Source organism: Malus domestica, chromosome 17, assembly GCF_042453785.1.
Source record: "Malus domestica chromosome 17, GDT2T_hap1".
Lineage (NCBI taxonomy): Eukaryota > Viridiplantae > Streptophyta > Magnoliopsida > Rosales > Rosaceae > Malus > Malus domestica.
Window position 1 is genome coordinate 3,572,675 of NC_091677.1, and position 68,904 is coordinate 3,641,578.

Sequence of the window (68,904 nt, forward strand, 5' to 3'; positions counted from 1 at the left end):
AAGCCCGTCAGGTTAGCTTAGGCGCTCAGTCGATGAGGAAGGGCGGGAAGGGCGGGTCGCTTGGTCGGGATTAGGGGCTCTAAGCCCCGGGAATCGATTCTCCCCAATGTAACGAAAAAACCCAAGATCTTTTAAGCTTTAAAACCTCATTGGCTATAAGATTGAATTGTATAGGCACGCCTACAACAACCATATCCCCGTTAAGCAGGGTGGGCTGTATGAACCATAAAACGACTTTGTGCACCAAAACAAAACCCAAAAGGCCTAAACCATAAAACTGAGACTAATTTATATGCGACAAGTCTGCTGTGGGGGATTAATAAGCTACAAGTCCTCTTCTCTTCCCATGTATCCTACTACAATGGTACATATCGCTGATCGACCAAGACATAATCCATGAAAGAGAAGTCGGCCCGAGAAGAATCTAGCTATCTTCCTCGTCATCGTCGTCTTCATCATCTTCTTCGTCACCATTCTCCTGCACATATGCATTCCGAAGTTGTCAGTCATCAATTCAACACTAATATCCACGGTGATCAACTCTGACTAGAACGAATATATTCTCATAAGACTCGAGGGGATGGGATCCTGTTTTGTGGGGCATGAGTGGGCTGATCAACCAGCCTGTCATAACCCGCCCATGAATATGAAAAGTAAAACCATGCTCCGAAAGCAGAACTGAATTTGCTGTTATGGTTTTGTAACATGTTGGCGTGCCACTGCGTTATGCAAGACCAATAACTCTATTCGGTACAGACAACATGTAGTCACTCAGATTATTTCACAATGCAACCATTTGCCACAGTAAAAGGAGGCAAAACAAAGAAACACAGAGAACCTATCGAATCGTCAACTAACTATGGATATATCACTCGCATGACATGCCTATACAGACTACAGAAGATGTAATTCATGTAAGCATCACATTTTTTCAACATCGGGTCTAACCACAACCCGCATTAGTAAAAAACAATTTTTTTCTGTATGAGTTAGAAAAGAAGAATAATGATGCACACAATATATAGGCAATGAAATTTCATCTTTGTTACCATTTCATCATCTTCAGAATCCTCTTCATCGACCTCCTCCTCATCAGCCTCCTGAAACAACAAATATAAAAAGTTACCCTGCCTGCTAGGGTTAGTCTTGGTAGATAGACTAGCACTCCCAACAAGTCTTGGAGATAGACTAGCACTCCCAACAAGTCTTGGAGATAGACTAGCACTCCCAACAAGTCTAGGAGATGATAATCCATCCCGTTTGTTCCAAAAGCCTTAAAAAAAGGGATCTATACATGTTACCCAACTACTTTTAAATAAATAAAACCGAAGTGATCGGTTGATGTATTAAAAATAACAAATATACACTCATGAAGAGAGAATATTACATTATTAAAATACTTTAGAGGATTGGGCCATAAGTCGTTCTTAATTATCTCTACCACCTGCAATGTCACAGTAAATGAAAGATCAGTAAAGATTAAAAGGAAAATAAAAACAGATTTTTTTTAACTTCAATTTATACCGTGCAGCAATTGGCTACAGTTAAACCTTAAAAGGAGGAAACTATAACTAAAAACTACACATTGGCAAACAAATACCATTAATTTTGATGGTTATGAGTGATAACCATTCAGGTGATTTTCCTTTTAAAAGAAGCATTTTACATATGAAAAATTAGCATGCACAGATACATACAAGCGTTACTCAGTGAAAATAGATAAACAAAAACAGACGTTACCTCATCATGAATTGCATCTATATCTTTATGTTCAGTTTCGTTAAACAAACTGAAGAAGCTGCAATAATTAAAATGCCAATAGGTGAGTCAAAGAGCAAGAATTACAAAATATATATGGTCGTCGTATCCAGTGCACAAGGCTCCCGCTTTACGCAGGGTCTGGGAGAGGTGAATGTCGGCTAGCCTTACCCCCATTTATGGAGAGGCTGCTCCCAAGTCTCGAACCCGAGACCTACCGCTCATGGGAACAAAAATATATATGGGAACAAAAATAAGAAATAAGATCCTCAATGTAATAAATTCCTATGTTAAAAAAATTTGAAGCATTTAATTCTTATTAAAGTAGTATTCAATTGTACCTTTATAAGGGCATACAACATGGAATACATAGCAGTACAAAAGATGTTTTGCTTCTTGGTTCAGATGTACAAAAAACAGGGGTCTCACACTTTATGCCAAGCAAAAAAAGAGGTCCTAATAGCTTATGAACCCTTGAACCCCAGCCTAATAGAACAGATTAGCCATAAACGAACACATAGAACCAAAAGAACATAACCTCTCATCAACATGTGGTCGTTTCTTTCCATTTTTCACGTCAGTAACTCCATTTGCAAGACCCTACACAATTTACAACTCCAGTAAATTCTATGAAGGGAGAAAAGAAGAGAGGGAAAAGAAGACAAGGGCCAAAGTGGCAAATGCGGTGAATACCATGCCCTCCTTCCATTTGACGGGAGTACCAGTAATTTTTGTTGTCTGACCATCAATATATGTAAAAGTTTTTGTCAGCTTTGTATCTTCAAAATAAGGGTTGTCATTAAAGTTCTGAAACAGAGGCATTAGAAAGAAGCATTAGTAAAGAGTAATTCAAACACTATCAGAGAAAAATGGGCATTATATAATTGGAGCAAAATCCAAAATGAACAAAGAAAATCAGCATGCAAAAAGAACAGACAATAGAATGTGCGTGTCCCCAAGGTAAAGTCAACACGAAAACAGGGAGCTTACGAATGTGACGGAGTATCCTAACGTCTTATCATCTTTGAAGTCCACCACATCAATAGACTTTAAATACTTGAAAATCTATGTGAAGAAGAAAAGAAGAGAATTAGTAAACACACGGACTTGATCAATTCCAGTCAGCTGAAAGAATTAAGACGGTAGGAGGAAACACAAAAATTTACTCAAAGTAAAAATCTTTAACAAACTATTTGTCTGACCTTCTGGTCTTCTGCACTCAAAATATCACAAAGTACAGGATGGCTCATGAACTGCGTCCAACAATAATGCACAAGTTATATACATGCCCAAATTATGTATCAACCATTAAACGTTCTAAAATAAGATGAATATGAAATATATCGGATCACTAACAGAAGTTAGCCAAAAGTCAGGAATGGTTTTTATTATCTCATTCCGCTTCACATAGACGGGCCTGCGTATCTCGTTATACTTTTGCTCAATGTCCAAAACCTTGTCATTCTCTTCGTCATCAACCTGTGGGGTGCCAATGCAATTTCAAGCTTCATCAGCATTATATACCAAAATGAAATCTTAAGCTTATCCAATGAACCAAACCATTCTGATATAAACATTGATAGGTGCTCAAGGCATAAAGATAACATATACAGGCAACCAAACGACACAAATAAATGAAAGATGTAATTAAAAATATGTAAAGCTCTACACGGTGATTGAAATCCAATACAAATAACAAAAATTAAAATAAAATTGAAATTGAGAGCTACACTTATGAGCTGTGATATGCAGACGCTTTATACATACAAATTGCCAATACATATATTTATACACATATATACGCAGCATAGAGAGAGAGAGAGAGAGAGAGCAGAGAGAACAGAGAGGTTGCAGAACCTTGTCGAGTTCGTCTTGAACCTCCTGCAACTTCTCGACGGAGAGCACGAGCTCCTTGTCAAGGTGATCGGCGTCGTCCTCCGGGGCTCGCTCGGTGAGCTTGGGCTGCTTCGCCGCGTCCGCCACCATCGTGAGAAAGCAGAACCCTAGCTCTGGAGGCAAAGCAAAACCCTAATTTACTCTGGAAAGCGAGGGAAAATCAGCGAGAGGGTTTTGTAATGATTCTTGTGCGTGTGTGTATACGGGAGAGAGGTCTCGAGGGCCTTACAGTCTTTTCACATCCTCACTGTAGTGTTGTGTGACGTGTCACTTCATAAACAACTCCTTTGATGTCCAATCTGTTATTGTCACAAGTTGGAGCATTGTGGCACGAACATCGATATTGATCACGACATAACAATCGTCGTTGATGTCCAATCTGTTATTCTTTTTATAAACCCTAACGCTCCGTTTGGTTTCTCAAAAAATTTAGGAAATTGAAACTAAGAATTTGAAGAGGAGAGAGAGGCTTACGTACGTGATCAAAGTGTGACAGAGCCGGTTTATCTGAGAGAATTCGGAGGAGAATTTCGAAAGCCAATGATGTCATTAAGGTAAAGCTGAGGAAGGTGATCTGTCGTGCAATTTTTTTTCCTTTCTATGTAATGCCTACCTTGGGAGCAGCCTCTCTATAAATGGGGGTAAGGCTAGCCGACATTCACCTCTCCCAGACCCTGCGTAAAGCGGGAGTCTTGTGCACTGGGTACGACCTTTTTTTTTTATGTAATGCCTACCAACAGCAATGGTTTGGCATGCCACGATGCGAGGGTTAGCGTGTCAAAGTGTTAGAAAATTATATGTCATGGCTTGTCTTGACATGGTAACTCTCGCATCGTGGCACGCCAGAACATCGATGTTGACCATGACATGACAAGTGTTGTGAATTGTCGGCAAAATGCATGTTATGACACACCATGCATTTTGTCGACAATTCGCAAGGCTTGTTATGACGTGCCACGATGCAAGAGTTAACGTGTCAAGATGAGTCATTATCCGTCATGCATTTTTCTAACACTTTGCCTACTATTTCGGAATAATTTTATAAAAAAAAATATAGGAAATATATGACACGTTCTTACCGGTAATAACCTTTGTAAATATTCAACTCAGATAATGCACATGTTCTTACCGTTAAGAAGATGCATAAATATTCAGGTCAAATATTGAACGTGTTCTTATCGGTAAGAACAAGTGTAAATATTCCGCTCATATATTGTATCCACAACAGATAGAGTCTCTCTCTCTCTCTCTCTCTCTCTCTCTCTCTCAATCACACACAAATGCATAGAGTTAATTGCCTATATAAATTCTGATTGATTTCTTGTTTCAGAATTGTATGGCTTCTCATTAAGCATGGTGCACGAGTGAGCCAGAGGAACAAATAGTGAAATTCCCAATCTGGTTGGGTCCAGTTCAATGTTGTTAGTATTTATTCTCTATTTGCCTCTTGGAAGCTGGCTCTCAGAATTCAAACTTCGACTGCTAACGTTTATCTCCGTGTCTGCAAAACTGTTAACATTACCAGTAGACAAAGACCTATCAACCTGACAAACTCGCAAGATTAGCGTTTCATATTGCCGAACCCAACCAGTACTGTTAGCCTCAATAAGTTGATTTTCGAAACGTGTACCAACTGTACGTTTGATTTCACATTTCTAACTATCGGTTTTCAATTTTGCAGGTACCAATCAACATGAATGCCATGTTCAAGAGGCGACGAGGCTTTCTCAAGCACCTGCGAAGCACTTCTAACCATGCAAGATGAAGACACCGCTACTGAAAGTGCTTGTGCATGTGTATGTCCTTAATCTATTAGTACGTTCTCAAGTTTCCATACTGTATGTGTGCGCTAGAACTATTCACTCCAGCAACAAGGCAGAGATTTGTAAATACTTCGATTCTCCTCGTGGATGTGTTAGAGGATCCAAGTGCTTTAAGTTGTATGGATTACGAATACTCAGGCATTCTTCATTGATTTGTATAACAGATGTATCAACTCTATTTCTCTTGATAACGTAATGTTCATATGTTACTTTGTGAAGCCGATTCGTTGGGTAAGTTTTTTGAAAAAGAATTTGGGCCGGTGGAAGATGCCAATCATTTTAGCTCAAATGGAAAACAAGATGCAATCTCGAGGCTCTGGATTTGTCAGATTTAAAGAGGAGAAGTCTGTTTCTGCAGCTGTTCAAGCACAATATGTCACCATGGCAGGCACGCCGGTCGAAATTAAAAGTCTAATACCAAAAATGGCAGCTGAGTCGGAGAAAATGTCACTTCGACAACAAGAACAAGAGAAGAATTGCAATTGCCAATCTCCACCGCTTCCAGTTGCAGCAAAGGTGTCGTCCAGCGAGATGGTTATGGAAGCAAATAAACCCGAACAAGTTCTTGGCTTGATAAGGTAGTCCAAGGCCAACCGAACACATCAACTCAAGCACATAATATCAGCAGCCCCAAGGACAGTAAAAGCATGCCTGTATGGCTTAAAGGCTTGCAAGAAGTGGTTTCCTCGATCGCTTCTTACAACGTCTTCCAAAGCATCCGAGTGGAGAATACGCTCTCTCCTCTCTGAAAAGTGACTTAGAATTGGATCATTTGCGCGTTGGCTTCTCTAAGCTCAGTGACTTCATCAAATCTTTCTCCAACTTATGTGCCAAATCCCAGGCTTCACCACAACCTTTGTCATACACTCAAAGCGCCTTGCAGTTCCCCTTTTATTTGCACATGTTCTTACTGGTAAGAACACATTCAATATCTGAGCTACATATCTACACAACTTCTTACCGACTAGAAAAGGGGCAACAACTCTCGAGTGAAAAGCAGTATCGAAGTATCGAAGTAGCCCTTAAGAACACGTGCGTTATCTGAGCTCAATATTTACGAAGGTTATTATTGGTAAGAATGATTCGTATATTTCCTAGATTTTTTTTTATTTATTTATTTATTGAAGATGATAGCTTGGAGGATGAGGCCTTGGAGCAATCCACAATGGCATTTGGTTTTAGAGGCCCTTGCAAGAAAATGGAACAAATCATCGGGATTCTTCCTTGGTGAATTCGATTTCTACAAGGTGAGATCAGCAGCCGGTGAACTAAAAATTACGATTTTATATTGTTAGAGATTTGATATATATTGTTCATATTGGACGCAGGACTACAAGGAAAGCACCTTGGAGGGAAAGTGTTTTGCGTGCAACCAGAACCAGATTTTATGGGCCAACTTCCCCCGCCAAAACTTGCTCTGGTGCAGCGCCTGCAAAGTGCAGGCCATACCGGCTGCCGGTGATTTCGTTCACAACTGCGTGGTGTGTGATGCGCAAGTACACAAACTCATTTAACTTCCGTGGAATGATGAATTCCGGCGTATATCACCTGGTCCTTTCCGAACGAAAGATCAAAAGACGATTCTACACATTTGCTTGTTTTTATCTTCTTTTCCTACTGTAGTCCATTCGCGCAGAAGACATCTCCATTAACCGGTAACAGATGAAATCGTTTGCAGTCGAGGTCCCTGTGCAGAGAGGGGGAAAATGCTGCCAATGGAGGATAGATGACAGCTATAGACACATAGTAAGAGGGTGCAGGTAAACTGAAGATATGCCCGGAAAAAGTTAAAAGGAAAGGCGGGTTGGGCGTGGCGTCTCCTTCCCGTCACAATAGAAAATACTTTTGGACTCCGATCAAAACTGTAGAGTTTGCACTCGAGCAGTAGCCATATATCACCAATGAGGAAAGAAAATGATAGCAGAAGCGTTCTACTGATATAACTTGTTTTGTTGATATACACAAAAGTAATTACCTTGATCCCATTTGTTTTATGGTTCAATTTCGCTCGATGTTTACTTTTCGGACATGTCAAATACAGTAAAACAAAATGACTCACACAGACATAGTTACTTCCCTGGATTGTTTGGTCAACCAACCGGAAATAGGGCTTCTGGTTAATCCAAATCACCGTCGGTGATCTTATAATGCAAAGAATTTACACAATCAGTTAGCCATTATAAGTTATCCCGAAAATGATTAAACAACTCTTTCTTGTCCTTTAATCCTTTAATTTTGAACAATATAGTTGCATCTTACTCGTACTCAGTTGAGATATTTAAACATGTTTCCTATTCTAAAAGCAAACCGCCACCATACTCGAAAATAGGGTGAGCTCATGAGAGTAGCAAACCTGCTGTGTCTTCGTAACACTGTAACTGTTGCAAACTCAGTCCACATGAGCTCCCAGACGACGGTAAAGTACACAGTTGTAGTCTAACATATCTCACATCTGCCCTCGTGGTTGTCTATCTCTGACTACTGGTTTGCACACACCGAGTGCCTGCAGAATATCTTTCTGTTGTCAACTCAAACATATTTGGAAGAATACAGAAAGGTTTATGTCAACATATGATATAAGAACCAACACATCTGTACGTGTGACAAGAAGTTAAGTTCAATTATTTAAAAAAAAAGACACAAGGAACTCGGCCAATGAACGTAGTACTTAGTTACGGAACAACTCTACTTCTACTCAGTAATTCGGGAATAGAAATTTCCCTTGCATACAATTGCAGCAGCTATTGAATGTGGTTAGTAGAAAAAATTTACCTGCAAGAACGCTAAGCAGTTACTTTCTCTACGAGCTCATGTTGTACAGACCGGTCATGCTTTTTCCTACAAATCAGAAGAAATTGTTAGCAATGTGAAACGGTAAGGCAAACAATTAAGAAAACATATCAAAAGATCCCAATGTATACATTTAACAGATGCCTCTGAAATCGATAATATTTGGGAAACATATAAAAAAATAATCAAAACATATCCAAACTTACTTGTCATACAGCTTGATGAGTGACCTTGGCCTCTCATAACTATTTTGCTTCTGTTCAAGAAACTTTTGGTTCTCTGCCTGCCTTGACTCTGGTTTCCAATTAGCATTGGCTAGAGACTTGCCCAACAACTCAGCAATATCCGAGGCCATTGCCTCAGCCTTCTTCCAGTATGGAAACGTTTCCTTCTTGAAGTGGTGTGACAACCACATATACATAGAACAAACTTGGTGCTTGGTCTCCAGATCCAAGAGCTCCTTATTGTTACGGGCAGATCCCGTTGGTACGCCCATAGCAATGTTGACAGGGAGTTTCTGACCATATGATGAAGCAAACCTTAGAAGATGATACATAGCTCTTGGGTCTTTGATATTAACTGGGGCAAAACAGAAGTTAAAACGATCCTCCAGAGATAGTTCCGGAACCTTCTGTAACATATTTGCAACCTTCTTTATATGATCATGTCGACACAGGAAGTATGAACCATCCAGACGACAATTTTCACTAAAATTTTCAAGTAGCTGGCAGAACGTAACATCAGGAATTTTCCCTGCGAATAGCTCAACCTGCTCAAAGAAAGGGAAAAGGCCCACTTTCTTAACTTCGTCAAAAGGTTGCTTTAGACTTTCAATTAAGTAATCCAGATCATCTAAATTCAATGTGGTTGTGAGTCCGTCTGGATAGATGCTTCCTCTCCGACCAGCTCTTCCAGCAATCTGCTTCACCTGAGACGCTGGAACCGCGACAGTTTTGTCACCATTGTACTTTGCAAGCGTAAAGAACACAACCCTCCTGATATTGAGATTTAGACCCATTCCCACTGCATCAGTAGCAACAAGCACATCGTATTCATTATTTTGATCATTAAACAAATTCGCTTGCTGTCGACGAGTCTCTGGTGGCAAGGCACCATAAATAACACAACAACGATGATTAGTGTGTTTTTCAATTGCAATTTTAACCTCAAATACCTCTCTCCTAGAAAAAGCAACCACACAGTCTCCAGACCGAACATTTTTAAGATCTCCCAAGAGCGTTTTGGCTTCAACCACCAATGGCTTGAACCTCTCATAATGCTGCTCGTGCAACTCATCACCAGTTTCTGAACAGATTTGTCGAACAATGTTCAGAACACTTGGATCTCCACACAAATGTATCTCGTCAGCCTTCAGCCCAAGCAATGCTCTTGTCCATGCAAAACCTCTGTATGGATCTGCCATCATCTGAATTTCATCAATCACGGCAACATCATACATTTCATCAGTTGACACCATTTCGACTGTGCAAGCAACATGGTTTGAGAATGGGACAAATTTCTTTTCTTGTCCTGTGTGAAGACTACAATAAACTCCATGCCCGTTGACTTTATCAAAGACTTCCATAGCCAATAATCTCAGAGGACTGCAGTAAATACCCTTCTTTGCTTCCATAAACCGTTGCAAAGCATTGTATGTTTTACCACTATTGGTTGGACCACAGTGATAAATTATCTTACGCTTCATAGCCCGTGCAAATGGAAACCATGTATGAGGCTTAGTGAGATCTGCTGATTCAATCATACTACGAAAACGCTTGATCTCATCTGGAAATTCTTCTAAACAATATTCAACAAATATAGGAAACAAAAACTTCACAGCATCATTAGATGGACCAAGGGATACCACATATTTGGCAACATCAGCCGAACACTTCTTGAAGAAAAAACTCCGAAACTTGTGCACGGCAGTAGGGAAAAATGAACGTCCAATGTATATTGCAAGAGCCTGATCGCATGCCCAACCCGAATTGCCAAAATTCCGGAATATCTCTTGAAGAGTCTCCCAATCAGCCCGTCTCTGCTTTGCACCCTTTTCAGCATTGCGAAGCTCATGATACAATTCAACAGGCTCACGTGACGCAACCTGCTGAAAGTTCATAGGTTTCGCTGAACTCACATTCTCATCACCATTTTCCGACTCAACAACCATCGAATCACAAACCAGACTGACATTACCCTCATCTCCATCTCCACAATTTGACAAATTGCGAGCACTGCCCTCATTTACAAAGTCCAAAATTTTCCCAGCATCTGCATCAAAATCACATTCAGAATCCACCATTCTACTACTACAAACCCCATTATCCTCCTCATCCTCCACAGTAGTCGAAAATGGTTTCGCATCAAAGGTACTGCAGCCTGTGAAATTCGGGCCTTTGGGGGGCAATCTAACCCGAATTAGGTCCCTGAATCCCGTCGAAAACGAACGGTGATTCGGAACATCGAAAGCGGGACAAAATTGGAAATTTGAGGATAGAGAGCGGTCATATAATGCAGAAGAACTAACATGTTGATTCCATATCAAAACCCTAAACCTAGATATGTTCTTCTTGGAAGCATAAATTCGAAACAGAGAACTTGAAGGGCCTCTAGCCATTGTTAAACACTCGCATAAAATTAAAAAAGCTCAAAGAAATGATAAACAAATTTAAAAAAAGCTCAGAAATTTGGGAAAAATTCAAAGAAATAACAAGTGAGTTTGAAATGATTGGATTATATCGAGCAAACCTGAGAGAATTGAGCCAGAGAAAATTGCGAGGAAGTGGATGGTGAGGGTTTTCCCCAGCAAAACCCTAAAACCCAGAAGTTGCTTTTGGGTTTTGACTTTTTGAGGCTGATTTTTCACTCCTTCTTTTACTTGGGTCGGTTTAAGATTATGGGCTTGGGTTTCATCTGGGCCTCCGCATCATCTTTTTATTACGGGCTTTCTCTCAACTTCTAAAATTTTACAAACGTGCAGATTACAGGAAGAAAAATTCGACTTGAACTCACTGCTCTAACTAACTTGGTTAAGTTCAGGTCTATCTAAAATTATATCATTTGAGTTGTCCTCTTTTTAAAAAGACAATATTGTACTTTAGTCTAATATGAATTGTAGGGAAGAGAATTCAGACTCGAGTGCATAAAAAAACATACATGTTCTAGCCAATCTAACTATGCCCACGTCTGCTATTCGAGTCATATTCTTGTAAATTCATCTCAAATCACTTTGTAAGGCACAATAAATAGTTATCGGTAATTGGAGGCAGGCATTTGGGAGTATCTAAGGGCTAGTTGGAAAATGCTTTTAAAATGCCCAAGTGCTACATAAATTAAACATGTTGCCTAAACTTGTATGATTGGAATGTAGGAAACTGTACAACGACACTACAAGGACTAGGAGTATGATTTGGATACTAGCTACATGATTACAAGGGGTCAACCACCGGAGGATAAAATTTCGGGTAGGATGTCTGACCACATCATCTGTAAACGCCCCTCGTAGAAGTATGAGATATCTTGATATTTTGGTCTCACCCAATGTAAGAATTGCCCTAATCAGGCAGTCCCACCAAATATGTTCTCTTCCGCAAAATGATTTGAATCAAGTGTAGCATTTGTTAGTAGAATAGCTACTAGGACAAGGTGGTGAATAAGAAGGCAGAGTTGGCTTCCAAGCCTCATCATCTGAAGCCAAACTGAAGGGAAAACCAATTGTTCTGATGCTGCTGCTTCCCCACTGGCTTGTACTATTACTACTACTACTACGACTCATGTTCTTCCTGAATCCCCCTTCGTTTTCTGATGACCCTGTGTTTCCTTGCATCTGATTCTGTTGCTCCAAACTGATCAAAAAGCTGGTGAACTGCTGCTGTGAACCATCGAAATCTATGCTCCCCGCGGTGTTGCTTAAATCACCGATTAATGCAGGGTTCATAGTTCCTGACAGTTCAGCCGGCGAGAACATGAGGCTGTTGGGAAACTCTCCATCAAACATGGAGGGTTTCAACACGGTCGGGTTGATTGGTTTGTAAGGAAGAGTGTCAAAGGAAGAGTAGTTTGTGTTAGATGCTTGTTGCAAGTCGTTGTTATTCCAAAACTGCATGGTTGATCCCATGTCGGTTGTGCAAGACATGTTCTCTGAGCTGAACTGTTGAGTGAATAAACCAGCTGCTCTAGGCTCTGGAAACTGAGAGTCCCAAGAGTGAGAAAGTGCTCTCTGTGCCATGGAGTTTGTTTTCTTGAAAATCCTGCAAATTGCCCATGAATCCTGCACACCATGAAGTATTTTAATCAGCAGAGCGATAACATGTTGGCATGAAAGATACAACCATTAATAATGACATGTCGACAGTCAGTTCTTTAATAAAAAGTGAACAATAGTTTCATAGCCCGATTATTTTATTTCGGTGTCCAAAATTTTAACTAGTACTTACATTTGCAGGGAGGCTTTTATCTAAGAGCTTTTTTGGTGGAACTGAATTTGAGAGAGAAGGCAACCGAAACTCGTGCATCATCCAGTCAGTTTTGATCCCTTTTGCAGCTCTGCCTCTGTAGAACACAAGGGACTTCTTTAAACCTATGCACTTGGAGCCTTCCGAAGAATAGATAGGCCGGTCTGTTCCGGTTGCTTTCCAAAACCCGGCTCCTGTGACGCGATTAGGCCTGGTGCTGTTCTTGTATTTTCGGTCCCTCGGGCAGTAGAAGTACCACTCTTTCTCCCCAGTACTTGCCAGCTCTGCTTGCACAGATGAAACACAACTTATAAGTTCAGAGACAGTTGCTATACGCTCATTTAGAAAGTTAAGCAAAAAGCAAAAAGCAAGAAGAATATATGAAATATGTTGAAATTTATTTTAAAAATCCAAGTGCTTCCTCAAGAAGCACCTACTAGGTTGACAGAGAACGCTTCATAAATTTTGAGTTTTTCTGTCTAGTCAAACGAAGGTAGAAGCGTTTTTTGCTGCAGAAAACACTTTTAACCTTTCTAAATTGGCCATAAACATCATAAACTTGAGACAGATCCAAAACATGAAAAGGGCGAACAGTTTAAAAATCTAAACTAAAAAAGCACTTTATAAGAATGAATCAGAGACAAGTTAGCTTACTTGGAAGATCCCAGGGATCATATTTATAAATGTCAACTTGCTTGATCAGCTCAATGGGAAGAACCCTCTGCTGGATTTTTCTCTTCAGGTAAAACCCTACAAGCTCCTCATCGGTCGGGTGAAACCGAAAACCCGGCAACATCACATCATCAACCTTTTCCATCTCATTCTTCTGCTCCATACTTCTCTTCCTTCTCTAAATCGTAAGAAATAATATATCTCTAATCAAATAGTGGAACAGCTTAAGCTTTTTGGATAAGCACTTTTAACTAGTTCTTGACCGTGAGCTCTAAGAGAAGCACTTGTGAGTTAAAAGCTAACTTCATCCAAAGCTATATATCATGTGCCACCCGGGAGGAGTCTGAATCCGGAGCCTCAGCCGCCCTTTTAGGGTGACTAAAATGGAGAGAAGTAGATTTGCACGAAAATCACTGTTTTGTTAAGCAGAAGCTGAGGGTTTCAACTCTTATAACAACAGCTACCAAGAAAAACCTGAGTAGTCAAGTGAATGAGATTATTATTGAATTAAGTGCTTTTTATTCAAGCTGGTGTGTGCTTCTTGGACTGCATAAGGGGGAGAGGGTTATTTAAATCCGAATTAAGGATCTCAAAGAGTAGAAAAATAAAGCTTTTTTTTTTTTTTTCTGGAATTTTAAATTCCAAGTTGCTTTCACATTTTCTCATAGCTTGATTATAGAAACCAATTCCATTTTTATCTTCAAACCACCTTTAGACAAAATGACAAACAGACGTTCCTTGTCATAATATTATAATTTATTTATTTGAGTAATCTTTATTTTTGGCTTATACCACCTTTTAAATAATCATTTCTTAAAGGCCTTTTTTATTGGCACCCCACAATGTTATGAATACACCCCATTTTCTTTTATTTAGTCTGAATTTCCTTTTCTACCCTAATTTAAATTAGATAAAAATAAACAAACAAAACCAGCACCACCTTCATCATCCCAAAACCTACTCCTTTTCGACAGCCCCCCACCATGGCACCTCCATTAACAAAATGATCTCAAGTATACCAAAACATATGCCGACTTACAATTAAACTAACCAATAGTCTCATAGAAAGTCAATTCCTAGTTGACACAGAAGGATTGCTTCTCTACAAGTAGCATTTTTCAAAATTTTCACGGCCATCAAGTTGGTATCCCTGATTAGGTTGATATCGACATTATAAAATTCAATTTTATGGTATTTCATATCCTGCAAAATATTAGCAAAAGTGAGAATTCTAGAGAGAGAGAGAGAGAGAGAGAGAACGGCGGGAAAGGGGGTGACTATCATTGGCCAACACCGATGAGGAAGGTGGCAGAAGGGTGAGCGGTTCAGATAGGATGTTAGAAGGTTTTAATTTCTTAACTATTATAAAAAGGTGGTCTTAAACAATGAAAGGACTAATATTGGAATTTTAAAGAATAATTTTGAAGTTAATAAAAAGGTATTCATAAAATTATGGGGTGTTAATATTGGAATTTTAGACAATAAAAAGGTATTCATAAAATTATGGCGTGTTAATAAAAACACCCTTTCTTAAATTCTTTTTTTTGCTAAACATGTAATTTATGGACCAACTTCCCAAACACAACACTTACAAACCCTCTGGTTAGAAGATGAAACTATGAGATGGAGGCTCAGGGCATAAGGGATAAGGGAAGACTTAGGAAGACTTAGAAAGAGATTTTAAGAATAGGGAAGACCTAAGAAGACTTAGAAAGAGATTTTAAGAAAATATATGGAGTACTTGAGCTAATAGAAAACGTAATGACGTTCTAGAATTCATACGGCCAACCTTACTTAGTGGGATAAGGCTTGATTGTTATTGTTGTTTTTGTAGAAATTTTCAGGTCGACGGGTCGATGGCCCACTCCAACAACACTAATATTGTCCCCACTTTATCACCTACCAAATCCGTCAGATGTGGGGTTTTATCACAAAAACCTCGGAATGAGTTAGACTGGAGTAATTCTATTTAAATTTTTTTTCTCCTTTCCCTCTAGCCGACGTGGGATAATGTGATTCCAACAAAAACCATCATGCAAAATAAAACACCGGACTAATCTTTAATTACACACTGAGACGATGCATGGTAAATTGGAAATAATAGAAAAACGATATATTTTTACTGAATTACCAGTAAATCCAGAAATTACAAGAATATAGTGCTGCAGTGTTGACAAGGTTAGGCAAACAGTGATTGTTTGGGCTAAAATTGTTCTTGGACAGCTCTCTATTTAGGGTAAATTCAGAGTACTGTTCACCAAACTGCTCCACAAGGGGCAGTTCAACTACTAGGGTTAGGGTTTGACCAGTGATGCATGTCATCTGACCTTTAAAGTTACATGTATGCAACAGGGAACACAATACGAACAAAACAAAAGCAAACGGGGTGAAGAAATTGACACATTCCAATCCGGAAGGTTTATTTGGACTCTGAATCGAGTCGTCGGAGACCTTTCGGGTTGGAGTGTGTCACAAATCATGTCATGTATGTGCTCAAGATTGGAATCATATATATTCAGAGAGTTTATCTGCTCTTATGTTGATTATTCACGGATTTTTTCCTCTTCCTAAATTAATGAAGTATGGTAAATATTATACTTAACAAATCTTCTGTTTGGACGCAAAAGATTGTCAATATGATGGCTGATCCACAATAAATATAAAAATGTATCGAACTTAATTATAAGTTTTTGTTAAATTTTATTGAATTCCTTTTATTATGTTTTGAGTGTTGAACTTAGAGGATATAAAAGTATCAACAGCATATTGTTTAATACAGAAAGCTTTTCTGTTTGGTTTGAAATCCATACATACTGAAACAATGAATCCGCCTTAATTAGTTTTCTCACTGCATCACTTACTTAAGAAATGAGAAGGCATGGGTCAATCCCCTTGATTTCACAAAAATGGGAATCCAAACTTCCTAACATCCAAATTTTTTTGGTAACCTCACTGGCCAAAAAGAACAATCTTTTTGGTACTTTCCAGACACCCGTTTTGAGAAGCTGCATTTCTTCCAACGAATTGAGATCACTTAGCTTTGTTACGCTTTCTATTTTAGTGGTATCACCAATCTATGTACACTTATGTCATTCATCAATATTATGACGCATGAATTAATAACGATATATAACAGTGTTATCTTCTTACTAAAAAAAAGTTTCCATGTCAACCAACCACTATACTATTCAAAAAGAGCCACTAGTATTAAGCTAACAATGAGATGCTAATTTAAATCATCAGCATGTCCAATTTAAACTAATTGTCGGTATAAGTATATATATAAGTATATATATATGTGTGTGTGTGTGTGTGTGTGTGGCGGAGACTCAAATTTAGTGAAATTCCCCAGATATAGATCCTCATTTGCAACCCTTGTTGTCTGTTGCTTAATCTTGGATTTGGAGCCCATGCGTCCAACCTAAGTTGAAATTTGGATCAAACTCTTCCAAACCAAGTTTTCTAACCTCTCTTTCTTTGCAAACATCAACCTTCTAATTAACACAACCATGCATGTTCCTATCAAACAAAACTTTGATCAATGTGAATGACTTTCTGTAGCTAATTATAAAATAGTTTTCCTTAACCGCATCAAATTCCATGCATCGTCCATTATATATTATATGTTTATGCTTTACATTCTTGGTAAAATATTCTAAAATTGTTAAGCAACACTTCAATTCATGCATTTTCATTTTTCAAGCAAACCTATATTGACCAAATGCACCAGATATGTCCTTGTTTGGCGCACAAATAATTGTTTTCATTTACCTGAAGAAAGCCTCAAATTTGACTCATATCACTATAAGGACGACGCTAGGGGTGCAACTTGGTTTGGGTCAACCCAAATCCGTCCATGCTTAACCCGAATTTAAACCCGATTGAGCGGGTTAGAATGAAGTAAAAATCCATCCAAACCCAACCCGACCTTAACCCAATTTTTTATTGGGTTTGGTTGGATTGGTGCTTTGCCCATCCATGTCAACCTAAACCCAACCCGATTTCTAGCCTGAATTACTCATGTACATATTACCCGTCCCATTTCAATTATATAAGCTAGATATACAAGTTTGGGAGGTCTGTCTATACTTGAAGTTTGTTGTTTGGTTTTTATTTGAACAATGAATGATTGTGTTGATTTTACGTTTCTTTTGGTTAAAACATTGCTATTGTCTGTGTAAATTTGAATTTAAATATTTTTGACATTATTTGGTTCAAAATTTGAAATTTATCTTATAAAATAATGTGTTATTTAAATCAATAAAGTTGGGTAAAACCGAACCCAACCCGAGTAAACCCGAACCCAATTTAAACTCGAACCAGAATAAACCAGCATGAAACCGAACCGAACCCATACCAGATGTAGAAATGTTGGATAAGGGATGAGTTGACCATCAAGCCCGCCCAAGTTGCACACCTAGAGATGCATGCTTGATCCCCTGTAAAAGTCGTTTTGTAAATATCCAATGTTAAAAAAAATTAAAAACTGAGATAGAAAATAATATTATCAGTAGTTAAGTTGTAATGTAAGTTCCAGACATGCGTGCTTGTCCAAATTACTCATCAATCACATATAGGCCTTATGTTATAATATTTATGTTTTAGGATAATCAATTAAGATAAATTTCTTTGAAAGCAACATTCCTCCAATATTTATGACATAAAATAACCTAAGATTAATACTGTCTTGTTGGTTACCTTACCTCCTAAAGTCATTCCTTGGATAAGGGATTTTGAACTGAAGTTCTATCTACATGACGTTTTTATCTTTTTTAAATATAATCACTCTCGCACTTCTACTCATTTTCTTGGTGTTGATCTCATTTATTAACATATTTGATTATTTAATAAATAAAATGCCTTCTAGAGCCATGTCACAGGAAAGGGTGATGTAGCTGCACATCATTTTTTACTTTCCATACATATTCTGTTAATTTTTGTTCATTGATAAACTTCACTTCATTCGATCTGCAGTTGAAAATTAAGTGAGATGTGTAAAAGATAAATAAGGGTGTGTATATAGCACCACCCTATTAAAAAATGGTGATGTCAATTTGATTGGGATAAACCTAGTCTTAATACAAGGACAAACCTAGTCTTAATACTAAATTTGATACATGGGATAAAAATAAGGAGAAATTAGGTTCACATCCTTCTTTTTACTACTCCATTGATTAAAATCTTATTCATTTTCAATTTTTGATCAAGGTCCTTCGGTATTAATAACATCATTAATTATTTGAATAATAAAATATTTTTATTTTTAAATATATTCCTTTAGTGTTAAAAATGTTACAATTAGTTATTTATATTTATGGCTAAATTTTTTATCATATATTTTTACTTTTAGTTTGTACCAAATTTTTTTTTCATTTTTAATTTGTACCCATATATTAGTTTCTTTTTGTGCCCATATTTTTTAAAGTTTTGTTTGTGTTTGTACCCATGTGTATACTGTCACGTGACATTGTATATTTAATCAATGATAGAAAAATTACATACGGTATATTTATGTTTTATGCCTAAACTTTGTATTTATATTTTTAGTTTGTACCCACTTTTAAATTGCAACATTTTTTAAAATTTGTAGTATTTTCTTTTTAGTTTTATTTTGTACCCATGCATTAATTTCTTTTAGTGCCTATATTTTCTAAAAATTCATTTGTACTCATATTTTTTTAATCTTTTATCTGTACCCTAATTTATTTATAATGTACCCATTCTTCTTTATTATTGTACCACTTTGTTATATGTGAAATGTACCATTTTTTTTTGTAAAATGTACCAATTTTTTTTAACACTATGGATACATTCTTTTGCCATTTATTATTTCTTATTTTTACCTAGTTTTTATCCATTTAGTCAATCAAAATGTTTAAATTTTTTTATTGTAACCGTTTCTAATAGTATTATAATGAGGTATTTTAAATTTATAGGATTATAAATCTCATAAAATATCAAACAATTAATGTCAAAACTATAAAACTATAAATATTAATTGAAATATAATGAGGTGTACAAAGTCAATGGATTTTGATCAAACTTTGAATACTATTAATGTTTTAGTCAAATAATGTTAAGATTAAGGACCGCATCCAAAGTATCCCTAAAAATAATGTTTGGGATTTCTCTTGATATCAACAAAATTAAATAATTTGTCTCAAATCAATTAAATTAAAATTGCGTTCGGGAATAAGTTGATAGATCATAACCTAGTCTAGTATTTAATAATAGGGACACTTTGGATGCGGTCCCTATCTATCAATATTCTTTGATTGAAACCTTGTTAGTTTTTAGTTTTTTATTGAGGTCCCTGATATTAATGTAATAATGTAAGTTACTATATTTTTTTAATTAAAAATTAAAAATTGAAAATTTTAATTGTTTATATTAATGAGATTTTAAATAAAACCCATAATTTATGGGATTAAAAATAATAAAATTTAAATTATTCTCTCTATTATATTGTGTGTGTGTATACATATATGTATGGGTACATTAACCAAAATTAACAAAAAAAAGTTATTGTACCAAAACATGGATACATTCTCAAATCAACGAAAAAGAATGTACCCATATAAATTTAAACATGGATTAAAAAATTTGAATGGATTTTATATTAAAAAAGGGTACATTTTACATATAACAAATTGATATATTTGAGAATGGGTACATTTAAGATTAAAAAAATTGAAAAATTATATGAATGGGTACATTTAAGATTAAAAAATTGAGAATCTTTTTATATATAAAAAAAAACTAATAGGTAAAAACTTAATTTAATTTAATTTTTTATTATTTTGGAAATGTTTGAATTGAAAATTAATTAGAAGTTTAATAGAGGTGTGAGTATTAAACCCTAAATTAATTACTAATTTTTATATTAAAAAAATTATATAATAAACATGTAAATTCATTATCACATTAATGCTAAGGACTTGAATCAAAATTTGAAAACTAATAAGGTGTTAGTCAATGAACAATAAAAACTAGGGACCGGATACTAATTTTTCCTTAATAATATTGAGAACAACAACATAGCACGAGAGTATACCCTCATAGTGACGTCTCATGTCAATAATACAACGCCAAGTGATAAAAAACTTACACATGTCATTCTATCACTAATATAGGACGCCACAATAACGATGTACTCCTACAGCGCAAGCCCTCATATTGGTGGGGTTTTGGAAACTGATTATATCAAGTTATTAACATTATATAAACAAATATAGTTTGTTGGATGAACGAAAATTGTGTTTTCACATCTATTCATACTCAAATGGACTCGTGGAATAGACCAAAAAGAATATAAAATGTAGCAACGGTCCTTCAACTTTCACCAATTGAAGTAATGGTTTAGCAATTAAAAAGTTTATGAACATTGGTCTCTTAGCTCCTCAAAATGTGCAACTATGGTCTTTTTCATCAACTCTGTCAGAACTTCCATCAAAACGAGTCATGTTGGAAGAATCATTGCTACAATTAGGTTAAAGTTGAAGAACCATTGTTTCAATTGGGTTATAATTGAGGAATTATTTCTCAAATTGGGTTAAAGTTGAGAACTATTTCTACAATTTTCTCATTTAGTTTTCAATAGTTGCCCCTTGACTCATTTTAACAAAAATTTTAACAATATTGACGAAAATGACCATAGCTACATGTTTGTTGAGTTGAGAAACTAATGATCATTAATTTTTAATTGATGGATTATTGTTACTATTTTTTTTTAAAACAACCCAAAAAGCGACTCGTGGGTTTCTTTGCTCAACCAAGACAGAACATTTAGGCCGTGGTAAAGGCCCATTTACCCTGGTATGGGTAAGATTACTAATTACTCTGGTTACATTGATTATCCACAGTAATTCATTTTACATGAAAAATAATCAAGCAGAATTAATATTTTACTATGATACAATTGAAGAAAATGATTTCCTGACTGAAAAAGGCCGACCCAAGCCAACAAAGCACTCCTTTTGGCTCGGATCAGAGGCAAAATGTTTATCATATGCAATTTTATCCTTAATTAACTGACTAGCATGTAAAAACTATCGTCATACCAAATCATGAACTCTTTTCCTCTGACGTTATAGGAATCTCCAAATTTTCACTAATTCTCTGGATCTTTAAAATTACTTGATCCCCCAAAATTATATTCATCAAATACTGTTCAACTCTGCTATGCTTTCAACCTAATATAACACAACATTACAACAACCTGCTAGGTGGAACCGACTGTATGAATCTTAAAATAGCATTGCGCTTAATAGATCTTGCAAATTTAGGACTCCTTTAAAAATGCTTTTAAAATGGATAGAAATGTTTTTGGTAAAAATATTTTGAAACTATTTCTTAGTATAAATGTAAGTGAATTTTTAAAAAACAGTGAAGTGTTTTTTGTAACTGAAGTGTTTTTTGTAACAAGCACCTGACTTGAGATAATCAACTTGGAAAATATAAAACAATTGAAAAGCAAAAAATGAAAGATTGGACACTAGATAGCAAAATGGTGGTCATTAACCAAAAAATAAACATCTCCTGTAAATTAAAGTAGTTTACAATATCATCGTCATCATCCACGAGAATTTTAGAATAGCATAAAATTTGCACTGAAAAACAAACTGAAGCATTGCCATTTACCAGTAAAAAGATAAAGATAAACGAACAAGATTATCACAAAGGAAGAAACAGGGAATTAGTTATCATTGAAACGAAATTAACCGAGTAGACGAGCAACACATAACAATAAAAGCATCCCAAATCTCAGATCCAAATTCATCAATCAACAAAACCTAACGACAAAATCTCGCTCATTTCTTATAATTCATTCAAACGACTATCAATGTTTGGCTCCTTTCTCCGCCTGCCTTTCCTTAGCCTTTTGAATCTTCAAAACCTTCTTCACGATCTTTTGCTCTTCGACCAAGAAAGCTCGAATGATCCTGCATACAAAATGAACAATAAAAACTCAATGCAATGCCTTAATTACTACCATACAAAAATTATAATACCAGCGCATCCAACAATCAGAATGTTCGCGTTAATTTACCTCTCCCTAACTGCACCTCCAGACAATACACCACCATAGGCCCGGTTCACAGTCCTGCGGTTCCTAGATAATCTAGACCTCTTGTACTCAGCAGGTCTCAAGTGAGGAATCTGCAAGGAAACCAAAATTACTATCAGCCACAGTTACCATCCAATATTCACTCCAACGTTCAATCTTTCAAATATCATATAAAGCTGGATGAAACGAACAAATGTACAATCAATTTGTCAAAACTCCAGTCATTCTCATTTTTAAGGGTTCAATTTTTTAAGAAAACTAAAAACACCAGAGTTAATGCAGAGCATATCACCCAACAGAAGAACAAACCCACACAAAAGCCCCACATGAAACGCAAGTTTTTGAAAAGATTATACAAATATAATTTATATGCATGTAGGAGAGTCCCTACCAAAAAAATGCATTTGAGAGTGCTGCGTATGTTAAAGTTCAAAACTAAGAGCATGCTTAAACAAAAATTGAAAAAACAAAATGTCAGTGCATGGCTATCTTCCGAAGTGGTAATGGCAGTGACACTGCTCCGCGGGAAGATAGGATATGACACCACCATCAACGGAGGAGCTTCCAACAAGAGCTGGGAGGACCATCAACGTCAACAAGTCTATATGCGACGTTATTAACATTTGGAATTTAAAAGCATAAGTTGCCTGCTCCAAGTTAGGGAATGATCAATTCCCTCGTCACAAACCTAATAGTACGATTGGATTCAAAAGAACGAGTTTTTTTATGTACCCGGTATCAGTCCTAATCTGAAAACATTCATTTGGACTTTGGAGTTCATGTTCGAAATTCAAATACTTCTAGCTAGTCTCCCACAAATTCATACACCCCAACAAATCATTCATCAAACAAATACAATCACACACATTCTTGCGTTCACATCATAAACCTAACCAAATTGCTCAGTCAAACAAATACATACATACACATACACATTCATATACAATCGCATATACAGATACTGAACAATCAAACGAAAGCAAAGACATACCCCTTGGATTCTCTTGCCGGTAACAGGGCATTTGGGACCGCTGGCTCTCTTCTTGGTGGTCTGATAGATCAATTTCCCCCCTAACATTCAACACGCACAAAACCAACTCAACCAAACCAATCAAACGACACCATAAACAAAACCAGCAAAACCCTAATTGAATATTCGATCAGATTTCCAGAAGCAAATTGGGAATGCAAACGGTGCAAATTATGTTACCGGGAGTTTTGACGATGCGGTGCTGGTTGGACTTGGTGGCGTAGCTGTGACGCTTCCGGTACGTGAGCCGCTGCACCATTTTTGGAATGCTCGTTTAGCTCGGTTGCCTCTCTCTCTGTCAGTGCGATCGACTGCAACAAAAGGGTTGCCTATGGACGATGAGAGCGGTTAAATAGGGTTTTCGAAGGCCGAGAAACCCTAGATCGGATGGCTGTGGAGAGATTTTAAGTATTGGACGGTGAGGATTTAAAATTGGTTAAGTTAATGGGCCGGGTCTAAAAAGAAAAGAGACGGGCCTGAACTTAAGAGTCCCACGCTGATCCGTAATAAAGGGGGTAATCCAATCACACAGCCCATTGGGCTTTATAGATTGGCAGATCCACCGAAAATTCGACAAAACCGGACTAAACCGGCATATCTGGTTTGGTGTGGCTTTTCTTGTTAATTTTCCTTTTCAGTACTAAATCGAACCAGATTAGTCGGTCTAGTTTAAAATTTGGGTTGTGTTGTTTCTGGATCATGAACCGAACCGATCATGTTTTTCAAAACTTGGTCATAACAACCCTCACAATATATGACACCCCAAATGAGATGTAAAATTCAATGTTTGGTCCTAATCTCGAGTCTTACGCTTTGTTTGGTATTGTTTTTTTCATTAAAAACTGCTTAACTTTAACTTTAAAGTTAAGCAGTAAAAAAATGTTTGGTAAAAGTAAAAGATCCTGCCTATTTTAAAAGTAATGGGTTCCAAATAATAGCTTTTAAAAACAACCATTGTAACTTCATTAAATTTTTTTAAATGACATTGTTTAGCCTTCCACACACATTCTATCCCTTAGAGAATAAAGTAAACGTTACTATCTACCACTACAAATAATAACCTTACACCATCACCGCCATTACAACCACCATTTTTATCACCACCACCACCATAACCACAACCTCCACCACTATCAATCACTATCATCTTTGTCAACACCATCACTACCTTCACTGCCACCGCCGCCACCACCACTACTACCACCATTACCACCATTGCTACCATCATCGATGCTGCCATCGCCACCACCACCACCATCATTACTGCAACCGCCACCATTGCACCACAACTACAACTACCATTACCACCATCATTGCCGCCACCGCCAACACAACCCCCATAATCGCAATCGCCACCACTGCCAGTGCCTTACCACCATTGTTACCTTTCCACCACAGCCAACACATCCCACTATTAGCACCACCACCACCACCACCACCTCCACCGCAACCACCACCACCATTACCACCACTGTTGTCGTCGCCCCCACTCCTACTATTATGTTCATTTGTCATTGTATACAATTATATCACCTTCACATTGAATTTTACCAAACGATTTTGCGTTGCTTTTTATACTCACAACATTTTTAAAATTCAGTTAACCAAGCGCATCTGCTTTATTTTACAACTGATCATTCTTAAAGTACAACGAAAACAATTTTTTAAAAAGGCATAGTAATCCTAAACTGGGCCTTAGTCTGACTAATGGTCCAGTAGAATTTATTCTACATATGACGGGTTGAATCCTCTCTCTCGTCTCTCTTTAACAACCATCTAACTCATTAACCATATCGGTTTGCTAATAAAAAGACCAAACACTCTCTCACATAGTTGGAAAAAAAAAATCTTAATGTGATATAAAAATAGAAGGAAAAAAAAATCTTGCAACCTAATTAAAATCATTACTTAGGACTCGTTTGTAAATACTTTTAAAATGACTGAAATCATTTTTAGAGAAAAAAATTTGGGTTCTAAAAGCACTTAAGTGTTTCTTGCAAAAAGACACCAGTTATGTACTTCTTGTAAGAAGTACTTCAAATACTTTTGAAAAATAGTTCCAAACTAGTACTTAATTGGTTATCGAAACACCACATTAAGTTGTTGTTAACTACCTAGCCACCAACCATTACAAAAAGTTAATAGGTAAGTTAATTTACTTGAGGAAAGGTATAGCATCATTGAAATTTTAAATTTTGACCAAGTAAATGTTCATTACGATGACACTACAACTTACGAACCCAACGGCGTGGGCACCTCATCTTTGCCGCCAGATTTATGTTTCGTCTGCTGCCTAGAGACTTCACATTACCACCGCCATACATATTTTTCAACCTTTCAAAATATGAACAATAAGCATGTATGCGTTGACTCGTTAGGGCTGGTTTGGAGTTACGTAAATTTTTTATAAAATAACTTTTTTTTTAAAGTTTGAGTTTTAATTGTGTTTGGTAAATAAAAATAATAATTTTTTTTTTTTAAATCATGAGTTCAAAATAGCATGAAATAGAAGCAATTGTACATATGCTTCTCAAAAAAGCGTTTTTGTCATTGGAGGCAAGTGAATTGTACCAACTACTATAAGTTTTATCTTGACAATTCTACCTCTACCATTCTTTTCGCTAAAAGTCCTATAGTTTACCAAACATTTGGCTGTTTTTTTTTTCCTCACTTTATTCGCACAAAAGCAGATTTAAAAATAGCACTACAGCCCTTAGTCAAGTCATTGTGCTCGCAATTTTATTTGCAAATTTGAAATCTTTTCCTCGTATATTAATGTAAATTAAAATATCGCTTTGATGAGAAAATATGAACAATCATAGTTGGGAAGCTAATATTACTTCTTTGGTTAGACAAAAGTTTGGCTACTATTGCTAGCATGGAAATAGCAAGATGGAAGGATCTACGCGGAGCTTTCGGTTCACAAAATTTATCTTGCTCAACTTATTGCGGCACCACACTAGTTGCTCTGTTGTAATATTCGACATGTTCAAAACCCTAGCTACTAATTTCATGTCAACTTGGGAGAAGAAGCAGAGGTGATCTGTGCCTACATCCCCATGCTTTTTCAATCTCTTTAGTATGCAGTTCCCACTCCTCAATATTTCTCTTAGCTTCATCTTTTTCTGCATTTCAAAGTACAAGTTAACTTCATCGTTAGGTGAAATCGAAACATGAAAAGTCGTGAAACGGAATGACATGTTATATTGTCTGATATGAAACGTACATTGTGAAGATCTGTTTGGATCTCTATGTAAAGCTTCAAATCCGATTCTTCAAGCTCTTCTTCTGGTCTTCTCTTTCGACATGCAAGCGTACAATTAGCATGTTTATCAGCTCGAATGAATCTCCAAATCGTCCTTATTGATTCTTCGAGTATCTCTACTAGAATGTTGCTTGTAATTGCACCATCATCTTTGCCTTTTCTTCTTGCTTTCTTTCTCTCCTTTAAATTGTCCCCTGCAGTGCCATACACTTCTATTAGTTTAAATAAATCAAACCTTCAACATCCCTAAGTAAACACAACACTTAATCTAAACTTTTTAATCACCTCTAATCGCCGGAACTTGAAGAAGATTGCGCGTGATGCATCGATTCTTGACGTAATTTTCAACCCTAGGCCCTTGATAACATTCATTCTCTACAAATCTATGCAAGTGCACTTGGAACTGTTGGAATTCGCCCGCGACCGCATTGTACGAACCAATTTCAGACGGAGCCGATTCCCAAAGCTTGACGGCCTTCTCATACTGCCATTGAAGGATCTCCCAAGAAAGGCACAACTGCCCCACATAAACCACTTCTAATTCACCATGCAATTCTGTAATAAGCTTCACCATTGGGTCGGAATCCGAATCCTTTTTCGGTTTGCATCCCCAAAAAATCTGTGAGAGAAAGGATGGGATTGCCGGAGCTGAGGACTTGGAGCTCGGAAACGACTGAAGTGGATCCTTGGACTGCAAGAAACCTACACATTTGGATTTTCATAAAACACATGAGAAATTAAGATCATGTGAACTAAATATAGTTAGCATAAAAACAACATAGAGCATCTAGCAATTAGCATAACCCAAAAGTCAATTTAATTTAGGCCCCGTTTGGGATTGAGGTGATTTTAAAAAAAGCCACTGTGAAAAAAAGCTGAGGGTCATTTTTGTGTTTGGTAAACTGAAAAAAAAGGGCTTATTTTGGAAGCTGCTGTGAGAATAAGCTGAAAATCAAAGGAAAAGCTGAAGCTGCTATTTGCTGCTTTGAAAAAAAGCCAGTTTTTTCAAAGCACATGGAGCTACAGTGCTCCTTTAATGAAAAGACACACTATCATCCTGCTTTTTTTTCCAAAAGCACTTTCACAAAAAAGTTTACCAAACACTCTACTGGCTTTATTTCACAGCCGCTTATTCTCACAGCACAGCCGCTTATTCTCACAGCAGCTTTTTTTCAAAGCACAGCAATACCAAACCAGCCCTTAATAATTACAGATTAACTTTTCATACGCATGAATTTCTGCATAGAGGAAACCAACAAACAAAATGGTGGAGCACAAAAGCACTTACATAATTAGACTGGGGGAGCTTAAAGATTAGCATGCTCAGATGGTGCTAATTAAACATAAATTAAGGGGCACATCCACTATGTAATGTGCTTTTAGACAATATTTAAACAGGTACACATGCAAAAGTGTTTTTTTTTTTTGGAAAAGTGTTTACACAATTGAGAACTAACAATTTTCTAACTTCTAACTAGGTCATGTAAATTTACTTTTATGTAAGCAGGCTCATGCTTCTTTCATGATCAACTAACCTGATTTAGGAGGTCCTAATTAGGTTGAATTAAACATACCGATGAATCGAATGGATTACAACAGTTTGAAAATAAGAAGAAGAAAATTTGGGAAGAAAACACGAACAAAATGATTTGAAACTATGAAGACGTTAATCGAAATTGAAGAAAAAACTGACCTATTGCATATAACTTCTGGTAATTCAAAATGTCGAATTTTCGCATGTGTTCTCTGTAACTTCTGTGGAACTTCTGAAGTTCTCCCATTCTATCACCTTGATGGATTTTTTCATCGATCTTCCATGGCTTCAAATCATCCATATTCGGGGACTCGGATTCTTCAAGAATGGTAGGCAGGCCAGTAGCTCTGACTTTGTTGAGCTCCATTTTCAACTGTTCTATCAAATCCTGGTGTTCCCACAATGTTTCCAATGTGTTTGAATCCTCGGAAGCATTAGGTATCAAACAACGAACATCGGGGTTTTCAGCATTTTTGAAACCCTGAATTGGTTTTTCGTCTTTGCTACTAAACCCTTTTGGATTCGAGCTGCTGGACAACTCTTCCAATTCTTGAATTTGTTCGTGTATATCTTCATCTTCATCATCGAAACAATCAGACTCGTACCCCATATCGAAATTCTCAAGCTGGTCATTTCTTTCCTCAGAATCTGCTACAGACAAAAACCCCAGATTAGGAGAGCCAGTAGAAGCACAATCATAATCTGAAGCAACAAAGTCCTTTTCTGACAAGAACTTAACTTCATGCGAATCAACTTTCTCGCAATCTGAATCGCTTTCAAGACTCCCCACTCGCTCTTCATCCAAATGAGGATCTTCCGTCAGCGATATCTTATCAGACTCTTCATCTTCCTCCCATTCCTCACCTGCAAATTCCTGAGTAATTTGCTCATGATCACCTCCTTCTTCGACGGTAAAGGTTGCAACTTTAGCTTCTTCCACGAAGCAACTCACAACCTCTTCGACTTTGAATTCGTATTTTCTGCTGCTGCTGTTTATGAATTCTGGTTCTACTTTGAATAGGTTAAACTTGTCAGCCATAAACTCAAACTCTCTATTGCTTCTGCTTAATATTTCTTTAGTCTGGTACTCGAATTTAAATACAAAACTCTGCTTCGACGCCTCTCCATCATCAGCTTCACCAAACTCTGAATCTCCATGGCTTTTCGAAATCTCGGAATCAGCTTTCTCAGGCAGAGCTTCTGGCTCAGCCGGATTATTCGATACCGTTTGATTGGTTTCTTCAGAAGCAGAGCTAGGACAACAAGAATCCGATTTTCCAGGCAGAGCTTCTGTCTCAACAAGATTATTATTCGATACCATTTGATCGGTTTCTTCAGAAACAGGGCCAGAACAACAATAATTGTTCATCCAATAACTCTCACCATTAACAAAACTGCAACAAAAACAAACACAAAAATAAGTTTCTGACCGAATAAAAAAGTATATTAACTACAAAACCCTGCTGGAAATTCATCTAAAAACATCAGAAGTACAAAACCCAACTGGGAATTTGAGTACCTGACTCTGAGGAAGAACTTGCTGAAAAATCTGAACAGAGCAAGCAAGAGGGAAGAGACAGAGAGGGTTAAAAACCTAGGAGAAGGAGGCGTATATGAGTAAAAACCCCCACCAGAAAAACCCATATTCCTGAAATCAAAGTGGGTATGTAGCAAAGAATTAATTAAGGCACCCATCAGTGAAGAAATCCATCGATCAATCGCTTTATCTCAGTTTTAAGAAAAAATACAGAGGAGTTTCATGCAGGCTCTGATTCACACGTTGAATTTTTAGGGAGGAATGGACTTCCCACCTGTAAAAGTGGGAAAATTCATGCTAGTGCTCGAAAGGGTTGCATGGAATGGGATTCCGAGAGGTGGAAATCTGACCTAATTAGTGAGATTTAAGGGGGATTTGGAAGCAAATGTTTTTGGGGGGGAGAAAAGAACGTGTCAGCGACTTGGGGTTGAAGTTGAACTAATCGTCTTATGGTTTAGAAAAAGGATAGAATTGGGTGAGATTGAAAGCTTACGTTTTTATGGATTTTGTTTGTTTGTTTCTCTCCTTAATTTCGAGTGTAAATTTCATTTGGCAGTGGGAAAAGGAAGTATTTTTAATTTTATTTTGACAAATCCTAAATAAGATGGGGTATCTTTTAGATTTGTTAAAAAAGAGAGTTTTTTAATACAAAATCATTTTTGCACCCTCGTTTTTGTGCTCTATATATGTAATTTCGGTTCATTTTAATATGTATAAAATAGTCATTTAGTAGTAAGGTAGTCTTCGATTCGATATCGTCAAAAACGATTTCAAATTAAATTATTATTGCTAACTTACTATAAAGTTTAACTCTCCCCCACTCATTTGGATAGATAATAGCGAATATGTTAAAACAACAGAGAATTTTATATTTACCCAATTCACAAGTATCTTTTAGGAGAAACCCTTATATTTTAATATAAACCCATTGAACAAATTTATGCAAAGACAAAACATAATTTTGTGATCAAGGATGACAGAGAGAATTCTTTTGTATTTATAAACTATGAATTTAAATCATTAACATACGTTTCTTAAACAAAAATCATTAACATACGTATTGGTTAAGCTAATATTTTTTATTTTTTGCAAAAAAAGAGAGACCTGTTTGTGCTTCGCCACACTATTTAACATTTTGGGGGCTGGAAAAGACTCAGTGGCATTTTAATCTTCTTCTGGCCACCATCATGTGATTCACTAGCATCAAGAATTGAACCCATGGACGTGTCGTGCAGAATACAAATATAGAATTCGTCATCGATTACTGGACCATCCCGTGATAGTTAGCTAATATTTTTTATTTGGTCGTATAATTATGTTGATATGTGGTACAACCGTAGAAGCAACTAATGGCAATGGGAAATGGCCAATGTTCGTCATCTATTCCATCGACATCAACCAAAACAAAAATATAAGACAACCCTAGCTCAATTAATTGGTTTCTTAAGACTATTGTTTTGGCATATTTCAATGGTGGAAGTACTCCAAATTTGTGCTACACTACAGCTATTAGTTATTGTCCCTAAAATTATTATCGTTCTACTTGACTACATAATATGTACTTTTATGCTAACAACGGTTGCCTCGGTTGGTAAGGTCTTTACTTTGTGTGTCGCCCCATCAAAGTTCGAGTCTTGCTGCTAGCAGTCCTCGTTGATATGCGAAATGTAAATTCCTACATAAATTCCTACTGGTAACAGCTAGCAGATGTCATGTGTAAGTCCTTCCAGCTCGAGGTTATGAGTTTGTTCTGGTACTGGCAATGAGAGTAACAATCTCTCCCTAAACTTTTTGTTACAAAAAAAAAAAAAATCTATACTTTTATAGATTTTTATTATTACAAAACCAGTGCTTCATATATCTTGAAAAATAACTTCTCTTTGATAATAGTGCCATTGGTTATCTGCACTCTAACCTTGTCACAGATTATGAATGTAAATCACTACACCCGAGATCCTGTGTTTGATTTTTGTGTTTCCCAACATTACTTGCACCGAGAACCGATTCTCTTTTCTTTAAGGACAGTATGCATAATCAAGTATGTGACAAATTCAGATATGTTTCCACTGGTGATCGAAGTTGAAATTATAATGTTTTGTTTATCTGCCGTCCTAGATTGGCACATCTGAAGGCAATATCTTCCTAAGAACGTGTGAGGCTATCGATAATCTATGCATGCCTAATGGAATTGGTGCCACACGCTTTACAGTATTTGAGTCTTCACAGAGAATGAACGTTATTATATATATGCATGACATACACAAGTCAAAACGAACTTATCCTATATATATGAAGCCTGATTCGTGACATCATTTTTTTTACACAACTTTTGAAGTACGTTTTTATGAGACTCACTTCGTAATGTATTTAACGATCCGAACCATCAAAGATCATGTATACAAAAAATTACCTAAATTTGAAACCATATGACCGTTAGATTAAGAGTTTAGGGTTTCTCTGTATGTATATAATATTAGGGTTTGGAGTTTTATTAAGGTTCATATTTTCTTACCTTCCAAATGCAAAAAATTCTTTTTAATTCCTCATCTTCGTCATTCGTCATCAGCATGAGATTTATAGATGGAGACACATAATACGATGTTGAGGTTCGTTTTCTAGTAGGAGAAGAGGACGATGACCTAATCCCTTGGTAAGAGAAAACAATGAAGCCACCCCCTAGTCAAAATAACCCTTCTTCTAGATCGATTTCTAACGAAACAATGTACGGCACAACGCGGCCAGCTCCAATGTCGTATGTGTAGTCGTGGACGGTTGCTCGGACATAAATTTATTGTAACGAGGGGCATGAATGAAAAACTCTACGAGACAATTCATCAAACACTTTACTTTTGTGTTAGTGCAATACTCAAATGTGAGTGAGAGAGAGTACATATGAGAAGCGTCTCAAAAAGTGTTCATATTAATGATATTAAAAGATTGTCACATCTGCAATCAAACTATTTATGGAAAATGATCATTTTTTTTGTATTATCTGTATTTTTTCAATCCCAAATTAACAATTTCGAAACGAAAAAGGGTAATGATATAATATTCTTTGAAAAATCAACTAGAAACTAACCAAATACAAAATTTAACGTAATGTTATACTTATTTCCGAATACGATGTCACTATACATGCATATGGAAAAGAATTTTTCGGACTTATTTTTTCCCTCTACGCTTTTTTTTTCCTTCTATTCCTTAGTTCATATTTGTTCGGTTCAACGCTTAGAAAGAAGAGAAAAGTGCATGCGAGAAAAAGAAAACTCAAAAATCATTTCTCATGCCTTAAATATCCCCATCTTGGATTCAGTATGAATCAATCTTTGCTTCGTGAAAAAAGATGGGAAACAAACCCTAACTCCACATAATGCTTATGCATTCTGGTGTGGTTTCGATCTCCACTGTTCCCCATTTTTCTAACATTTAACTATTTAACCTACCAACGTTATTGTTCGTAAAAAAGAAACAAAAACAAAAAAAAACTAGGGAGTTTTAACAAAACACTTCAGGTACTGTTCACTTTTAACGAAAAACCACATTTATACTTTTTCCTGATACTATTCACTATACCTTTAAAAATAATTTTTCATTAAAAGAAAAGTTTTTTTGAACTTTTCGTTAGTTTTCCTAAAAAACTAACCCTTATATCTTCCCAAACGCACTCTCTCTTCTTTGTTATATTTGAAGCCCATTGACGGGGTTTTTCAGCTCACAATCCGGCCATATCCTTTTCATTTCACCTTGGGCTCAAAATGGTCCATTCAATTGGGGTTTGAATTGGGCTTACATAGGCTGCTTGGAGCAAGTCATGGGACAACCCTACACATATTGAATGAGATGGAACTGGACTTGGATATATATGAATATATGCATATATATAAAATGAAAACTGTTATTAGCATTCAAAAAATTTCATTCTACATTTCTCATAAACTCTTCATAATTGTATTTTTTTAAGGAATTTTTTTTTGAAATATCATATGAACTTGTAAGCATTTTTTAATTTGTCATATAAACTAAAATTTAAGCAATTTGTCATACCAACTTTTGAAACCATTAATTTGTCATCTCTCCCTAATTTCGTTAAGTTTTCCATTCAATATAAGTCATGTTGTGCACATGACTTGTGTTTAGGGTTATTTTGGTCATTCTAATACCTTACTTCCCTTTGACAAAAAACGGTAGGGTTTCTTAGGCAATGGAACAATATCTTTGATATGATAACAATGGAATGATCATGCAATGCACTGCCTTCTTGTTATTCCAAATATGTAATGATACATAAGTGGGAGTTTACATTTTAGCATGTCACAAAGGCATAATTTCATACGGGCTCTATAAATGAGAAACAAGTTGATGTTTTGTGCCATAAATGGATTTGTAAATGCATATGTGCTAAAGAAAAGTAAAAATTTTAATTGCTTCTATTAAAGAAAAGTAAAAAACTTATGAAAAGATATTAAAATGACCTAAATAACCCTAAACACAAGTCATGTGCCCACATGACTTATAGTGGATGGAAAACTTAAAGAGTTAGGGTGAGATGACAAATTAATGATTTTGTAAAGTTGGTATGAAAAATTGCTTACATTTTAGTTTATATGACAAATTGAAAAATATGAACAAGTTCATATATTGACATTTCAATTTTTTTTTAATTATAGAAAATTTGGAGTACAAAATGAGTTTTTTAGCTCACGTGGCTCGTCGATGCTTTTGCTTACGAAAGAAACAAGACAACCTTATGTTTGGGTCGATAAGAAACAAACTAAACTTGAAAGATGTCTTATGTTCGAATTCTTTTGTCTTCATTGCTTAAAAACAGGTAATGGTTTTTCTTGTTTATATAGAACTAAGTTTTTATGATCGAAACACTACTACTCCTATTGAAATTTAATTATTCATTTGCCAACTACTGCTCCCGTGCCTATGAGTGGTACCTCATTCTATTGACTTGACATGCGGCATACCATTTTGGAATGGAAGAGAGTTCAGTCGACGGAATTTTCTACTCGATCTGATCATATCATTATGTGATATGTCCAATGAAACCAAAGAAATAAGTTCATGAGGCCACAATATAACAAGTTCAATGCATATCTTGAAGGTTCAATGCATATCTTGAAGGTTGGAGTTTTATCTCTCACACATATCCACATATATATAAAGATATTAAAGATCATATTTGCTCATCTTTATCCTTAAATACGTACGAGCGAGAATACTTTTTTTATCTTTTTCAAAAGGACCCTTTCAAGGACCGGAAGACTCATAGAGGAATTTCGGGCTCTCCCTGACAACCATCGTGTGATTCACTAGGGTCAAGAATCGAACTCAGAACGTGCCGTGTGAAATACGATCCTGAAATTTGTCCTCAACCATTGGGCCACCCCGTGATGGTTGTACGTGTGAGAATACTTGAATACGTATTGATTTTTCATTTCATATACACCACTAAAGCGTCTTGTAAATTGTGGGAAATAATAATGCACATGAATTTTCTCAGTACTCACCACTTGGACACTTCAAATCTGTATGGACAGTATGGGCATTTTAATCAAAGAAAATAGAAAGTATGGACATGTATTTGTTTCAGTCAACTATACTACTAGAAACCAACACCTTCGTATAAAAAGGTCATGTGTTTGTTTCAGTATGGAGTCTATGGACATGTAGTCCGCCAGAAGAAAAATAAATATAAAAGGTCAAAACAAGAGAAAAATGAGGAAGACCAATACAGAAAACCACCACTCATGGGCATGCACGACTATGGGCCTATAAAATCAATTTGTTTTATTCGAGCAATAGTCTAATATGATTTAAATTACGAAAAAAGAATCTCGAATTTGATTGTAGAAGTAAAAAACACTAAAGTTATACACGAGTTGAATAGAACCATATGCTCAAGTTTGGTTTGTATAAAATTTTGAGCTTGAGCGAAAAGTATCTTGTTTTTTATATGAGTCAAGCTCAAGCGAGCTTAAAGAAATAGAATTCGGTACCAAATTCAAGTTTTGATCTATTTTCTAATTTTAAGGTTGTCTAATCTTGTAACAGAAGTTCGCAAGTTGGAGACACAATCTTAATAAAGGAGTAATGAAACATATAAAAAGCATACAAAAATTTTAAACATATAGTACTGAAAAAAAAAAGTAACTCAATTCTTCAAAAGCAAAATCTCAAACTGATCTTTCGTTCCAAAGGAAACAACCATGCATTTAATCTTCATATACAGTTAACATTTTTTTAAAAGTACATTCAAATTGCAATTAAGTAATTTAACCATTAAAAATTGGACATAAAATCTCAACTACAATGATCTTCGAGATCCTAGTATTTGTATGATTGTATCATATATAAACAAATTACAAACATTCATGCTCCCAAATTTCATCACCCGTATATATATAATCCGCATCAATTATTCACGTACATTGGCAGCAGAAAATATATGGCCAACTGATCATGCATGAGATACTGTCATACAATTGGATCATTTTGTGAATTGTGCAGGCTGCATGATTTAAAAAAAAAAAAAAAAACTAATGATAATGACTTGAAAACTTTGAATTTTAACAAAAATGACAAAATAAATGATAAAGTGAATAGTACAATGATTGACCTTTTAGTGTAAAAATTTAGTTTTTCGTTAAAATGAACAGTACCGGAAACTTTTCGTTAAATTTCTTTAAAAAAAATGCATATATATACAAAGATATCATATATGGAGATTGCAGACTAATTGGAACCACGCGCATCTATAAATTTCCAATCAGAAGAAGGAGAAAGAAGAAGGAATTTTGATTCTGCATATATATTAAAGGGACAATGATTGTTTGCCCTCCCATTTCCGGTGCCCTCCCGTGCTTTCCTGTTTTATGTGGTCACGATTAAGCTACATCAACCTTTTATATTGTTTTTTTATAGAGATAATAAGACAAAAATGAATAGTAATATAAAATGTTGACGTGGTTTAACCGTGACCACACAAATAGGAAGGCACGGGAGGGCAGATAATTCTTGTCCATATTAAAGGGCACATGGAAATTGCAGTATGACAGAATCGGTGACAATTTAGAATTGGCACATGCATGTATAATTTTCTTCTTACACAAACAATTAAACATATGCACAACACAGACATGCATCTGCCATTCTTCTTCTGCTAGGGTTTCGCCTCCTGGTTCCAAATCAGCCCCTTCATTTCCGGATTGACTATACTCGAGAAACCTTTTTATTACATAAAGCTCTATATATTTACAATTAACCGGGCACACGAGAACGTTCTTGCATACAACGCGTGTATACAATTTCGGTGGTAAAAAACAGTAAATGATACAAACAGAAAATGTGACGATTATGAGTAATGATATTCATACCATATTTTTGTATCACATTTTCATATCATCTTAGGTGACATTTGATGTAGATAGCCACATCATTTGAATTAATCGGATTTTTAAATTTAGTTCATTATTTAATAAAATAATAATTAAGAAAAACTAGTTAATTAAATGATGATTGTGGTATACGAGTCTTTCTCCTTCATTTCCTTGGATTTTGCAAATTTTTCAAATGATGTGGCTATCCACATCAGATGTCACCTAAAATGGTATATAAATATGGTATAAAAACATTGTATGAATAACATTACTCGAAGATTATAGGTTGCTATCAATTAACTACATACATCAGAATAATTACATTTTTCACTTTTCAGTATATATTGTAACGGTTTAAAATCGACTTTGAATTTTTACTACTTCAACGACTTGGAAGAAGATTTAGAAACATGTAATTATAGAAGATAATTTGATTATCGACCAAGCTTAAATATTTATGGGGACGGTAGGACCATTAATTAGCCGGTTGAATTAAGTGCAAAGCGCAAAGCCAGGCTTTTCACTCTCTAAACTCTCTATCATCTTCGTTGTTTGATGGATGATACATAAATGAGGGGTCCAAGCTCAAGATAATTACAATCAGGACTAATTAAGATTCCACAAGACCATGCCTCCCAAGGTCCCACCATCCCCTAGTCAAGTCACTTCCCAATGGTAAGAATAACACATGAATCGAAATTGCACGGAGGATTCTCTCTAGATATTCTTTGTAGAGATCTTAGGAATTTTTATATTATAGTCATTTATCGTATATCGTGTGATTAATTTTTGTCAGGTACTATTTGTATTTAATTTTAAATAAAAAAATTCAAATGATTTCTAACTGTACGATGTACGATGAATGATTAGGATGTGAGAATCTCTAGGATCCGGATGAGATCCAAATCCAAATTGCACACTATAGGAACAATAATTTGTAGGGTTTTTATTTTTTTAAGAATTATTTAGCGTAACGGCAAGAAAAAATATACGAAGCCCAAAAAGTGAATAGCTAAGTAATTTTGTTGTTTCTTTTGACACAAGCAATTTTGGAGACGAAAAATCAAATACATACTTTCAAGTGTGTGGATAAATGTTGCCTTGCTTACAAGAATGGAAAAGGTATTCAAGATATGCATATCAGTCTGATTAATGACATATCATGTGTTTACTAGCATATAAAAAAAAAAACTAAGCGACTCATTCGACGTTAAAATAAGTATCTCGTACATGAGCAACTATATATCTAATTACCTAAGGAATAGTTATCTCACACAAACATTTTGATATCATTCTGATTCATGACATAAGTACGTAACATAATCTTAGATGATCTAATTTTTTTATTATTTATTTATGGGAATCATTCCAAGGATAAGATCATAAGATGATAAGCAATGTAATAGACATATGGCAAGTGATTTCCATGAGTAGCTAACATGGTTGACTTTGATCACTACCTCTCTATCCATGTAGGTTAGCCGACATTTATGATGCATGAGAAAACAAGATCAATCACCATGTATGTCCCCGTCTTGCATTTTGGCTACTCAACAAATTGATCATACTTTATCTTTCTTAATTTTCTATGATGTCAAGTGAAATCAAAGTCTTTACATGAAACAAATCCAACACCCATTACACCCCCATATACATATTAGTTATGGTTCAAGATAAGTCCAACTTACTCCTTTCATCATGAGAATTGTTTTAGTATATATAATCGTAGCACAGCCACATAACATTATCAAACTATTCATATTAATTATAATATGTTATGTAACCGAATCATTCTTATAGCTAAATTTTTTATCATATCGATAAGGTAATATAAACATGGAAAAATGATATAAATGACATGTTTGAAACTACTTTTTGACAATAAAAAAAAGATCATAAAGGCAACAAAAGTTAAAATTACTATGAGTTAAAAAAGCTTTCTGGAGAAGCACTTTCTTCACGAAGCACTTCCAAAGGAGAGTGTAGGGGCAAAATTTTGATAAGAAAGCATTAGGGACTTCGGTTCCAAGTAATTACTAGGGGGGCTTGTAAGGTTTTTGACTTTTTACTTTTAACTAGGAGCAGTGCCGAGGCTGCTGAAAGCGAATCACATAATTCATTAGTGATGACATGTTGCGTTTAAGAGCACATTAAAGGACGGGTTTTCCCCAGTTGAGCCACATTGAATGCCACGCGGTTTTGCAAGGCAGTGGAAGGAGGAGGAGGAGAGAGGAGAGAGGAGAAAAGGGGGGGGGGGGGGGGGGGGGGGGGGGGGGGGGACGGGGAAGAAGTGAGATTGAGGTGCCACTACATCTGACTTTAGCTTTGCCTTGCTGCCATTGAATAAATGCTCTTGCTGTCACCTTTTGACTCTTTTGCTACCCTTGCCCTTCTGTTGTTGATATCTTTTGGGTCAGCGTCTTCCCCTCTCTCCCTCTCTCTCTCTCTCGGCTTCATTTGTCTATTTATGCAGACCAAAACCTCCATTCTTTAGTATTGAGTCTCTTGTCTTAGCATTTTCCAAAAAAAAATAAACGTAGTTCCAAGTGGGTGTGTGAGAGGATAGCAAGACACTTGGGAGACTTTTGCGTTGGTGATTTGATTAAAGAAAGGGAAAATATTATGGGGAGGCCTCCTTGCTGTGACAAAGAAGGGATCAAGAAAGGACCTTGGACTCCTGAAGAAGACATCAGTTTAGTCTCTTACATTCAAGAACATGGTCCTGGAAATTGGAGGGCTGTTCCTACCAACACAGGTAGATTTTCTTTCTTTTCAAATTTCCTTTTTTTTTTCTTTCCATTTTTTGGGAGTAAAATGTTGGTTTTTGCTTGTAATGAGATTGGTTTTGTTTAATTTTGAGATTAGTGGAAGGATCTTAAAATTTGTGATATTTTACCTTTAAACTGTCACATTTTGGTTTTCTTTTTCTTTGGGAATCAAAACTAATATGTATCGTTGTTCTATTTTGGTAAATCCAGGGCTGCATAGATGCAGTAAAAGTTGCAGGCTTAGATGGACTAATTACCTCAGGCCAGGGATCAAGCGTGGTAACTTTACTGACCATGAGGAGAAGATGATCATCCACCTTCAAGCTCTTTTGGGCAATAGGTAATTTTAAAACGCACCATATTGTTTAATTTTTAGAATTTCTATTTACATTACATCTAATAATACAAAAGATCCAATCTTTTTTTTTTAAATCTGAAAAAGATCCAATATATCTTCAATTAATTTGGGTAGTTTTGGTTTCTGCAAATCTAATAATAGCACCTTTGAATGTGTGATTGCAGATGGGCTGCAATAGCTTCATACCTCCCTCAGAGAACTGACAATGACATTAAAAACTATTGGAACACACACTTGAGGAAGAAGCTGATCAAGCTCCAAGCTGCAGGAGGAGGCACTGAAGGCCTTCACTCTAAAGATCAAGGAAACAGTAATTCTTCCTCACAGGCAATATCCAGAGGACAATGGGAGAGGAGGCTTCAAACAGACATCCACATGGCCAGGCAAGCTCTCAGAGATGCCCTTTCCCCAGAAAAGCCACTGGCTTTGAGTTCTGATTTGAATCCCGCAGATGGGTTTTCGATTTCGAACCTGAAAAACCCAACTCTAGATCAATCAAGCAATTCTACTTATGCTTCAAGCACTGAGAACATTTCAAGATTGTTGAAAGGTTGGATGAAAAACCCACCAAATAAATCAGCTAGATTAACCAACTTGGCTAATAATCAGACAGATTATCAGCATTATTCATCTAGTGAGGGAACCACATCTGTGGCAAATACTGCGAATAGTGGCAATGTTGAGTTATCTGATACATTTGAGTCTCTGTTCGGTTTTGAGTCCTCGAATTCCGATTTGTCTCCATCCATGTCGCCGGAGGCCAGCCTATTCCAGGGCGAAAGCAAGCCGGATCTTATCAGCGGCCAGTTGCCGCTGTCGTTTCTTGAGAAGTGGCTGTTTGATGAAGGTGCTGCTGCTGCTGCTCTAGGGAAAGACCACTTCTTTAGTGATACGGTGACACCAGATCATGGAAATGCTAACTTTTTCTGAGGATTTGCTTGTTTTTTGGGCAGATTGGAATATCTTAATTAATTGTTAGTCTTTTCCAGTGCCTTGATTTTTTTTTTTTTTGGTAAACTTTCCAGTGCCTTGATTAGCAAAGGGAACTCGTTAGAAAAGGAAGTGTAAAAATATTACTTTATAATTATGTCGATTGTCAAATGTCTTGGAAGTTGGAAGATAATAATTATTTCCCATTTTATGCTTAAGATTTTGTTCTATAAGATCTTGGAATGTTGTGAGGAATTGAATTATCATCCACCATTTTGTTGCCTAGCTTCTTTTCATGATCACTACATATATATATATATATATATATATATATATATATATATATATAATTATATATATTATGTTCTTGTTATTTTTGTGTTATAAAGAGTTCTTTCATGTTAGCTAGCTCTTGTTCTTGTTTCTTCAAACTTTAAAGTACTTGTATAAATATATATATATAATTATATATATTATGTTCTTGTTATTTTTGTGTTATAAAGAGTTCTTTCATGTTAGCTAGCTCTTGTTCTTGTTTCTTCAAACTTTAAAGTACTTGTATAAATTCAATCAAAATATAGATCCATTGTTTTCTAGCAAATATTTGCATCTGCTTCACCTAATATATGACTGAATCAACGTTTCAATAAACGATGAGTGATAAAATCACTAGCGCGCTAGTTGATTTTGACTGTTTCTGCTTTTGTGAACATTTCATTCAATAGATTAGCGTCAATGGTACTCTTTGTACACAATGGCTTTCACTTATTTATTGTGATGAAAGCGATATGAAAAGGATTTATGTACGCCAATTGAAGGACAATGATTGTCTGCCCTCCATTTTTGGTGCCTTCCCGTGCTCTCCTGTTTTGTGTGGTCACGGTTAAGCCACGTCAACATAACCACACAAACAAGAGGGCACGGGGAAGGCACATGAAGTGGAGGGCAGACAATCCTTGTCCCCAATTAAAACCTAGTCAACCATGCAGATAGCATAACTGAATGTTAAAAACTTAAAACACAAGTAAAGTCAACAGTCCAGCATCTTGCTTGATTAAAAGAGAAATGGCAAGGTTACTCTTTCAAAGTAGGACTCTTATGAACTCTCAGCCACTTTATGTTTTTGGTACAATGTTTTACAATATTGGCATGAAAATTGACGTTAAACTGTGAGATAAAGAGAGTCTTTAAAGAGTCTAATTTTTTAGAGAGTTGCTTAGCATTTCTCTAATTAAAAAATTAATTGAAGTTGGTGGAATCATCAATGAGGGTTTTTATGTCTAGCTACACCCTGTCCAAATTTGAATGCTTTAAATAAAATTTCTCCTACTATTACTAGTCTACTTAAACATTGCCGTCACAAGCAACCATTGGGAAGAAAATTTAATCATGAATTTTAAGCTAAAGCTATTTCAATTCATAACAAAACGATTAGGCTAATTTCAAGAAAGAAATATCAAATATGTCGTTCATTCTTATTATATAATAGATGAACTATTAACATTTGCGATTGTGTCACTAAGCATGAGTAAACGAAATTACATTGCAAATGTGCAAATTGGCCTTAAAACGAACATGTGAAGTGTTTGATGGCTGGCCAAGAACACTAAATGAAACACGTGAAGGGTTTTGATGTTCATCACTGCTACTTGTCATTACAAGTTGTGTTTTAACCCTGGCCAAGCAAATAATCCAGACTGTAAAGGCAAAACAACCCCATAACAAAAAGGCATGCATGGCAAATGGGAATTATGGGTAAGAATCACAGGTAATTGGTCCCCAATGAATACCATTCAAAATACGAACACAATACGAGTGTCACGCCCCGATCCGCGAATAAAGATTATCCATGAGCTAGGGTGTAAGCTATATCTTAGCTATAGAAATAAATTCTACAACCAAGATATGATGGAAAATAAAATGAAATAATTAAAATTTATTAAATATGCAGCGGAATAACAATAATGCACAAATTAATTCACAACAAAAACTACTAACAAAATAATAATTAAATTGTAACAAATATTAGTATACAAAATTAATTCATAACAAAAATACCAACTAAAATAATAATTGAAATGAGTAGCTCTTGAAAATACATAAAATGTATGCAGTGAGATGTATGAATGTACTCACTCCCATCTAATCCCATCAACACATACCTAAGACACCCAAGCTTGCACGTCCCATACCATGCTTATACCAGGCTCCGAGTACCTTAGAATATGAGTTAACTCCCGTTCATCCCTTAACCCAATTTTTATAATTAAACTCTCAGTTTCCACTTTATTAAACATGCACTTTCCCCGATGCCCAAATGTATACTCAAGCTCTGCACCCTATGCCTGCCATATACAAGATTTCATTATATAATCAACCAATTGTATACTCAAGCTCTGCACCCTATGCTTGACATATACACGGTTCATTATTTTATATTCAAGGCAAACTTTAGCCCTTGAATATCCTCACAACTTAAACACTTTACACAAGTGAGCACTTGACACAGCACAACTCTTTTTCTTGCTTTGCAATGCATATGTATATGTCATGTTTACATAGATATCAATACTCACACTTTATCTAACAAGCCTGCAACTTCAACATAAATCAAATTGATTAGTAACAAGAGTGATATAATCATAATATTAACAAAATAATAATCTATAATCTATCATATAAAATGTTGCTCGTTGACCACTCCATATATATTTGTTCATCATCTCGTCCATCTTGGTCGGGCAACCTGTTTTTATTAGAAAAGAATAGACATCCATGTTAGAGAAAATAATCGTTAGAGTGAAATATGTCACATTCCGAGCTCGACTCTACCGTAACACGATATTGTCCGCTTTGGGCCTCAACCATGCCCTCACGGTTTTGTTTCTGGGAACTCACACAAGAACTTCCCAGTGGGTCACCCATCCTGGGATTGCTCTCGCGCGAACTCACTTAACTTCGAAGTTTCGATGGAACCCAAAGCTAATGAGCTCCCAAAAAGCCTCGTGCTAGGTAGAGATGGGAATATACATATAAGGCTTACAGGATCCACTCCCCCAGGCGATGTGGGATGTAACAATCCACCGCCCTTAGGGGCCCGACGTCCTTGTCGGCACACTTCCGGCCAGGGATTGGCTCTGATACCAAATTGTCACATCCTGGCCCGGGCCCCTACCACATCTCAGGCTCAACTCCACCGTAGCACGATATTGTCCGCTTTGGGCCCCGACCATGCCCTCACAATTTTGTTTTTGGGAACTCACATGAGAACTTCCCAGTGGACCCATCATGGGATTGCTCTCGAGCGAACTCGCTTAACTTCGGAGTTCTGATGGAACTCGAAGCCAGTGAGTTCCTAAAAAGCTTTGTGCTAGGTAAAGATGAGAATATACATATAATGCTTAGATGATCCACTCCCCTGGACGATGTGGGATGTTACAATCCACCTCCCTTAAAGGCTCGACATCCTCGTCGGCACGCATCCGACCAAGGGTTGGCTTTGATACCAAATTGTCACATCCCGGTCCGGGCCCCCACCACATCCGGAGTTCGACTCCGCCGTAGTACGATATTATTCGCTTTGGGCTCCGACCACGCCCTCACGGTTTTGTTTCTGGGAACTCACACGAGAACTTCCCAGTAGGTCACTCATCCTGGGATTGCTCTCATGCAAACTCGCTTAACTTCGAAGTTCCGATGGAACCCGAAGCTAGTGAGCTTCCAAAATGCCTCGTGCTAGGTAGAGATGAGAATATACATATAAGGTTTACATGATCCACTCCCCTGGACGATGTGGGATGTAACAAAATATATGTCTCAAATGCCATAAGGCATGAAATTATGTCTCTAGCTTTTCCCTTTCCAAACATCATCTTTTATTTTTATTTTAGCCCACCACTTCTACTTCTTTAATATAGCTAAAACTATCAGCTGTTCGAACTGGGATATAAGTCAGTAAATATATTCGATTGTCATGGTTTTTGGATATGTTATAGAGGAGATGATAAGGAACAACTTTTGTGAAGGAAGTGTTTCGATTCGAGTTACGAAAAATGGGGTTTTGGTGCTCATAACATGGCTGTCCAGTTTTCTGCGGGATTAGAGACATTAGTTGGTATTTCAGACATAATGGACGGTCACACCGTTGGATGTTTCTGAAATTTTGATATATCATGGTAGAGAGACAGAGGAACAACTCTCATGAAGGAAGTATTATAATAAAATATATAGATGATGGTGTTTTGATCTGTTAAATAGGCTGGACGAATTTCTAGTCTTGGATATCTTTCTTTTGATAGATGAAAATGATAGTAGTTTGATGGAGAGATTTGTTGGGTAAGGCTCATGTATTTTTCTGGGATTTGTCTCACACTCTTTGTACATCATCCTCAAGAGAGATAAATAGAGATTGCGGATAGTTTGGTGGAAGTGCTTCTCATGGAAAAGATCTCAAAATGTAAATGCATAAACACATAAGATTTAAGTGGTTCACCAAATTGACTACATCCACTGGGGTTTGCTTTCATCGTATTTCACTATATATGAGGGATTTAAAAATACAATGAAAGATGGCATAAAGCCTTAACAATATGTTCCAATAGACATGAAATGTGTTCCAATAGAAACACACCAAATGTTAATCTAATCATCACCATGAAATGTGTTCCAATCACAAGGCAACAAATGTTATTCTCATCATTAACAATGAAATGTGGTCCAATAGACAAACAACAAATGTTAAGCAAAACCTTAGCTCTAATATGTGTTCAAATGGCAAAGAGACATGTGTGAAGTTAATCAATATTATGCAAGGTGGATACAAGCATCCAAGGCCACGTTCATCTCTAAGGAATATGAATCCCACCTCTTCAAACTTTGGAGGGATGAATCATCACCAAACATTTAGCTCTTAGATTCCTAATGAATACAAACTTGCCAACTCACCCTTAAGTAGACTTCCACCTTCACATTTAGAGTGGTGAGTAATCACCAAATCATTAACTCCTAATGCTACAAACTCTCCACCTCAACCTATTTAGAGTAGTGACTAACACCTCCCCTTTATTCTCTAATGGTTGCCAAAACGCCACTTAGCCTTTGTGAGAAAAATCTAGCCAAACTCATCATAATCCCCTTCTCCAATTCAAACTAAAAATATCCCTAATTACATATGAACATGAAATAGCTAGTTTTTGAAATAATTTGTAGGAAAAAAGGATTTTACATTGAAACTATTTTATATACCGAGAATAGGTTGTTGCATAAAAATAAATCAAATAAAATCATTACGTAAAAATAATTACCCAACATACACCCATATATATATAACCATTTTTTTTCTTAAATACAGGGTATTACAATCTACCCTCCTTAAAATAAATCTCATACTCGAGATTTGTAAGTCCTTAATCCTTGTATAAGTAAGATAAACAAATATCCAAAACATAGTTAAATATATAACAACAATTATAGTAATAGTTGAAAAACATTGATGATGTATTTAGTTAGAGTGGTTGCACGGAGACTACCCTTCCATTTCAAGTGGATTGCAATTCTCCAATTTAGGCCTTCCAACTCTAGCATAATACCTCTAAGTGAACCTGAGAGGAAAATGAAATTAGTCATTTCACTGAAAATTACTCAATAATGAAATCAGTGTAGGAAAATTGATGGTTATACAAATCGGAAATGTACCTCACCAATCACCTTACTAATTGGATTCCTATATTCTCATCACATGTCATTTAAAATTTTATAACTCATCACATAGTCTAAAACTATGTAGGAATGAGATTTAACATTACCAACTCGTGTAGGAATGAGAATTTCATTTCGCAATGGCCCTTTTTTGTTTCTTTCTTTTTCCTTTGTGAGTAGGAATCATGGTTTTAAATATCGATAATATCGGCGATATTTCGCCGATATTATCGTTTTTCAGAGGCTTCGATATTTTTTCACATATCCGTCTCATTATCGTCAAAATATCGCGATATTATCGATAATATCGATAATATCGCGATATTTTCGATATTATCGAAAAAGTCGTCGTGGATCCGTCGTCGGAAAGGCAGCCGAGGCTGCGTCGTCCCCCTAGCTGCCCAGATCTCTCTGCAATCCATGCTCAAACCTAAGATCTGCGCCTCAACGACGCCGATTCCCCCGCCGTTGTCGAAGTCGCGGCGAAAGATCCACAACTCCAGAACGGATCGAGCTCGCAGTTGTAGATCCACAACTCGTGGTCTGTCCCCACGGCGAAGCAGGCGTGGTCTTGGGTTGAAGCAGACGGGGAACAGAGACGGAGGCGAGCGCGGCGCCGGCGGGGCAAGCTCCGGGGGGAGGAGGATAATGGGTGGTTGTTGTGGAGGTTAAGGTTGGGGTTTGGGGGCGATTGGGGGTCGTCGTTGGAGTCAACGACAGAGGTGGGGTTGTTATCGGTGGGATCGGTGAGCAAGGCGGAGAAGGATCAAGAGAACTCAGAGTTCCTGGGTTCGCCGACGAGGCGGAATACGCGGACCAGGAGGAAGGCGAGGGAGGAGGAGAATGCCATGTGGAAGAAGGATCGAGAAAGGTCTCTGTGTGTGTGTATGGGAGAAGGGAGAAGAGAGAAGGATCGAGAATTCGAGAGATCTGTCGATCTGTGTGTGTGTTTGTGGGAGAAGGGAGAGGGAGAGGGAGAAGAGAGAAGGTTCCAGATATAAGTCGTGTGTGCGTGTGTGGTGTGCGTGTGTGGTGGCGTGTGTGATCCTGTTTGTGCGTGTGTGTGTCGGTGGCGTGTGTGTGTAGGTGGTGTGTGACGTTGTGAGAAAAGAAAAGCATGGTAAATAATTCAACTTTTACATCTTTTAGGAATGGTACAATGTATAAAGTGTAAAATATTGTACTAATTTAATATATATAAATGATTATGGTGTGTTTAAACTTCTTTCATTAATTACTATATATTTTTTACACTCATAATGTTTGCCAGCTCGCTATATAATCAACTTGATAATGTTAAATCCATCATGCAATGCATTTCCTTCCAATTTTTTATGATAAACTAATAGATAATTGACTAAATAAACATCTTGCAAAGTTTCAATAAAAATTTCCAAGTTTTTCTTACAATTTCCGTGGTTTCCATGTAATTTTTATCGATATCGATATTATCCCGATATTTCCATCGATATTTCCGTGTTTTCGGACTACCGATATTTCCGATATTACCGATATTTTCTTCCTTGGTAGGAATGAATTACATCCGAATTTGCTTCACCATCAAATTTACTAACATTTACTCAATAAAATATATTCCTGCGAACCAATTTCAAGTGTTAAACAACAACAAATAGTTAAATTACTATTTTTATAAAACCATTACACAAATAAGTATAGTGAAATAAAGAAACATCATTAAAATACTTCCAATGTTACATCCCACATCGCCTAGGGGAGTGGATCATGTAAGCCTTATATGTATATTCCCATCTCTACCTAGCATGAGACCTTTTGGGAGCTCACTGGCTTCGAGTTCCATCGGAACTCTGAAGTTAAGCAAGTTCGCGTGAGAGCAATCCCATGATGGGTGACCCACTGCCAAGTTCTCGTGTGAGTTCCCAGAAACAAAACCGTGAGGACGTGGTCGGGGCCTAAAGCGGACAATATCGTGCTACGGTGGAATTGAACCCGAAATGTGGGAGTCCGGGCCAGGATGTGACATCCAACGTTTTCCTAAAACAAAACTCAATTTCCAAAAGATATGGATCATTATACATACATAAATTTGCAGACACACCCACACATATATAACTTTACTCTCTACGATTTGTAGCTCTTCCAGTGACATGGAATTCTTATAATTTATAGTACAAGTCTACACACGCATTCTAGTTCACCAAGAAATTACCAACAATCAAGATAATCAAATCTAAATATTATATAAGAACGTAACATCTGAAATTCAATAGAATTCTAATTTCAAGTCTATCCAACAAATCGGGTAACCACCACATGTACTATCCTAGGGTATCTAATCCCTAAGCCCTGAAACCATTTTGTCACGCCCCGACCCGCGAATAAAGACTATCCACAAGTTAGGGTGTGTGCCATATCTTAGCTATAGAAATAAATTCTACAACCAAGATATGGTGGAAAATAAAATGAAATAATTAAAATTTATTGAATATGTAACGGAATAACAATAATGCACAAATTAATTCACAACAAAAACTAATAACAAAAGGCCCCCACTACATCCCGAGCTCGACTCCGCCATAGCACGATATTATTCGTTTTGGGCCCCGACCACGCCTTCACTGTTTTGTTTCTGGGAACTCACACGAGAACTTCTCAGTGGGAAGTTAATCAATATTATGCAAGGTGGATACAAGCATCCAAGGCCACGTTCATCTCTAAGGAATATGAATCCCACCTCTTCAAACTTTGGAGGATGAATCATCACCAAACATTTAGCTCTTAGATTCCTAATTAATACAAACTTGCCAACTCACCCTTAATTAGACTTCCACCTTCACATTTAGAGTGGTGAGTAATCACCAAATCATTAACTCCTAATGCTACAAACGCTCCACCTCAACCTATTTAGAGTAGTGACTAACCCCTTCCCTTTATTCTCTAATGGTTGCCAAAACGCCACTTAGCCTTTGTGAGAAAAATCTAGCCAAACTCATCATAATCCCCTTCTCCAATTCAAACTAAAAATATCCCTAATTACATATGAACATGAAATAGCTAGTTTTTGAAATAATTTGTAGGAAAAAAGGATTTTACATTGAAACTATTTTACATACCGAGAATAGGCTCTTGCATAAAAATAAATCAAATAAAATCATTACGTAAAAATAATTAACCAACATACACCCATATATAAAACCATTTTTTTTTTAAATACGGGCCGGGTATTACAACCAAGGAAGAAAATATCGGTAATATCGGAAATATCGGTAATCCGAAAACACGGAAATATCGATGGAAATATCGGTAAAATATCGATATCGATAAAAATTACATGGAAACCACGGAAATTGTAAGAAAAACTTGGAAATTTTTATTGAAACTTTGTAGGATGTTTATTTAGTCAATTATCTATTAGTTTATCACAAAAAATTGGAAGGAAATGCATTGCATGATGGATTTATCATTATCAAGTTGATTATATATCGAGCTGACAAACATTGTGAGTGTAGAAAATATGTAGTAATTAATGAAAGAAGTCTAAACACACCATAATCATTTATATATAATGAATTAGTACAATATTTGGAGGTTTTATTTAGGATATTAAAAAAAAAAAAGGGAAGTGAATAAAATGATGAAGACTAATGTGCCGAATTTGACATTTTAAATTTCTTACGCATAAGCATGCGTCTAGGCATTGAAGTTCCAAATTATAGTATATCAATTAACGATTGAAAATCAATACATTGAATAAAACTAAACTTTAATTTGGATGCCGATTATGTTTTTTCAAGTTTATATAAAGTAAAAGAATTGAATTTTGGAAGTCAGGAGTGTGTCAATTGTTTTATAATTCGTCCGAATACATATATCAGGTTGCTACTCAACGTAATTTGAAAGTATATCTAGTGCAAGGACTTGTCTTTTTTTGCTGATAAGCAAAGGGTTTGTAGCTTTTTTTGCTAAGCAGTAGAACATATTATGTTTGTTTAATCTTTAGCATTTGATGGTTGTCCACAAATATAGGATAGAAGGTCCCAAATTAGATTTGGCTCTTACCTAGTTGGAGTCACAAGTTCACATGTACCAGCCCTTGAGGCAATACGTTTTGGTTTTCCGGCCAAACCACGGCGAGTTGGCCGGCGTGCAAGGTATCAATCTCTTCGTCTCGTCGAGTAGTACAACTTTCCTTTTTGTTTCACTTAATTTCGTTGAGTATTGAAAAAGTTATACTCATTTGAATCTTACCCAGTTTTCGACGACCTCAGTGGCTTTCGAGGCAATTTCTGGCCAAACCACAACGAGTCAGACGTTTTGTGAGGTACCATTCTCTTCGTCTCTTCGAGGGCTACAACTTTCCTTTTTGTTTCACTCAATTTCGTTGCGTATTGAAAAAGTTATACTCATTTGAATCTTACCCAGTTTCCGGCGATCTCAGTAGCTTTCGAGGCAATTTACGGCCAAACCACGGCGAATTGGCCGGCGTGCAAGGTATCAATCTCTTCGTCTCGTCGAGTAGTACAACTTTCATTTTTGTTTCACTCAATTTCGTTGAGTATTGAAAAAGTTATACTCATTTGAATCTTACCCAGTTTCAGGCGACCTTAGTGACTTTAGAGGCATTTTCCGGACAAACCACGACGATTCAGATGTTGTGTGAGGTACCATTCTCTTCGTCTCTTCGCGGGCTACAACTTTTGTTTTTGTCTTGCTTGATTTGGTTGAGTTTTGACAAAGTTATGGCCGTTTAAAGTGGGTATGAATTTTCGGCCGAAATTTCTATTTTTTTTCCTTGGTCGAGTCCCACATCGCCCAGCGAGGGCAGTGAGCATGCCGAGAATGCCTATAAAAGGCTCATTCACTCGGGGAGAAAATCATGACTTGGTTAGCCTTTTGGGGCTTTGATGAAGTGTAGTATATGTTGATATTTTCAACATTTTAAAATATTTTTGAATATTATATTACGATATTATCGATAATTTTAAAAATATCGCGATATTATCGATAATATCGCGATATTTTGACGAAAATGGTTTGGATAGTAAAAAAAATTTCGGATCTCTAAAAAAACGATAATATCGGCGATATTTCGCCGATATTATCGATTTTTTCTTCCTTGATTACAACGAGCCATGCTGTCCAAGTTGGATAGTGAGTTACTAACTACTTACCCCTCTCTAGCTTCTTAATTTGACTTATCAGATATGCTAGTGGAATGAGCTGATTTAACTAACATTATAGCCTACTAAAGACATATATGAAAGTCAAAGTTGATAACGCCCCCTGATTAGACATGATCATTAATTTGGTGCAATAGCATAATGTGACGAAGTGATGGATGTGTAGGATTTAGGTGGAGAATTTTGTTATTCTGACGGATATTTATTTGTCCGGCTAAACTCACAAAGTAGGGACTCTCATAAATTTCAATGTAAGTATATGTAAGGCGTCATCATTTTTGTGAATGTGGCCGGATGGTAAGATAGTCCAACCATGCCTAGAAATATTTGGAGAAAGAGACCAAAATTTTCAAGACAGAATCATAGAGATGTACTAGTTAAGCTAGCAAGTATATATTCCCAATTTTTAGTTTGATGTTCAAATCACATTAAATTATGACATTAGGCCCCGCAGGGTTACCCCACGGCTAAAATATTTTAAGGGTTTTGCATGTGGCAATGGTCTCTTGCTATAGCTAGCTCTTAGCTAGCAGTTTTAATTTGATCATAATACTATTTCCTTGTGTATGTATATAACATAATGGGCCCTCCATTTCTAGCTAACTGATTGCTTTGCAAGTTTTGCCACCCTTGTCAACTTCCTGTTCCATGAAAGAAACATGTGCTCCTCTCAGACATGATTTTCCAAAACCCCCTTTTTGCTGTATTAACTGTTGCATGTGTTTGTGTATGTGTTCTGAGTATATGTATTCATATGTATACACTAGATTGTGCTAGCTTTAGGAAGGTGTTAGTGTATGTTTCGTACGCACGCGAGAGATCTTAACCGGCACTTAAAGTCAATGGCTAGATACATCCATGCGCGTACGTGACTAATTCTAGCGAAACCCTAAACAATATGTGTGTCTGCAACCAAAAATCTCAGCAGTTTAATGGTTTGCATGAAAAGTCGTCCAAACGCAGTTCCTTGTTATGTGCATGTGAAGTACTACGTGGAAAATGATCACCGGCTAATGAGGTGAAGTCCCATTGAGGTTGTATTGACTTGGTCTATTTGCCATGAAATTGAAATACTATGCATCACATCAGTAGTACTTATGTGTGCAGTTTGTGTCCGACAATCTTCATTGAAACTTTTGGCACCAAGAGAAAAATGCAACCAATACCGCTGAGATTTTTAGAAGAGTGATTGATGAAATCTGGAAAAAGATATAAATACAAAGAAAGAAAATTCAAAGACTGACGAATTAAGAAGTTGCAGACAGTCACAGCCATGAGGCACTACCAAGAGTCAGATGGGAGGAAGCTATTTTTGTTGTCTCTTTTAATGCTACCACATGAGAGTGTCATAGGGTTTTGGTACTCAAATGAGACATTCACAATTTCACATGCATGCTCAAGAATATATATTGCACATGTAGTTTTTTCTTATGTACGTACTTCGAAAATGCTGACTCGAAGGAATGGAAATTCAAGGCTCTCAAAGACATCGTTTTCACTAAGACATAATTGATGACTAACATATAGTTTTTCTTACAAGAGAAAATGTGCTTTGGCATTGAAGCTTTCGATATAGAATGGCAAATGTATATATGTAATCCAATATTCTTCTGGTACGACGAGAGAGACAGTACCAAAGTGAGATGAGACCTAATTGTTTATTTGTGACTGCAGATGTTTGTGAGCCTTCACAAACAGCTAGGTACCGTCCAAAACAACCTATGCGCGTAATTAAATTAGGAGATTGTGTTTTTCTTTCTAAATAGCCTTTAGAGGTAGTAAGTTTTAAGTTTTGCTTATTATTTTGGATTCAGGTTTGCTTATTCGACCAGGATTGCTTGATAAATGGGTAACCTAAATTGGCCTAAATTTTATTTTGTGACAACCAAACAAACTCAAGAAAGATTATGAACAAAACCCTGGTCAATATGCACAACAGAAACTTAATCAAACACCTAACTACTACACCAACTAAATCTGTGATCACATCAATTGATACAAAGTAGTGGTGAAACCTAAATGTTTATTTGTGACAATGAATTGATGTAGGCCTTGTTAGCGGGACTCACATGCATCTATGTAAGATAGAAAACCATCCAACGTGTGGGTGATCGATTGTAGGCTCATGGGTCTTTAGTTTGAGAATTCACAAAAATGGAATAGATTTTCTATATATAGCACACATCGAAAGGCAAAATATGGAGTACTTATTTTTCCCTAGAAAACAGGTCTTTCCTCAATACTCCCTACTCCCAACGTACTAAGAATAAACTTCCTTTTTGTTTTTATGTAGTTTTCTCCTAAAGTCCTTAATAACCACTAATTTTTCAGCGTTTCTTCTCAAATTTTCTTGGAAAATTTTATTTGAACCCATATAACCTCACTCTACACCCAACTTAAATTTTAAATGTTAATTGTACGTTTTATCCTATTGCATAATTACCATTAAGTATAAGATGAAATTAATAATAAAACTAAAAGTTATCAATAAACCCATATTCAATAATCAAACTCCACCGTCATTCAATCTTTATCCTACGTTCATTCTGACCAATGATGATTTGAAGTTTCGAATCTTCCAACTAAGATATAATTAAATCGAGTTATGCAAGTTTTTTTCGTTTGATTTTATTTTTTTAGAGTTTAAAAGTATATTGCTTGCAAAGGTCTTTGTTAACCAGTGATTAAATTTCTCTATAGGACTCATAACTCTTCCAAAAGGCATTGGGAATTCAATACTGCCACCAACTGAAACATAAAAATAATGAAGCTAAAACACTAGTAAATAGCTTGGCATATACATAACAAAATAGACAAGGTAAAAAACAATTGAAGTGAAGACATGTACTTTTTGAAGTTCTTGAAAGCAGCAGTGTCATCCATCAACCAATGCGAAAGGGTTCATCTCCAAAAGTGAAATCCAAATCCGGAACATAGTGATAATTAGCAAAATTGTTCTTACTTTTAACAACTTGAAATCCAGAAAACACAGCTTTGATAAAGTCATTGAGTTCTGCTTTGATATATATTCAAGAATAATAATTTTCAATGATTTTCAATTTAAAATGATGAACATGAACTCGACAGATAGCAGATGATTGATGCATTAAGCAAATATGGTTGCGTGGCACTAAAAGAGAACATTGGGACATTGATGATAATGATTATCATCCATCCTATACAGATGAGAACAATGTATATCATTGTGACTATATTTTCGACTCTAGCGAGAAAAAAGAGAAGAGGATTACCATCCTGCATGAGCACCTGCATGGACACTTTCTTCATGAGAAATATTGGAGTACCAGGTTCGCACACTAAAGAATCAGACATGAAAATAATTTCAAAAGCAGAGTTGTCTCCAACTGATTTTGGGTTTATTTTCTAAATTGGTGTAAAGATAAATTTATATATTGAATTGGGTTCGTGAAGGTAGTTTAGGTAGATAATTGGGTTAAAAGAGATAGTGATAGTTTAATTGAAATTAATATGGGTGTAGAGAATAAGTTGGGTGTAGAAAGAGGTTATATGAGTTTAAATAAAATTTCTCATTTTCCTATCTACACAATTACAAAAATTACTTTATGCAACATTCTTCTACATAGTTACGTATTTTATTCGAGCGTTTATTAACAATTGAGTGCCCAAATTTCAAATCAGGGACCACAGAATAAATGTTAAATATTAGTGAATGAATGATAATATTCGTATACATGGATTAATAACAAAATAATACTTGTGTTTCTCCCACTTGCAAATAACATATTTTCACCGTAAAAATTGTATAATCCGTCTAGTTTCTTAATTTTTATTTGAAGATCATTCCTATAAAAAATTATTCGAAAAATAGATCATTTAGTCATCCAAATGTATCAAATAATGGACGGTTTATCATTAGATTATTATTTAGTACTTACACCGTTGATTTACTTGATGCATTTGAATGACTTAACGATCTCTAATTTGAATGAGTCTCTGTAAGGATGATCTCCAAATGAAGATTAAAAGATTGAATTATTCTAATTATGAAAGTTCTAGTGTGAAGATACGGACGTTATTTTTAATTGAGAGAATGAGCTCATCCAAAGAAATTGAATGAAAGTATTATTTTTATAACAATTTCCGATATATGCGGGAGTTCATAATTTACAACTGCAAGAAAATTGGGAGATTATTTTGGTAAATAACAGTTAGACCGATTTTTCTCTTCCACGAACAAAAGAACAAAATATTCACCCGGAATCATCAACTTAATCCCCACTTAATCCATCATGACAATTGACAAGAAAGTTACAGGATCCATAATTCAATGTCTTTTCAGTGGCCATGTTTTCGATTTTGACATGCCCCCTAGCCATTGAGTTCTGTTCCTAATTATCATTTTTTCTGACCAAATATATCTTTCAACGACACTGTCTCAGATAATCAAACCACCCAAATCTTTCTTGAATCGATTAAACCACCAAAATCTTACTCGAATTATTAAGGCCATCAGCACATTGCATCCACACTGCATATTGAATATTACCATACTAATTTTTTTTAACAGAGTATCACTGTACCAGGTGATTAGCTCACTAGAGTACGATGTAAGACATGAACTAAGCAACAACAAAATAATATAATATTTGACTAACTTTTCATGTTAAAAAACTTACCAAAGTGATATGATGGAAGTTAATTAATAGCTAGAATTCTCATTTCTCATTTCTTTTCATGCCTATTTTACTCTCTACAATTTTTTTTTGTCAACCATTATTTTTCTAATTTAATGTTGTTTCACACAAATTAACTTTTAGCTTAAAAATAATTATATTTGAGACTTAGTAATATGGATATATGTGTTTGATACCAAATGTAGGTAATCTCAATGACCTTGATATCAAATGTAAAGGTAATGTGAATATATAGGTTTTGATACCTATTATGAAGGTGATGTAGATAGGATTTGCTTACCTATTGATAAGGTTTAAATTGACTATGCCCTAAGTGTTCATATGTTTTTTGAGAAAATGTATGATATTCATTCAAGAAGAGAATACGTATAATCAATGAGGATATGGTGCATAAAATTGGCTTCGATAAAAATCTTGCCGGAGATTTCAACATGGTCTAAGGGAAAAAAAAGTGTTCCGCACCAAACAAATTAAGAAATACTATCCTCAAAGAGAAGGTCCATAATTACCCAACATGATCCTCTCCGGATCCTTTTGGTGAGAATCCTGGGGATCCATGAATCGTGTCCGTTCATCGTAAATCGTGCGGTCAATTTTTGTCATGTATTGTTTGTGTTTAATTTTGAATAAAAATATTTAAAATGATTTCTGACTGCACGATGTACGATGAACGGGCACGATTCACGGATCCTCACAAAAAGAATCTGGATCCTCATCTGTGCTAATATGTGCACCACTTTATTCGTCTCCATCTACTAAAACCAATCTTCCACTGGGGCAATGGATGAATCATCGATTGAGTACCATTTAAAATATTTCCAAACGGCGAATAATCCTCCTAACCATCATGTTGTAGGCCTGTCATAACAAGCAGCGCATCACCTTCAAACACCGTGGCCTGTAGTTGCTTCTCTTTGACCAAAAAAGCCGCAACCCTAGCTGCCATAATCTCGGCCAGCAGAGGGGAGGAAATAGCAGCATGCCCAGTTGTCATGGCTGCCACAAAATCACCCCTATTGTTCCGAATCACCACCCCAACACCACCAACACCCCTCTGTTCGTCCCATGCCGCATCAAAATTACATTTAGACCACCTTGCATCCAGCTTCGTCCATTTTTGAGAAACTTTGCAGCTGTGTTTTTCATTTTTCCCATGCCAATGTTGGAATTCCTTCAACCAACCAATTGCCCTACAATTTAGTTCCATCAGTTCAAGCGCCTTTCCTTTCTACAAAATGAGTTCCTTTCCTTCCACATAACCCAAATAAGAACAAGGAACTAGTTGAAACTCTCTCTTGACAACTCACTTGCAAGTTTAGCCACACAATCAATCATATTCTCTGGTGTGTCCGTCCGACTCCATAGCCCCAATGGACAAGACAACCAGATCGACACCGCTCTTGGACAATTTCGCATCAAATGCACCAAAGTTTCAATTTCGCATCATATCCTCTGGAGTGTCCATGTTTAATATGATGGTATTTGAGTTTTGTTTTTTTTTTCTTTCTGTTTTTTAACGAAACATTTTATTCTACCTCGACAATAGGTTTTATGGCTAACAAATTGTTTCTTATGACGGCAATGCAAGCTTTTAAAATTCAAAGTGTATAATTTGATCAAATAATGCGTTTAATCAGAATTTTTAAAATATATTTCCTTATTTATCTAATTAAAATGGCAAATTTGTCACTAAAAATACATTCAACCCTAAAAATTAAATTCAATAGACATTATATATATTAAAACAATTAATTTTGATTTTTTTCTTTCTAAAATATGGTTAGTTGACTGGATCTAAATCAAAATGCCCCAAAAATAAAATTGTAAAGGATTCAAATAAATCACATTGGTTGTTATAGATCAAAACTCTGGATCTACGTATTCTGTGGTCCAGCAGCTGTGAATCATAACTTAGTTGCTGGGGGAAAATACTTAGATCAAGTTGCATCAATCAAAATCAACTTTCGTTTAAAAATTTCCATTTTAGTTTGCATTATTGATCAACTTGATTAGTGAGTTGTCGTCACCATTTACGTGAGTACGATACAGTGTGATAAAAAGGAAATACGTGATTAGGAGCCTAAGATGCTTTTACCCTAAGGACCCAAAAGACACTATCAAACTAGGGCTTTTACTGTGGGCATAAAAATATTGGGTTGGGTTGGTGAGAGGCAAAAGGCTTCTTCTTCCATTATCTTCTCAAAGCACAATCATATATATTTTTAAAAAGACCCCATCAATCTACAAAATATTTATCCTTGTTATAACCATCTCTCTATGTCTCTAGATTTCCCTTCCTTATACCTCATGATTTCTTGTACCTAGCAAGATCAAGTCAAGAACCAAAGAAACAGTATGATGCAGAAAACAAAGTCCATTAAATGACAGCCAATTGTATGGGAAGTATAAGGCTTAATTAAATTTGAAATTTGAAATGTTATAACTTAGTACTACAATCTAGTGATATTCCTCTTCACTTGTAAGTGAGAGGTTTTAGGTTTGATTTTCGCCAAAGGCGAATTTGAACCGCACTATTGCTAGTCCATTGTGAGGCTAAACCCTGTTGAGAGTTGTCCCATATCGGTGAGGAACAAGGTTTGCTATGTGATTTATGGTCTTGGGCTACTCCTTATATTGCCAATTGAATTTATAATGGAACTCCAATTTCATCAAACCCATCCCCTCCCTATAGTGTAAATAATTCGTTTTTTCAAAAAAAAAACAAAATTGAAATGTTGTCACTTAGGAGTTTGTTAAATCTTCTTTGGAGGTTGTAAGAGTCCCATAGAAATTAGAGGTCTATTAAATATTGTAAGCCTTTTAAATAGTGTATTAGAATGCCTAGAACTGATTAATGAAAAAAACATATATTTGCCTTGTGCAAGTGAAGTGAGTGATTTCTCCTTCTCAAATCAAGCGTTTGACTTGGTCCTGTCAAGCGAATCCACGATTAACGATGTCAAGTGAATCTGTTGAACTTGGTTCAAAGAATCCCAGGTCACCTATCCTTCGTCCTCAAAATTCATCGGTCCACCCTGCGTCAAGTATTATCTAGGCGGGTTTTAGGATTTTTATCTGAAATCCTGGTGGAGGTGTTGCACACATCATATGTGTGTGTTCGTCATCAAAACCAACTCAGTTCCCGTGACTTTCATTTGGAGAGCTATATATCATCGGAAAGCTCCAAGAGTCTAATTTTCAACGCAACAAACCGTGCATCAAACGGAATTTTGTGCGTGCAGATACCGGTAAAACACCAGAGAGCATCAGTGATGTCGCAAAAACCGAATCAGTTCTCTTGCGGGTCAGGTTCTGATTTTATTAAGCACTTCTTGACCTTTATGCCACATATCATTTGAAATCCCTTCCAATATAGTTTCCAAACTTTCAAGCGGTTCCTCAATCCGTTATTTCTACAAAACGATATCCTCAATTTACTAAAGCATGTTGTTGCTGTCAATAAATGAGGTTGGCTGGGTTCTAGAAACGGTTGCCTCTAATTTTTCAAGTGACAATTTTCTAAATCTTAATCTTCCTCTAGTTTTTATTGTAGTTCATGTGAGATTTATTGTGTTGCATGTATAGAGGTTGAAAAACGTTCCAAAATGGAGTTTGGCACGAAAGGGGAACATATAGAATGCGTCGACGAAGTTGATAACTTTGCCGAATGAGATTTTGCCCCGATTTATGATTATTACAAAGGCGATGAAGATGTGGTTGAAGAATTCCATGAACAATTATATAACAGAGTACAAATTCTTAATATCCGTAGCATTCATTATCCTTTTTGGGACAATTTTGTTGTTTGAGATATGAAAGGAGCTCTTTGATAAAAGAACTTTTCAACATGATTTGAATTATCTTTACTCCTTAACAAGTCATGAATATGAATTTGGAATCATTATTCCAGGTGATTATTTTCAAGAAGAAAAGAAGTGATTTGAAATTTTTTTGGTGCTAAATTGGGTACTGTGGAACATCTTGGTTGGACATCCAAAAGATCAAGGAAAAAAAGAAGAAGAAAAAAAAGTCAATTGGAACTCGAGGATGAGTTTTATCGGAGAACAGGAGAATGATGCAGTCCATTAAATGATAACCAATTGTATGGGAAGTATTAGGTGTTTGTTAAGTCTTCTTTGGAGAGGTTGGTAAGAGTTCCATAGAAAAAAAGGGTCTATTAAATATTGTATTAGAATGCCTATAAGTGGAGACTTGATTAATGAAAAAAAAAACGTATATTTGCCTTGTGTAATTGAAATGAGTGATTTCTCCTTTTCAAATTAAGCATTGGGTTTGATTGTGTCGAACTAATCCATGATTAACGACATTGAGCGTACCTATCTTCCGTCTCTTCTAGACCATTGGGTCGCCAGCGTCAGAGTATTACAAGACATTATATATATATTCTCTTCCAATTTGATCATGAATAATCAAACTGATCTCAGTTGCAAAATTTTTGTGACGACGGTTAGGGGCGATGGAGTACTTTGTGTAATATTTTCTTAAAAGTTAAAATATGTATTTGTATTAAAGAATTATTATTGGCACTCCAAAAATCTCATTTTGCACTCCAAACTTTATATAATTAGAAAGAAATAACTGTAGAATGAGATTTTTGAAAAACTAATAACAATTCCCTTCGTATTATCGCATACTCATATAACCAATAGCCCAAATGACAATTTACACATAAGATACATTTTATTGAGTACTCATCCTTAACCCTTTTGATGTCATTATTGGCGCCATACGACACAAAATCTTGGCCTTTCCCATTTCAAAAATACGATAGCATAAGTTTACGCAAGAATTAATTACCATTAAATTTAAGTTAATTAAGAATGTAAAATGTCAGTTTGTCAAGGTATTACGAACTGGTTGGCTAGGCTTGGCTAGTCTTAAGATGTAATCAGTGTTGAAGAATGCAACTCTACATTAAAAAATTATGTTGAATGATTTCACTTCTAACAGCACAACAACCTTTTGCAATAATGATGCTCTCGAGTTTTGAGAATTAGGTCACTCAAAATCAAACACAACAGAAAATCCAAAACCATCCAAACGCCTTGAACGCATGCCATCCAATTTTTTTCTTAACACAATTTTTTCCACTACAGCTAGCATTGTGAATTCAGTCACAACATACATATGTACGTACCACATCACTTATAGCAGCACATATATAAACTAATATATGAAGGTTTCAACGGTTAAATTTCCCCTCACGGACATTGTCATCCTTGGCCTCCTTATGTCGTCAAGGACATGGGAGATTGAGATGTTCGGCAGACTTAATATTTAGTTGAATTTTGGCAAAAACGCAAAGCTGCATGCATGCATGTGGATCAAACTATAAGCCACGTAATGACCAAAAATGGCAAACAGTTGGCGTAGTCCTCCATTGATATCAGATACCAGCATATTACCTAACCACGTGTCCGCTAACACATTTTCATGTTAGGGAGTTTCTTTTCTAATTTTTTAACCAAAAAATCCGTCTGACACTTGTGCATTCATGTGCAAATTAGCTCTATAGAGCACATGAATTCATTTTGTTTAGGTGTAAAATTGTCGGGTACAATTGGCACAAAATAAAATAAAATCACGTATAAAAAGCATATGAAGTCTGTAGGTTATGTAATGTTTGCTCGTGTTAGTTTATAATTACACAGACAAAATTATATCATATCGGTTTAAATATGGTTGGAATCATCATCTGTTTTTGTAATTAATGAAAGGCAAAATTGTGTACTTTGTATATATGTGCGCTTGATATTGGATGAATCTGTGACATAATTTCTAGGAAACATAATGCTAGGGAGATCAAAATTTTAAATTAAATTTGCAAATCAGATGATGTGTTACCAATAGAAAATAATTATGTTAATAATGTTAGTGAGACCAAAATTTTAAATCAAATTTGCAAACCAGGTGATTTGTTACTAATAGGAAATAAGCATGCTTAATCAACACTTAAGTAATAATCCAATCATGAACAACTACATTTGATTTTCAAAATTTAGTTCAAATATTTAATCTCCCAAGCATTATCCTTTTGCAAAATCATTATTGATATATTGCATGGCACCAACTATTGCCTTCTCTGTTTCTATAAACTTAACCATCAAACTTTTATTTTTATTTATTAATTATGCATAAACCATGAAATTGAATTATTACCTTATGCCATGCAAGCAAGATAACAAGAAGAGAATTAGAATTGTAGCATTTGCATTTCCGTACAGGGTTGGCAATATATCATTTTCCATCGAGTTTTAGGGTGATGAAATTAAACTATTTTTTGGTCGTTGATGAAGCTAAGCTAGACAATTTCCTTTGGCATCGTATCATTGCACCCCACAAAACCATCCCTTTAGTAGCACTTTAGGGTCCACACAGTACATGCATATTATGTTTTATGAGGTCTTAATATTTCTGCTTAGCTGGTCATTCTATATTAAACCAATCGGAGTTACGATTGATATAGAAAAAGCTTTCTCAACATATTTAGCATCTAGGCTTTTTCCTTATTTACACAGATCAGATTTCATAATGAGTTGTGAGGTTGTTGGACCATCAGTTCACCAAGAACATTTTGGGTTTACCAGTAGCTAGCAAGTAAACAATGAGATAAAACATTAATAGTTACATAGTAAAAAGTTGGTCATGGATCATGCCCCCACTTCCTGTCAATAGAAAAATAAAACAATATAATTACCGACTAATTTTTCGTCTAGTGATATCTGGTATGAGATAAAACAATTTGTAATTAAACAAAAACAGCTGGATTACTGTGCCTACCAATAGTTAAGACTACTAAAGCAAGAAGAGAGAGAGAATATTACGTGCTAATATGCTATAAACATATATCTAGGGTTAGGGCTTGGTCATACCACCACAAAACCATAAGTACTTGTTTCCCCTCTCTTTCCCTCTCTCAATCACCAACTCACCGCCCCGAACTTCTAATTTGCCATCTTTGATTCTGAGTCAAAAAATCAGTCAGTAAATTCAGCATAGTGTCAAGGGGGTTCGGCGAAATCAAGAAACGCAATTAATAAACAAGATCTTAAACAGGTGTCTAATTTATCAGAAACTTAAATGAGGAAGCGGCTAGTAGTTTTGAGAAGGACAGAAGAAGCTTCAGCAGCTTCATCTTTCACCGTCGTGAGATATGGAGAGTGCCAGAAGAACCATGCCGCCGCGGTAGGAGGCTACGCTGTTGACGGGTGCAGAGAGTTCATGGCAAGTAATGGGGAGGAGGGAACAACTGCTGCGCTCACCTGTGCCGCCTGTGGCTGCCACAGGAATTTCCACAGAAGAGAAGTAGAGACCGTCTCCGAGTGCTTTTCGCCTTCTTCAAATGGTGCTTAATTAAAATAATTAAGCAGCTATATATAATAATTATTATTATTAAGTGTGTGGTTTGAGAGATATTGTTGTTTTAGTTTTTTCTGGGTTGAGAGATTACGGAAATATATGCCTAGACAGTCTATTATATATGTATGGATGGAAGGTTAAAAGGTATTGTATTTTCCTAGTTGATTTAAGTGTGTGCAGATACTCTTCATTTAGCCGTCCAGAGCAAAAATTAAAGAAAAATTCTCCGCCGCAGGCTCCTACTTTGGTTTTGGGGTCGAGGGCTATCTTCTTCAAAATCATTCTTAGCATTTTTCCTCTCCTTTTCCTTTTATTTTGTTTGGTGTAGAATCGATGTGAAACGCTGCAATTGCCGTTATAGTCGTCATTTGCCCACACATAGAGTAAACGCAAGGTTTGGATCCAGTTATCACCCTTGATATAGTGTTGAAGCAGGAAGTCGTGAAATATGTCAGTTTATGTCGGAAGATGTTAGTTTAGTCAGATCGACACTATGAATTTAGCTGGTGCAGTGATATGGCTTTCAGATGTCCAAAGAATGTGGAGTGACAACCTGATTTTATCTTTTTATCTGTTTATGTATAATAATTTCCACGAATTGTCTCGAAGTTTGGTTTGATTTCTCTATCTAGGAGAGTTTGCTTGTTTGATTGCTCTCTATAAGAGAGTTGCTTGATTTTGATTTTCGTTTTGGTGTGCTACCTCTGTTGGATCTATGTGTGAAGGATAGAGTTGTTTGATTTGCTGGATCTACTTCACTTGGTGTTCTAGGAATGTGGTGGTGATGGGTGATGTGGTCGACCCTTGGGCATTGTACTCTTGTCCCAATATGATTTGAAATTTTGTTCTCACATGATCTCGTGTAACACAAGGTTTAACTGTTTTATTGATATGTGTAATCCAGCGGTTTTCTATGAGTTGGGACGAATGCTTGAAGTCCGTCTAATGAGGTTTAACTGTTTTATTGATATGTGTAATCCTATGGTTTCCGATGAGGTTGGACGAGTGCTTAAAGTTTACTCATTGCTTTGCGATTAGTGATGCTTTATTTAATATTTTTAGATCTTGTGTGCAAAGACCCTTTAGAAACCAAGTTATTCATGATATGTATTTGTAATGCCCATATAAAAATATCGTACTTTTCTTTGAAAGTAAGTCTGTGCAGATCAAAAGAAAACAACAGCTAGCAGCTATGGTGTATGTGCATTACATGGTGATGGAGCGGTGAAAAAAAATGATACCAGTTTAGCTAAATCTTTAGTTTTTGAATTATAAAAAGGGTATATAGACAAACTATATTAGCTAAATCTTTAGCTAATTTACCTCAAGCAACCTAGCTAGCTAGTAGTTTCTGAATTTCTCGTGTATTAGTAAAAAGAAACTTCTTCTCATGTATTTAATTCTTCTGAATAATTATGTACGTACCTAGATATCACGTTTGATTCTCCATTGATAAGTGCATATATTTGACATGTATAAAGCATCAATTTATGAGTGGTACTGACTGATCTTAAAAGTTCGTTCCGGAATTATTCCTCCGTCTGTATCTAATATATATAGTTCATATATTGCTAGAAATTGGATTAATCCAATTCAATCAGTACATAAATGTTTAGATTACTTTGTATTTACTTTGAAGGCCCACATATCTAATCGTGTTGGTTGTTATAATGGAGGGTTTCTTTAGCAACGTACTTGAAAGGTGATTAAATTGTTGATTATCCGTAATATAATCTCTTTTGGTAGGTCAAGTTGTTGATTATCCCAAGAACGAAAAGCCAAGAAAGAACGGTATAGAACGCTCCACGATGTTCATATGCAATTTCAACTGCCAATATTCAAAAGAACATAATGAAGAAAGTTGAATAAATTAGAATGATTAAAACACGTTCAAAATATATAATTATGCAGTAGTAGTACTCTTAGAAAACGTTTCCCTTTTGGCGTTTGGTGATCAAAGGATCTGAAAATGGCAATTGCCGAACCAAATATGTACAAGGTTTTCTTTTCCTTTTCCTTTCTCTTTTCCTTTTCGATGTTCGTAGGGTTTTGACGTTTTTTCATGATCGTGCATGTGAGTTGTTGTAATCAAGTTCGGCCTTGAGTATGGAGAGGGAACAAACATTCAGTTATACATATATTACATTATATGTGAGTTGATCGGGTAGATTTCAATTCTAAGAAACCCTCAAAGCAGTATGTACGTATGCATGTTTAGCTTATTGGAGGCAATCACTAAGTAAGTAAGCTATCACGCCTTTCTTCTATTCTTAGAGATCTCAAATGTGACCTTAGTAGTCCGTAGTCCATAAACCAAAGATGGTTATTGCTCCCTGCTCTTGTATTAATCTATTTTCTTTCCGATTTCTAGTCACCTGTATCTTCTTGTTATTTTATTTTATTTTTTCATTTTAGTTGTACGGCTCAAAATATATATTTTATGCTTAAGTATCATTTTAGCCAAATATCTCTTTTACCTAAACTACTATTAGAAATTCCCAAATACATATTTGCTTGTAAACGGTCTCACAATTAATCAAGCACATTCCAATCCAAATTCTACCGGTATATCCAAAATATTCATTCTATTTTCACTGGTACTAGGTAAAAAAATGGTACGCAGGGTTTGAGGAGGGCTTCTTTAGGGATCAAAATATACAATCTATATAATGGACCAAACTCATTTGGCCTATGGGCCAAATATTTTGCTGTCCGAATAAAAGTTTAGGTCTAAGAAATCCGTCAGTACATAGCCAATAAGAATTTGGTAATTGGGTCTTTGAAATCCGTCAATACAAAGCCAATAAGAATTTGGTAATTGGATTTTTTTTTAATTAGACTTGGTGGCTGAAAGATCAGCATCAGCAGCTGCTTACGACCAATCACGGCTGGACACGTATTCATGTTTTGAATAATCAAAACTTGAATACGTGTCCAGCCGTGATTGGTCGTAAGCAGCAGCTGCTACTGATATGTTCACAGCGAAGTTCAATCTTTTTTTTTATATTATTTATCCTATCTAAGATTCCACCTGCTATCAACTCAAGAGAAACGAACTTCTGCATAAAAAGAAGGTAATGAGAAGTCTTGCACTGTGGTCCAAGAAAAACCATCTTAATCAATTTTAGATATACTTGCATTCTTTTAGCCAAAAAAGGTAATGGGATTTACTAGTGCTGTCATGTTGAGGAAAAGCTTTAAAATTGAATGCCAACGCCTCTTTCTTGGTCATTTTTTCATCTTGGCACTATACAGAAAGCTTACAGCATATTATAATTGAAAACGTTGCAGACCAATCATGAACTCAAATGGTTGCTGAAGCTTTTTCTTAAATTCCATATCCTTTGGCCTGCCAAGTCCACAATTTGCGTTACACGTACTTCTGCAACAACATTATACATTTCTAAAGTAAATTCATACCTTTATACCTTTGGTAAATCTGTAAAGTACTTTGAGAATATCTTTGTATATGACGTTTTGCTGCGAAGAACACAGAAATATATGTAGTTACTTTTGAATTTCCACTAAACATACTATGCCAATGGTTGTGAAGCCTTGTGACCCCAGTATGGGGTTCTAGTTTTCTAATAGTAAAAATAGTATAATAAACAATTAGAAGGTTCAATTCATTCTTTCTAGAGAATTAGACGGCCTCATCAACAATTACAATAGCAAACTTCTTGAAATTAATTTGTTTAAATTTTTTAGGTAAATCTGTATAACCATTGATGTAAATGTGCTTTTGACAACATTTTTAAGTGAGTCACACGCAACTCTTTGCTCCCATTATCTCCAAAAACAACCCTAATCGAACTTTGAAAGACCCAAATATTGAATGCTTTACCAAACTCGTAGAAAAACAAGTTCAGTTATTAGAATCTTTAGTAAAGATTGAGCTTGACCTAATTCAACAGAGCTAGGGCAGCATTTGCATTGACCAAAGGCAATGTTGAAGTTGGCAGCTCGTGAATTAGACTGATAATGGGGCCATATGGTTTCTTAATTAGGTTAGACAAATGACCTCTTTCTTCTTTGTTTTCACATGGGTTCAAATTCCATACTATACGATCCAATATTACACATGAAGTAGCTATAGTTTTATGTGAACTTTCGTTTGATTTAGGGAATTGATTAATCTGTAAATCAAATTACGCACTGTAATAGAACTTATGTTTGATAGAAATATTAGTATCATATAGAGTCTAGCGAATGACGAGATAGAGGTAGGATTCTGGGTATTTAGTAGAAGAATATGTGAATGTCTGACTTGACTCTATAAAAAGGATATTTGAAGAAAGAGAATCAAGCTTTTTAACGCAAAGAAGCAGCCACAACATTATATGGTTTTCAAATAATAGTCTAAAAAAATAGTCTCCCTGGCATTTTCCTAGTAGATATCATGCATGTATCAATATTTCAGTACACGACAATTCTATTTCCTTGCAACCAACTTATTAGGTTAATTAGGAAAATAACTTACATAACATGGGTATACTATCACGTCACGTCACGTCTCGTATTAATAAAATAATGACGTGAACAAAACTTTACACGTTTTTTTTTCATTAGCAAAAATCACTATAACGGTGTACACGTGCCATATACATTCTTTCCGTTAATTAGAGGCACAGTTTTATTGTGAAGATATTCAATGTCATGGTTTGTGAAATTAGTAACTAGTAAAGTTAAATGGAAATGATAAACACACTCAAGTTAGCCTCTTAC

At 35.9% G+C, this 68,904-nt stretch overlaps 9 protein-coding genes across 11 annotated transcripts; 2 read left to right on the top strand and 7 right to left on the bottom strand.

Annotated features, from left to right (window-relative positions):
• Positions 1–129: 129 nt before the first annotated feature.
• Positions 130–3,839, bottom strand: LOC103416990 (NAP1-related protein 2-like). The gene is made up of 10 exons (XM_008355198.4): positions 3,616–3,839; positions 3,115–3,237; positions 2,961–3,011; positions 2,749–2,823; positions 2,452–2,565; positions 2,297–2,358; positions 1,741–1,798; positions 1,388–1,444; positions 1,050–1,100; positions 130–478 (listed from the first exon to the last, which is right to left on the bottom strand). Exons 1-10 carry the CDS (start codon positions 3,742–3,744, stop codon positions 425–427), a joined length of 774 nt encoding a protein of 257 aa, XP_008353420.1. The 5' UTR covers positions 3,745–3,839; the 3' UTR covers positions 130–424.
• Positions 3,840–7,634: 3,795 nt separating this feature from the next.
• Positions 7,635–11,320, bottom strand: LOC103404437 (DExH-box ATP-dependent RNA helicase DExH18, mitochondrial). 2 transcript variants are annotated; one of them, XM_008343346.4, is made up of 3 exons: positions 8,474–11,320; positions 8,250–8,315; positions 7,635–7,980 (listed from the first exon to the last, which is right to left on the bottom strand). In XM_008343346.4, exons 1-2 carry the CDS (start codon positions 10,882–10,884, stop codon positions 8,261–8,263), a joined length of 2,466 nt encoding a protein of 821 aa, XP_008341568.3. In that variant the 5' UTR covers positions 10,885–11,320; the 3' UTR covers positions 7,635–7,980; positions 8,250–8,260. The 2 variants fall into 2 exon arrangements, with proteins under 2 accessions (XP_008341568.3, XP_008341569.3); XM_008343347.4 differs by having other exon boundaries at positions 7,635–7,995; positions 8,474–11,111.
• Positions 11,321–11,539: 219 nt separating this feature from the next.
• NAC20 (protein FEZ) lies at positions 11,540–13,870 on the bottom strand. Its single transcript, NM_001294006.1, is given in 3 exon segments — positions 11,540–12,537; positions 12,704–13,005; positions 13,376–13,870. Coding segments are annotated over 3 exon segments (1,149 nt in total). The 5' UTR covers positions 13,557–13,870; the 3' UTR covers positions 11,540–11,871.
• Positions 13,871–22,063: 8,193 nt separating this feature from the next.
• On the bottom strand, positions 22,064–23,889 carry LOC103404440 (large ribosomal subunit protein eL34-like). Its single transcript, XM_008343350.4, has 4 exons — positions 23,671–23,889; positions 23,452–23,531; positions 22,443–22,552; positions 22,064–22,335 (listed from the first exon to the last, which is right to left on the bottom strand). Exons 1-4 carry the CDS (start codon positions 23,747–23,749, stop codon positions 22,233–22,235), a joined length of 372 nt encoding a protein of 123 aa, XP_008341572.1. The 5' UTR covers positions 23,750–23,889; the 3' UTR covers positions 22,064–22,232.
• Positions 23,890–24,623: 734 nt separating this feature from the next.
• On the bottom strand, positions 24,624–25,005 carry LOC139193640 (uncharacterized). Its single transcript, XM_070817071.1, has 2 exons — positions 24,821–25,005; positions 24,624–24,753 (listed from the first exon to the last, which is right to left on the bottom strand). The coding sequence occupies exons 1-2, from the start codon at positions 25,003–25,005 to the stop codon at positions 24,624–24,626; spliced, it is 315 nt and encodes a 104-aa protein (XP_070673172.1).
• Positions 25,006–26,312: 1,307 nt separating this feature from the next.
• LOC103404439 (uncharacterized) lies at positions 26,313–30,293 on the bottom strand. The gene is made up of 5 exons (XM_008343349.4): positions 29,809–30,293; positions 28,449–29,683; positions 27,041–27,457; positions 26,717–26,949; positions 26,313–26,615 (listed from the first exon to the last, which is right to left on the bottom strand). The coding sequence occupies exons 1-5, from the start codon at positions 29,982–29,984 to the stop codon at positions 26,364–26,366; spliced, it is 2,313 nt and encodes a 770-aa protein (XP_008341571.3). The 5' UTR covers positions 29,985–30,293; the 3' UTR covers positions 26,313–26,363.
• A 9,196-nt stretch (positions 30,294–39,489) lies between these two features.
• On the top strand, positions 39,490–41,485 carry LOC103404442 (myb-related protein 306-like). Of its 2 annotated transcripts, XR_011577981.1 has the most exons (4): positions 39,490–39,966; positions 40,190–40,319; positions 40,502–41,329; positions 41,366–41,485. XR_011577981.1 is itself a non-coding variant. In XM_070817051.1 (3 exons), the coding sequence occupies exons 1-3, from the start codon at positions 39,834–39,836 to the stop codon at positions 41,265–41,267; spliced, it is 1,029 nt and encodes a 342-aa protein (XP_070673152.1). In that variant the 5' UTR covers positions 39,490–39,833; the 3' UTR covers positions 41,268–41,485. The 2 variants fall into 2 exon arrangements, 1 of the variants encoding a protein (XP_070673152.1); XM_070817051.1 differs by having other exon boundaries at positions 40,502–41,485.
• A 16,152-nt stretch (positions 41,486–57,637) lies between these two features.
• Positions 57,638–58,006, bottom strand: LOC139193641 (uncharacterized). The gene has a single exon (XM_070817072.1). The coding sequence runs from the start codon at positions 58,004–58,006 to the stop codon at positions 57,638–57,640; it is 369 nt and encodes a 122-aa protein (XP_070673173.1).
• A 5,643-nt stretch (positions 58,007–63,649) lies between these two features.
• Positions 63,650–64,457, top strand: LOC103416991 (mini zinc finger protein 2-like). The gene has a single exon (XM_008355199.4). It carries the CDS (start codon positions 63,901–63,903, stop codon positions 64,171–64,173), a length of 273 nt encoding a protein of 90 aa, XP_008353421.1. The 5' UTR covers positions 63,650–63,900; the 3' UTR covers positions 64,174–64,457.
• Positions 64,458–68,904: the final 4,447 nt, after the last annotated feature.

Excerpts from the sequence above, each read along its gene's own strand:
- LOC103416990 (XM_008355198.4), bottom strand. The coding sequence starts at position 3,744 with ATGGTGGCGGACGCGGCGAAGCAGCCCAAGCTCACCGAGCGAGCCCCG. Across the intron at positions 2,566-2,748 it reads TAGGATACTCCGTCACATTC|AACTTTAATGACAACCCTTA; the intron begins GTAAGCTCCCTG and ends CCTCTGTTTCAG. Across the intron at positions 479-1,049 it reads ATTCTGAAGATGATGAAATG|GAGAATGGTGACGAAGAAGA; the intron begins GTAACAAAGATG and ends GCATATGTGCAG.
- LOC103404437 (XM_008343346.4), bottom strand. The coding sequence starts at position 10,884 with ATGGCTAGAGGCCCTTCAAGTTCTCTGTTTCGAATTTATGCTTCCAAG. Across the intron at positions 8,316-8,473 it reads CTCATCAAGCTGTATGACAA|GAAAAAGCATGACCGGTCTG; the intron begins GTAAGTTTGGAT and ends TCTGATTTGTAG.
- LOC103404440 (XM_008343350.4), bottom strand. The coding sequence starts at position 23,749 with ATGGTGCAGCGGCTCACGTACCGGAAGCGTCACAGCTACGCCACCAAG. Across the intron at positions 22,553-23,451 it reads CCGGCAAGAGAATCCAAGGG|ATTCCTCACTTGAGACCTGC; the intron begins GTATGTCTTTGC and ends GTTTCCTTGCAG. Across the intron at positions 22,336-22,442 it reads GGAGGTGCAGTTAGGGAGAG|GATCATTCGAGCTTTCTTGG; the intron begins GTAAATTAACGC and ends TTTTGTATGCAG.
- LOC139193640 (XM_070817071.1), bottom strand. The coding sequence starts at position 25,005 with ATGACAAATGAACATAATAGTAGGAGTGGGGGCGACGACAACAGTGGT. Across the intron at positions 24,754-24,820 it reads ATTGCGATTATGGGGGTTGT|TAATGATGGTGGTGGTGGTG; the intron begins GTTGGCGGTGGC and ends TGGCGGTTGCAG.
- LOC103404439 (XM_008343349.4), bottom strand. The coding sequence starts at position 29,984 with ATGGGTGCCTTAATTAATTCTTTGCTACATACCCACTTTGATTTCAGG. Across the intron at positions 29,684-29,808 it reads AAGTTCTTCCTCAGAGTCAG|TTTTGTTAATGGTGAGAGTT; the intron begins GTACTCAAATTC and ends TTTTTGTTGCAG. Across the intron at positions 26,616-26,716 it reads TCCAAACAGATCTTCACAAT|AAAAAGATGAAGCTAAGAGA; the intron begins GTACGTTTCATA and ends TTTGAAATGCAG.
- LOC103404442 (XM_070817051.1), top strand. The coding sequence starts at position 39,834 with ATGGGGAGGCCTCCTTGCTGTGACAAAGAAGGGATCAAGAAAGGACCT. Across the intron at positions 39,967-40,189 it reads GGCTGTTCCTACCAACACAG|GGCTGCATAGATGCAGTAAA; the intron begins GTAGATTTTCTT and ends TGGTAAATCCAG. Across the intron at positions 40,320-40,501 it reads CAAGCTCTTTTGGGCAATAG|ATGGGCTGCAATAGCTTCAT; the intron begins GTAATTTTAAAA and ends GTGTGATTGCAG.
- LOC139193641 (XM_070817072.1), bottom strand. The coding sequence starts at position 58,006 with ATGGAACTAAATTGTAGGGCAATTGGTTGGTTGAAGGAATTCCAACAT.
- LOC103416991 (XM_008355199.4), top strand. The coding sequence starts at position 63,901 with ATGAGGAAGCGGCTAGTAGTTTTGAGAAGGACAGAAGAAGCTTCAGCA.